This window comes from Argiope bruennichi, chromosome 4 (assembly GCF_947563725.1).
Source record: "Argiope bruennichi chromosome 4, qqArgBrue1.1, whole genome shotgun sequence".
Lineage (NCBI taxonomy): Eukaryota > Metazoa > Arthropoda > Arachnida > Araneae > Araneidae > Argiope > Argiope bruennichi.
The window spans coordinates 134877099-134949187 of NC_079154.1; the positions used below are offsets into that span (position 1 = coordinate 134877099).

A 72089-nucleotide genomic window follows, 5' to 3' on the forward strand; every position below is an offset into this window, starting at 1 on the left:
TTTGTTAATAAAAATTTAAGAGATTTTGATTTGCTTTAATTAAAAAAGAATTCAGTCATAATTGAGTTTTCCCTCAAAATATGCTGTGTTTAGCAAAACTGACATGACATTATCTTATAATAAAGGTGAGAATTATTAATTTCGAGGTTGGATATTATATATAAGAATGAAATATATATATATATATATATATATATATAAAAGGTAAAAAAATAGCAAGTAATAAAATATTTTTTAAATTGTTTTATTAGAATATTGAAAAGTGGAAGTTTGTGCTATTTTAATTTTCTTATTTAAGTTCTGTTTATCGTATATATGAAGCTACTTAATGGGGCATTCCTATTACATTACAGCGTTACTAAAAACGAAAAACTGCTATTCATCTATCTTTTGAATTTCGAGATATTGTAACCTCACATTTTTATTAGTTTTGTAAATTACAAATATACTAAGCAGAATTCTTTTTTCTTAGCTTTCGAAAATGAAAGAAAATCACGCAAATAAATGATGAAATAATGAAAATAGTATGAATTCCGGAACAACACTTTAATCTGTTGTTGAAAATAAGGCAAATAAAAATGAGAATATTTTTAAAAATTACCGAAATTCAGACAGAATTCGTATGAGTATTAAATTTGTATCATTAAAAAGAATTTTTTTGACACTGTATAAAACTTATTTTTTTTAAATATTTCCGAAAATTATAGAGGAAAATGCCAAAATTCAGCTTAATTTTTAATTAATTAAAATTACAAAAAATGCTACGAGGTACACATTTTCACCCTGCAAAGTATATATGGACCATATTTGATAGCTGTAGGTTGAATCTTATGGAATGCTAACACAGATTCAAACTCATAACATTTTTATCTTTATTATTAATAGAAACAGAAGTTACATATCTATAAAACGTATCTCTCTTATCTTACGTATATCATAAAAGGAAATATTTTTGTGTATAGTGTGTTAACGCTCTACATTACAAACCATTAGATATAAAGCCAACATCCTCTGCAGAGATATAATCTAGAGAATGGAAATGGTCCATTCAGAAGGATTTAAAAAAAAGTTTAATTAGAATTTTAATTAATTGAAAATTAGATGAAATTCTGGTATAATTTCCAAGAATATTGCAGCATAAAAATAATTTTTATGCAATTCCAAAATTTAAAGAAGAAAAATCTTTTAATCATATTAATTAAATTATGTGAATTTTCCCCTGCATTTTGACACTCTTTTAAAAACATTCTTGTCTCATTTATAACAATAGATATTAGAGTTGCAATGAAATTAAAAAAAAAAAAAATGTTTTATTATTCCATAATATATCTAATCGCATGAATTTCATCCATTTTTGAAAACTAAAGCAGAAAGATTTTGCTAATTTTCCATTTACATAAGGAATCAGAAAGTGAATTTATACAAAGTATAAGTGAACATAAAGTTTTAAATAGATTATAAAAAATACTTAAGTTTTCATTAGTTATCTGTGCTTTTCTCCATTGGGAAGGTTCATGTACACGATAAATAGAATTGGTGAAAAGTTATTAAAATAACATAATATTAATGTTTGTCACAATTCATATTTAAATATGGTTTGAAAAGGAAAATATAATTATCAGATTATAAATAAGAAATTTAAACGCATCATTTTCGACAAATCAAGCAGTCGCCAAAGGTGGTCTGTTATTTATAAATAATTTTTTTAACGTACATAACTCTATTCGTCGACTTTCTTTTCATTTACACGAGTTCAAAACCTATTACTTAAATTTTTCTAATGAGGTCATCTAAATGGAAAGTTCAAAATTCAAAAGAGTTACGAAAAAAGCACAGAATACTTAGAAACAGTAATGTTAAAAATGAAAAGTTCAATGCACACTATGTATTATTTAATATTTTAATTATGCTATTATTTTATATTGATAAATTAATCATGGAATCGTGTAGAAAGAAATATAAGAATACTATATAATTTGAAACATTAATTTTATTTCAAAATTATTTTTGGAGAAAAAAATTTACAATGTATTTTCGTGCTGCCCTCTATATTTGAGATCGTTGTTCTTTTAACTCAAAAATATCAAAAAAGCGAAGCGTTTAATTACTTGTTTTTCCTACCAATTAGGCAAGATATTTTGATTAATATTAAGTGCTATATAATTGCGTTAACAAAAAAAAAAAAAAAAAAAATGGAAATTCAAAAAAAGTGAATCTAATATTTTTTTAAAATTAGTTGTGTATATATAAATCATAGGCACTAAAATATTTATTCCCCCCCCTCTTAATCCCTATTTAAATGTCACTGTTTTATAAATTGAAAAAAAGTAAAAATAAAAAATAATCAAATCCCTATTTTAAATGTCGATTCAGTTTGAATATTCACGCTTTAAAAATTGTGCGTTAAAAGTTTTCCTAAAAAGAGATTCTTCAGGAATTCTAAGGTGCATACGTCAACAGTCGAATAAAACAAGATATATAAACTGCAAGAAATTTTTTGAAAACAAGTCTTTGCTATCACTTTTCATTTATTAAAATAAAAATATTGCATTATACATATTTCAAAAATAATTTATGTTTTAATTTTATAATCGAACAACCTTAATTTAGTAGAGTTGAAATCATTTAGTTTTTGTAACTGCAACGCTGACTGTAGAAAGGTTGCGTTTTTATCTGTCATACATGCAATTGTCAACAACAAATCAATTCCGGAGATTGTGTCATGTCTAGTTCCGATAATCTCATGAACTCATTCCTAAACTGTTTAATTATCTGTCAAATTTGAAAAGCATAGCGTGGTGCTACATTTTTGTTCGTTAAACATGAGTGAAGAACGCAAAAATCACCCTCCTCATCGATCTATTAGCAAAGACTGGGATTCAGTTGATATGGAAAGGGTAAATAGTTTTATAATAATCATTATTTTCAAGGGCTGTGTTTATTATATGAAACTTGAAACAGTTAGATACTTATTATATCTCTTTTCTCATTTCAGTATTGGAAGCCAGTTTTTGATAAGGTAAGTTTATTTTTCTTTGAATTCATAAATTTATGTTAATAACACATCATTAAATTATTAACAAGTGCAAAATTTCAAAAAATTATTTTATGTATAGTTTCTACAATAGAAATTTAAAAGTCATTTAAACTAGTAATTTTTATGTAGTTTTGTTCTATCGTCAATAGTTATTACTAATACAGATAATAATTGATAATAGTATAAGTAATATTTGGTTAAAACATTGTAATGTTTTAAAGCTGTAGTATCCACTTAATTTCTTCCATTACAACTAAGAATCTCGGGGCACGGATATGCCCCCGCCAAGTCGAGCAAAAACAAGCGGCACGACCGTACCATCCTTTTCGCGAAGCAGTTCAGGCCATTTTCGACCCCCTATAACTTCGTTGTGGATAAAACTAGAAGCGTGAATTTGCAGTAACCAAGCAGGCATTATATAAACACGGTATATTTCAAATTTCATTAAATTTGAACCAGTAGTTTAAGAATTATAACTAGTGAACCGATCATCAAAACTCTAAGGCACTTCTAGCAGACATAGAAGCTTCAAATTTAGAATACAATTAGTGTTTAGTGTATCAATGAAGGAAAAACAAAAATATTTTGCAATTTCGATCTAGTTTTCTAGATACACCAACTGCATAAATAACTTCTATACTGAATCTATCGTGTCATCCTTGGCGAGTATTTGGCGATTAGTCTCTGACACGCATTAGCAGTAGGAATCCAAAAATCGAATTTCTGATTTCGACGCATTTCTTCTCAGTTGATTAAAACAAAAATTTGACATATAATTGCACTTTCATTACCATTCCAAATAAATTTAATAATACCATAAAAAATTTATAAATACCATATAAATTCGGGACCGAGTTATGTTATTGACTATATTCGGACATATAAGGAAGTGGGCTTTGAAAAAAACTGTAGCTGAAGCTCAAGAAGTAGTACCAGAAAAGAAAAAGAGGAAGACTACATACGAAAATAAGAAAAGGACTATCTACAAAAAGAAATGAGAAGCCATCAAAAACATAACTTGTAAAAAAACCAAGTCTCGCATCTCCATTCTTCTGTCGTAAAAAGTTGCAAGATCCATGTAATACCAAGTCGGTCAATTTATTCAGTCCCTACTTAAGGGTCCTTCTGTCTTAAGTTATTATGTAATTAGCTAACTTAACAGCATCTTATAATGACCATATCAAAATTAAAAATCTTTTATGGTTTAAATAAATAGATTGACTTGGCCATCGCTTGAAAACACAATGTATCTTTACATTAAATTGGATTACATTAACATATTATATTAAATTAGATTGTTTAGAGCGATTGCCAAATCAATCTATTTATTTAAACCATAAAAGGTTTTTAATATTGATATGGTCACTATAAGATGTTGTTAGGTTAGCTAATTACGTAATAACTTGGTATTACATGGATCTCGCAACTTTTTACGATAGAAGAACTGAGTTGCGAGACGGTTTTTTTTACAAGTTATGTTTTTGATGGCATTTTAATATACCTCAGAGTATAAAATTTTTATTGCAGAATGCTTTGCAGTCACCAACAACAATATATTCGAAAGAAAAAAAATCCAAAATTAAATGAATATTTAAACATTAGCTATTTAATTTTTCAGTATATGAATAGGTATAAAAAATTTCTGATGTAAAATATACCATTTCTTAAGTGACTCAAAATATTGTAAAATGTCTCTGATGAGGATTGTAATAGTAAATACTGTGCAGTATCATGAAAATGTAGCAGTATTGTAAGAAACTTCTGCTGAGAAAACTTATTCAAAAATCAAAGAAATTTGTTCCCAGAGGGCTAAGTGTTAATTATAGAATTTTTAGCCAAAATGCAAAATCTGCCTGGTAAAAAAAAAAAGATACTGCTTATCACTAGAGTGATTTATTAATAAATGTTTGTCTCATTATTTCATTTCATTATCTAAAATGAAATCACTGATAGAAAAGATATTATTATTACAAATGAAATTGTTGGTTTATTTCGTTTTTGTCAACATCGTGTCTTTACATGCATTTGTAGAATTTTTTTTATAGAAATGAATAATTATTGGAGCTACTTTCTGTGCAGTTGATGTATTTAAGAAATAAATTTCCTAAAAGATGCTGTCAAAAAAATCTTAGAAAAAAAATACGATTTTTATATTACAGAAAAAACTATTATGTTATAGAAAAACAATTACATTTTAAAAATTGAGACAAATTGTATCATCTAATAATTACTTTATCTTATTTCAAAGAAAATATATATGAATAAGCACATAAAATATGATATAAACTTTCACAAAATCTGTCTTATAAAATATGTTTCATTTGTTTTTTGTTGGATTTTTCTCTTTTATTAAAGTTATGAATTATTATTTATAATTTTTAAAATGATCTTATGGTTGAATTTTATTATTAAGAATGGAGGAGCTTTTTTACAAAACGAAATTTTAAATGTAACCTTTAATTAAGTAATTATATTTTGTAATCATATTTTCAGGAAGACAAAATTTTCTCATGCTTTATATTATATTATAGTATGATACAGATAAAGATGGAAGCATACCATTGCGATACCTGAAAACTATCCTGAAATCTTCAGATGAACTTCGCCATGACTTTCCGGATGAAGTTATTGAAGAAATTTTAGAATGGGCAGACATTAACAATGATGGTCTTCTAAGCTATGATGAATTCTTGAGGATGGTAAGTTTATTATTTTTCTAATGAAATTATTTTAGTAATTATACTATTAATTAAAAGTAATTCCTAAGTGGTCATTTTTATTTGTGGTGTAACAACAGCCTAAATGCATCTTACTTTGCCGATTTTAACAATTTGTGCTGCAAATTGGTAAAAAAGAAAATTTCTAATTAATTTTCAGCATAATTTCATTGCTTATGTTCTGATATCATTTCAGTATTAATGTTCATGATTCGTATTGGTATTCAATAACGCTCGTTACTATGCTAATCAAATCTCAATTGTACATGCTTTACTTGCATTTTTAATTTCAAAATGATTGTGTTGAATCTTAGATTTTAAGAAGTGAATTTTGTATTTATTTTAATATTAATAAAGTACTTAAAAATTTATTTGCATCTTGTCTAGAAAAATTATTCTTTCATTTATCTTATGAATCATAATCAAAACTTATTTTCAAACGTTTCATTCAAATTTATCTATAAATTTTATTCAATAATATTTCTTTAATCTTCATTGCATAATTTTTTTTATTATTTATGTGTTTATATATTATATAAAGAGAAAAAACTTAAAAAATGTTTTAAAAATATTTTTAGTTTGGGAAGAATATCATAATGCAGTTGTGAATAAAGGGCATAAAGTTTGTATATAGCAAAATATATTTTTTTTTCTTAATTTTCTATATTTATATAATGCATAGAAATAATTCAACTAATATTTTATTATATATATAGATATAGCTTTTTATCTTTTAATTTAAAATTTTTAATGTTAAGTTTAACATGGCATTTTGTATCCATTTTTAAACAAAATATTAATATATTTTTAGAAGTAATTTCTTTAATAATTGTAAAATTTTTTCTTTTAAATTTTTCCAACTTTTTATGAGTTAATTAATTTTTTTTATGCTGAATAACTTTTTGTAAAGTAATTGCATATCATATTAGTTTTTATATTTTTGTACTAGCTAGCTTTGATTAATCTCTACACACAAAATTGGAACTTGTATGTAGAGAATGGGAGTGTTATAATTCTACACCTCTTGACACATTCAATAAAAATGTGGCACAGATTAATATCTACATATAAAATTTAAATTTTATTTGTGTGAACCTTATACAATTTCACAACTATTGACAGATTCAAACAAAATGTAGCACACATATTTTGCAGCAACTGGTAGGGTTAATTGCACTGTTAAAAAGTTTATCTTTAAAGTTGCTGAAATGGGATTTGAAATATCTGTTTTTTTCACTATAAATTCTACATAAATCACCATGCAAGAAAATCTTTTTACACCATTGTAATATTTAAAAAATTAGCTTTTAGAATGATGTCAAATTAAGTGCTGCTGTAATTTCTTGAATTATTAATAATTTTTTCAAAGTCAATTTAAAATATAATTTTTAAGTTCTGTTTATTAAAATGAAATACTGAACCTATTTCACTGTTTAATCAAATATATCATTCACATGCTTTTACCAATGTTAATGTCAAATTATTGTCTACTGACATTTTTATTTTTACTTTTAATATGTGAAGTGAGAGCAAAAATTTTAATATCCACTTGCAGTAATTGAATACTGTAGTTTAAAATTGCTGTAATTTTAATTGCATCTCATATTTTATTACTTTTTAAATTTTTGATGTGATTAGTTAGCATATCATCTGTCCATTTTACTATTTAACTTGAATTCATTAATAGTATTTTATTCGATAAGTTTGTTAGTTTTTATTTCATTATTATATGAGTGGCAAAGCAAAAATTGTCTTTTTCTCAAGGTTTTAAAGAAATAATAATTTGCTATTAATTTGGGTTAAAGGTCCTAAAAATTCTCAAGGGTTTGGATATAAAAATTCAAAAGCTGTTAGATATAAAAGAATATATTGTCTGCTTTTTTTAGGACCAATAAAGACAGACAGAACCATGGGTGCTACAACTAGTGGTTGCTAAAAATTTCAATTGAATGTTTTTTATAACTTGGTCTTAGTGGATTTTTCTGCAAAATATGTTTTAAGTTTCAAATTTTGATAGACATATAACTTGCTTATATGTAAATATATGCTATTTTAGAAGCCTTACACAGTGTTTTTACTGTGTTCTGCATTTACCTAATTTTCATTCTATATTTTTATTCACCTAATTATAAACAGGAAACAATAGCACAGTTTAAAATCCTAGTCATTACTTTACTCTGAAATTAAACCTTAATTAATTACCTTATTTAATTTTTTTTTACAAATCATGTCTTATATTGAAACTGTTTCAGAGAGGAAGAAATAAGCCAAATTTTTACAACTGGAAAATAAACAATGAACAAACAGCAAGCATGGAATATTGATAGAAACTATGAAAACAATTTGAGTTTCACTTCCAAATGGAAATATAGAGCTGTAACTTAAACTTAATGTAGGAAATATAGAGCTGTAATATAAATTTAATATATTTTCGTAGTAAGTTATTTAAAAATTATATTGCTGAAGAATTGGTATCAATAAAAATATAAATTTTTGTATTTTAAGATGTAAAAATAATTTTTGTGCTGTAATATTTTTTTAAGTTATCATGTAAAAAAAGAAAACACAAAATTAAAAAAAAAAAATTTAATTAAAATGAAAAATTATATATTTTGAGAAGCCCACTTTTACCCTCCAAAATATATACATCATGTGTGGTAATTTTTGTCTTAATGTTGTGGTCTCAAAAGCACCATCACTCAGATGCTTACATATTTATCCTTATTATTAATAATGGTTATTCTTATTTCACAGATTAAAATAAGCTTGTTCTACAATGGCAGATCTTGGTGTACATAAATTAAGGGAAATTATGAAAATTTTGATTTAAATGTTGCATATTAATTTTAACAGAGCTGAGATAAAGTAGGCAACATATATATTTGTATACTAGTATGCAACAGATTGTGAGACAGTTTTATTCTAAAAAATGGGTGCTTGCATGGCATTGACAAATTAGATACATCAGTTTGGTGTAAAATTATTTGTAATATGCATAACATTATGTATGTGTTTATTAAAAATAAATTATTTGTAATATACACAACTCTAGAGCAGTGTGCATCACATTATGCATTACTATCAGTTATACAGTATATGAAGTCAATTGGTAAACATTATTCTTGCAAAATTGAATTCAGTATAGCTGAAGTCCTAAGATGAAGGATTGAGAGTAACAACTTGTTAAAGGACTGTTTTATATAATTCATTGTTGGAAATAATCTAACATTGTATGGATTTTTGTTTCCTTTTATAGATGGAATCATTACTAAATGCATTGTCATGAGTGTATGCATTAATAACGGCAATATCTTTCTGGATCTAAGTAATCATATTTGTGCATAGAAACACATGAATGCTTGAATAATACTCGCACTAAATAAGAATTACCTCATTAAAATTTGCTCTTTCTCCATGTGTTAATTTCAAATATATTTGACGGATAAGGTTCTTTCTAAAACAAATAATGTTTGCAATAAAAAGAAAACTTGGATTCATTCAAGAAGCAAAATGTGGCACCATTAATTTGCATTGTAGTTAACATTTTGATATGGCCATTAAAAATGTTGCCTTCTTAGATTTGAAATGAGAAAAATACAGATGCTTATTACTGATATGCATATCATCTTGGAAATTTTCTGCAGTTAAAAGATATAAACACTTTTCTTCAATGTTAGCAGAAAAATAAGACCAGATAGAAGTTCTGATTCCTTATGTAACTGTATATATTAGTCATTGAATCTTTATGTACTCTTCATTTAACTAAACCAATTGTATGCTGAATTAGTGGTTTGGAAATGATACTAAAATCTATGAAACAAAGCTTAATGAATTTTAATATAATAAATTTATAATTTCTCTTTTGTCTCTGTCTGAATTTAATTTTTCTCTTACTCACCAGTGAATTATCCATTGAAACTCTTGCAGAAAATCATGCTCCAAAGACATTATAAATGATTTATTATTTCTAATTCCCAATTGCTAAAAAAACCTTAAATTTATGATCATCCATTTAACTTAAAGATGTCGCCTTCTAATTGTATCAAAATTGTTTTATATATTACTGTTTTACTGAGTGCCTTTTATTTAACAATGCTCAAATTTTAAAATTTTCCTTTTGAATTTTTATCAAGACTAATTTATACTATCATTTTCCTTTCTTAAACTCTTTTAGGTTCATGCTCGCGAACTTGGAGAAGCTCGACCTCGATTTCAAAGAATAGTCAGATTTGCTGCTTTAACTGTTGTTCCAAAGAATCAGCAAGCTATTACTATACGTCGGTACATTGAAGAATACAATTGCTATCCACCTCCTATATTTCTTCTTTTAATCAGTTTAATTGAAGTAAGTAATTTTGATTGAATAAGTGCTTGCTTGTTTTGAAGATTTTCCTTTTTTGGATTATCATAGAATTTCATTTACTCTTTTCACATTTTCAATTACTTTTTTTGTGTTTATGCAATTTAATAAATTTATCAAAAAATGTAATCTAAACCATATAATTTTTGGTCATTTAATATTATTTACTTAAATACTCTTTAAAAGATTAAATTAAATTACTTTAACTTTTATTTCTTTAAAGCAATTTAAATTCAATGATAATGTAGTGAAATGCATTTACTGAGTTGCATTTACTTCCATTTTTCATATGTCAATCACTTTTGTATTATAAAGGCTGCATGATTGTCAATGGTCAGTTATATTTTTGTCAGCAAAGGACCTAAGAGCTGTAAAAGTAAATTATATTGCAAAAAAAAAAAAAAAAACTCACTGAAGAAAATTTCTAAGTTAAAAAAGAAGTCATTTAATAAGCAGAAATTATTGTATAGTTTCTAATCTTTTAGACATGGCAACTTTAATTTTAATGGACCATATCCCGAACCAGTTGAAGGAATTTATTAAATTAGGTCTTGGTTACAAAGTTTTCTTTCCATGTTACTCCTTTTAAAATGTTATTATATATAGCTAATAGCATCAATAGCCATATACAAATACAACAACAAGTCATGTGATAGATACCTGTTCTTTTTAATGAAATAGCTCTATATTGATTTTATCAAGTGATTTTGCAGTTTAGTATAATTTCATACATTGATTTCAATTCTGGCATTTTTAAAAATCTATCTCTAGTTTTCAAGATAAACTGAAAATTAAATTTAAATAGTAATGTAGGTATGGGATTCAAATTGAGACTGCCTCAAGTAACTCACAAATTAATAATTAAATCAATAATAAATTTAATTTAATGAATTAAATTATTTAATCTTAAAGGGTTTTCAGTTATAAATCAGAAGATAAATCAATAAAAAGGTAACGTAGAATCTGTATCAAGTGTAATTTGAAGAAAAAAACAGTATTACTGAATGAAAGAAATTTTAACAAAGGAAAATAGTTCAACAATAATGATGTATTAAAATAGTATTGATTTGCTAAAAATGTATGATGATTTTGCATTAAATTCAATAAAGAGAAAATTAAATAAATTGATTCAATTACCCTTTGAAGAGATATAAACAGTCCCAACTTTTTAAGGACATTTTTTTATAAACATATTATCATTTTAATAGTAAAATTGTGTAAAAATATTTTTAAAATTAATATATTGTTTCTTAGATTTAAAAATAATTATAGTACCATTAAAATTAATTAAAATGTTAAAATAAAATCTTAAATTTTTGCCTTTTTAGATGATGACATTCTTTTTTTTTTTTATTATTTATAAGGCCAAAAAAAAATAAGAATTTTCTAAATTAATATTTGCTGCACAAGAGTTCTTTAAGATTCATGAATGCATTTAAAACAAATTCTGTCGCCAAAAATGCAATTTCCTTATCAATTATCGAAATTGAGAAAGATGGGATAAAAATTGCCCTTATTCCCTCAAAATTTTATCAACAAGTAGGAGGCAACATTTGAATATATGGATTAACTACTTTTAGTTTTGATTGAATGTTATTATTAATTTAGGTTATATCTATAAATTTTTAATGAATTTCATATAACTTGCCATTAGCTGGCATTTCAGAATGTATACAGGAATAATGGAAATAATATATATAATGGCAAATTCCTAATTATTTATAAAGGCAAAATCATTAAGGTAGATTAGGAAGTTGCCTAGGTTCACTAAACTAACAGGGGTTGCAAACAAATGGATTAAAAACTTTATTTTCCTAGTTGCCAAATTAATGTTTGTAAAAATGGAAAATTCTATGAAATGAAATATTAGAGCTTAATTAACCCTTTATCGTATATAATTAACCAGATTCTTGTATATTTCATTATGTTCAATTAATTAATAGAACAGGACAAAAAAAAAAAAAAAAAACAGAAACCAAATATCAATAATGTGTACAAATGTTTATACCAGCTAGTCTGGAATCATAATAGATAAATAAAAACACATAAATCATCACAAAGTTAGCAAATTAAAAAAATCATTAACATGTTAAAAAGTTTCTGAAATGTGAAATCATATCAACTGTCTTATTTAAAGAGAAGAGCTTTATAATATGCATTGCTTAAGGCCACAAAATAAATCCAATATTGACATATAAAGTCATTGTTTATGATTTTTCATTGCCCATTTCTGAAGCATTTTGCAAATGTATTTGAAGCAACACCATCTTACAATTTCTTAACAATATGTTTCATTAGGCCATGTGTTAGATGATATGATTGAAGAGCCATATTGTTTTTTATCAAATAATGGCTTCTTAATATTTTTTTACTGTACCTATTATCAGTATTTCTCTTAAAAGCCATTTCATTTTTTACACTGATCTCCATGTACTCTGTTATGCTCTTATTCAAAAGATTAAAGAATAAAAAAAAGATTTAAATAATGTGACTGTATATGATGCATATAAAAATAATTTGCGATAAAAAATTTCAAACTAAGGATGTAAACGCACTGCTTAAATTTATATAATGTTTAATTTTTTTAAGATACAGAGATAAATATGTAAATATTTTTCTGGATTTAAGAGATAAAGATTTTTCTAGATTCTATTATAAAATAATTGGAAATAAGCAAATATTGCAGCTTAAATCTGAGTGTTGCGTAGTTATTATATATTTAAATGTAATTAAATCTATTAGAATTTATTTTAATATGAAAAAATTAGTTACAAGTTATATAATTTTATATATCTGTATAGTAAATTTGTTAATGATTTTCTTGTTAACAAATTAGATTTTTTTTTTTTGAAAAATAAAATATACATTGCTTTTAGCTTTAATCATTTAAAATATTTACTTATGTTAAACATATGTCTGCTATTTAAAGAGAAACTTCCTTTAAAATAATTCATATTATTTTTTTAAATGTTTCTAAATTTTATTTTCAGCTTGGGGTATTTATTTACTATTGTGTGAAATTAGGGGAGTTAAGTGCATCTGGACCAGTTCCAATTGAGAGTCTTCTTATTTACAACCCCAAGAAACGCTATGAAGCTTGGCGTTTCCTTACTTATATGCTAATACATGCTGGGTAAGACATATTATGTATTTGCCATAAATTTTATTTTATTAAAAATATGTTATATGGATTCAGAGAAATTATTGTGCATTTATGAAAAAAATTTCTCTACCATGAATATTCTTTTACTGCATGTATTTTTCTTTTAATTGAGAAAATAATACAACATTCATTGAAATATGTAGAAACTTAATTGCAAACTGTAAAATTATTTTTGTAATAGCTTAGAATAAAAAAATAGCTTTATTGTTGTGTTAAAGATATTACAATCTCCAATTTTATAAATAAAGTGACTACTTTTATTTTACTTTGTAATTACTTTTCCCTCTTTAGAAAAGTTTTAGGATTTTTTTTATTATTAAATCTTATGTAATATTTAATTTAGCAAATCTGAAAACTTTTAGATAGAAATAACTATACGCAAATATAGTAAAGAAATTTTAAATTATGCACTTTATAATCAGCATTTAAATCAGCATTTAACTTTATAATCAGCACTTTTAAAAAGCTTTTTTAATGACCAAATTTTAAATATAGTTTTAAAAAAGAATATATTTAAATAACAAATTCATACTTTCTTTATATGAATGAGTATGAAAAGCTAAAAAAAAAAAAAAAAAAAAAAAAAAATCTGTATGGCTCATGATTCTGCGTATTTGGTATTGAATATAGATTTGTGAAATTCTAAAGCAGGGAAATATTCTTTTCTCTCTCTGTCTTTCTCTTTATAATTTCAATTTGAAGTACTGGATAAATATATCATTGTTAGAAAAATTTTAAAAACTTGATTTCAGTGAATCAGATATAAGGACTGACTGTAGTGTTTTGCTTGAAATACAATTTATATATTATTAATTGCCATAAGCAATTACAAAAATTTTCAACGCCTTTGCTTATTGTCAAAGTAAGTAGTTTTTCAAACATATCAAAAAGTTGCCACAGAAAAGAAATTGATTTTTTTTTAAATATGTGTTTATATAGGGTGGATACTTGAATCCATTTTTTTAATGTAAGTAGTAAAATATTTTAAAGAAATTATAGATTCATCAGATTGAGAAATATTATCCATCTTAAACCAAAGAATTTCTTAGTACATTCATTATTCAGTATAAAACAGTTTTCATTTTCCCTATGGTAGAAAATCATTGAAAAAGTTAAAAAAAAATCTATGATTATTCTGGATGGATTTTTTTCTATTGTTTAATTTTTATTTATTTATTTATTAAACAGTATCATAGAAGCTGAAAGAATAGCTTTTGAATTGTATTTTGTCAGTAAGAAAAATTTACATTTTTCTCTTTACATTATTATTAAAGAAGAGTAAAACTGTCTTTTTTTTAATAATAATATAAAAACTTTTTTTTAAAATTCATATTTTGGAATTATCAAATGAAAATCAGGTTGATTCTTCATTGATGAACTTAATTTGCTTCTTCAAAAGTATATTTGATGGATAATTAAATAAAAGTTATATATTAAGTGAAATTGTCTTAAATTTTCAATAAAATTTCTTGTTATGAAATTGAATATTTCACCCACAAGTGATAATATCTTAACTAAGAAAAAACACTTTTTTCTGATTCTATATTTATCTTTATATTTAGAAATTTTTGTTGTTGCTTACATGGATTCACTTAACATCAGAAGTATGAAAATAGTTTAATATTACAAAAATTATTATTTACTTTTAAAAACTTTTCATTCTGTTATAATGTTATTCAAAATTATTGCATGTCTATCAGTTTATAAAATTAAATTTAAGATTTTAAAATGTTACAAAATAGAATTATAAAACTTTAAAAAAAATTGTTCCTTAATATCTTTATATAGATTTTAAAATATCTTGTTTCAAGGTATTTATTATATTTTTAAAAAATGCACATTCTTTTTAATATCATTTATGTCTGATTTTGCCCTCTTTGCTCTCTATACTATCACGAGTCATAATTCATACACACTAAAAAAAAAAGTTGAAATTTTTACATAAGAGTAATTTTATTAATTAGCTGAATTGTGAATAGCTGATGTATATTATTTGCTATTATATTTTTGTTTTGCAAAAACAAATAAAAAGTAATTAATGGTTTCTAAGCAATCAGTGACTTGTAATATACTTTAAAGTTTGATTGTTTAATCATTTTTTCAATTTATTAATTTAGAAAATTATCTTCATATTTTTTTACAGGGCTGTGCACATCTTTTTCAACCTCTTAATTCAATTATTGTTGGGTGTTCCATTGGAGATGGTTCATAAGTGGTGGAGAGTTATGCTTGTCTATTTTGGTGGTGTTATAGCTGGTACATATTAATACTATTATCTCTTTTTTTAATAATATACTATCTTTTATAATTGAAAGCTTTTACCCTTTGAATTGAATAATAATTTTTAAATAAGCCAAAATTATGATCAATATATAAATAAATTTCTATTTTTGTATTTTCAAAATACAGAATTTCTGAATTATATGAGATAAACTCACTTTCTTTTTGCTTTCATTTCTAAACAAGTGTGTTTCAGAAATTGATTATATTGGCTGCATTATGAATATAAACCATTTTTAAGTATTGACGGCCCATATTCTCTACATAACTTCAAAATATTATTTATTTCCTTTCAGCATAATGCATGTGAAATTTTCATAAGAGAAATTTTTTTTTTTTTTCAAGGCTTATTAGGCAAGATTTTGAAAATGATGCGTTAGGTATTTTAGCAGTTTATTGAAATTCTTTATATTCTTGTACCATTTTTTTGCTACTAATAACTCTAAATTACCAACATCTGTTAGCATATATATTTTAGATTCTAAACAAGAGAGCCAAATGAAAAGTTATAATCTGACCTTTTTGGGCAATCCTCAGAGTTAAATTTCTTCCTCACTCCAAAAGTAAAAGTTAGTCTTTAACACTTATTTTTATACATTTTAGAAAAGGGTATTCATAAATATATGTGTCTACATTGATGTGCTACATTTATATTGTAATCTCTATTTCATGATTTGGTTTTTACTTTATAGCAATTTTTTAGATTTTAAATGAGTTTACAATGACCGTTGATATAAACAGTCTTTATACTATTTGTTTCTTTGATTTCACTTGGCCGTATGCAATGAATAAATAGTCAGAAATCCAACTTATCATTTGTCATTAGTTGTACTAGTAATATATTATTAAATTTAGTAAATTTATTATATTGCTAAAAATTTCTTTCAAACCATTATATATATTTTTTATATTGGTTCTCTTCAGTCTTGACAATGAAATCTGATCTTCTAAATGGTTTTACAGCATAATTAACTGAATTGTTTTAAAACATCATAGAATTTTTATTTTGCAGTATTATTCCATTTTTAAATAATTTTGTATGATTTTGAAAAATAATTGAAAGACAATAGAATAAGTACAGGGTGGCCAGCCGATCGGAAAACTGAGAATCGTAAAGGAATTCTGGAAGGTCAGGAAAATTTTTAAATAAGTCTTTAATTTTTATCGAACAGGATAATTCATTGGTATTTTTTCTTAATTAGAATGAAACATCATTGGCAACTAATAAAAATCAAATTTTTACTGACAATGTAAAACAGACTATTGAATAGAAAGATTAAACACCATATCTAATTTATTGCATATATGTATAAATATATAATATTTTTGCCAAAAGTTTTTGTTTGCCTTTTTTTGGAAAGTCAAGTTATCAACATAATTAGCAAAAATTATTTTTTCTATGGAAAAAGGCAACCTAACTAAAAACCAGCTCATGTTACTGTTATAATTTTAAGCTTTAATGGGTTCTCTTTTATTTAAAAATATATATATGGAGCTATCCCCCTCTCACACTTATTCTTCCTTTGAACGTCAAGTTGTTCGTACCATGTATTACAAGAGTGAAAGTGTGAATTTTGGGTGTTAATATTCTAAACTAGGTGTAAAACATTGACCCATTATTATTATTTCAAAACAATTTATTTTAATTAAATAAGGATTTTATAATAATTATTTTCCCCCTCTTCTTGGAGATCTTTTTGTTGAAATATGAAGTATCGGATGTTATTGCTATTATTCCTTTAAAACATTTTTTTGTTTATTTTTGAACATTATGAACACAGATTTCTAAATTCTTCATATGAATGGATGCTATGGATGGCATGAAATGGACATATTTTCTAATATGCTAATATTTTCTTTTAACATTTTTATTTTTATTTTATATGTGTTTAAAATACCCCATACATTCAATAAAATGCTCTATAATTTAAAAATAATTTTAAACATGAGAAATTAATTTGTGTGTTATGTCACATTACACAAGCCTCTTGTAATTAAAAAAATTTTTTATAAAGGCAGCATTTTTTTAATACGGTTTGATGTATATGAAATTTTGTTACAAATATTTTCAAAATTGATACATAATATTTTTTTTAAATTTATATATCTAAAACATTTTTTTTATGCTATATGGAAAAGAATTTTCCAATTTTTTCTCTATTTTACAAGTTAAGCATTGAGCCAGTGTGCAAGCGATTTTTTTTATTATAGTTAGTGGACTAAAAGTCAATGCAATTTTGATATTATTGTAGAAATTTCTTATTTTGCTGCAGAGGTTTCATTTTTATTTGTAAACAAATTTTTTTGTTAATAAAATTATCAGTTCTGATTTGTGTGTTGGCAAACAATATGGATAGGGGAGACCCCATTGAAAGGAAACAAATAATTTCTTCTTAAGCATGCCACCAATGTTCGTATGTTTTTATACTACATTTTTCTTGAGTAAATTTGTCAAATGGTTCTGAGATATGACTGTAAAAGTCGATAATAAAGTAATAAGATCTAAAAGTCGATCTATATAGTATGTATTTTCTAGTGTTGGTTAACATATTTGTAAAACAAGGTAAATGTTTTGCATAATTGAAGCTTATCTGAAATTCAGTAAGCAAAAATGTTTCTTTTTCTGATAATGAAATTTTATTTTACTTTTAATTTAGTTAAAAGAATAGAACAAATTTTCAAATATAGTTAAGGACTATTGTGCAGTAATTAAAAAGAATAAAATAAAGCAACATCGTTCTGAAGTTATTAAAAATGTCATCGGAATTTAAATAGCAGAAATGATGGCCACCTTGAAGCTTATTCAGAATTGTTTAAAATCTGCTGTGTAAGGGATTTTGAGATAATTAAACAGAAATTTGAAACTTTAAAATGCAGTTACTGTAGGCATTATTTTAAGTTTTGTGAATTGTATTATTTCACTTTGTAAGCAGTGTCATAAGTATATCTATGAAATAAAAATTATTTGTATGTTAAAACTAATGTTTGATTAGTAATATAGTTATTATTTACTATAAAAACAAATTTTAGTAAGATATATTTAAAATGATGTTTGCTGTATCGTTATAAATTTTAAGAAAGATAATTTGATTTTTTTTATACTGCACTGCAGAGACCACCAGAATATTTCATACATTTTATTATTTTGTCACTATTTTAAATTACTCTGTTTGTACATGCATACTTACATCTAATTATTTTATTTACTCATCCCTCAAGAGATATTTAAACCTAAATTTTACAGTTAACTACTTTAGTTAAATTTCATTTTTCTGAAATATATAAATTAATTTCTTTTTTTAGGTTCCTTAGGAAGTTCACTATCTGATCCTGCAACTTATTTAGCTGGTGCATCTGGAGGGGTGTATGCTTTAATAGCTGCTCACTTAGCAAATGTTATAATTGTAAGTAAATAACTCTTACTAAATTTATATATTTTTAACGTGATGAATTCTCATAAATACTTTAGTTTATTATATTATAGATATGATGTACTATAATTAATGATATAACAAGAAAAAAGTTTTGTGAAAAACATTTCACTGAAAAATAGTTCTAGATATGATCCTATATTATTTCAGAGTATTCAGTATTTGTGAAATTAATTAGTTTTCATTGCCAATAATTAATACTTTTTAAAGTTTTGTATTAAAGCATGAAAATTATTTCATTTCTCAAACATTTTTGTGGTGTACATTACTGTATTAGGTTATCATTGAGACAATCTTTCATAGCCTTTATTGTTCTAATAATCTGAATTTCTTTTAACCACTTGTTTGCATGAAATATATGCAAGAAAATTGATAAGATTTTATCATAGAATGTATATGTGTGGCACTGACACCTTGATGTTTCTAAGAACAGTTGATGGAGGGGGGGGGGGAGCTTAAGAAAGATGAGGCAGAGGTTTAATTTCTGGAAGTTTACAAACCTGATAAGCATTTAGAATTTTTAATCTGAGAATATTGAAAATACATGTTAACTGTTAAAAAAGAGTGCATAAAAGAAATGTAGTCTAAAAAAGTATATAAAAGGAATTTTGACTAATTTAATAAATAATTGCAGTAATGATATTTAGATGGCATAAATACTAAGTACAATCTGGTATCATAGAATAACAAAAAAAAATAATTAATGTGATGAATTTCTATGAGACTCCTTTGTCTGGTATTTTCTTTAAATTTTAAATATTCACTAAAAAATACAACAAACTTCTGAATATCGAACAAACAAAATGAGAATAGAATGTCTATAACTATTTCATTGCAAATTTGTCCTTATAAGGAATTTGGATAAAATTTATCTTTAATAGTTTGTTGTTCATTAATGTTAAAATAATAAAAATTGTCTTTCCTTTTAAATTATTATTTATTGAAGTTTTAGAATAGTTACTTCTATCTTTTAATTTCTTTCTGGGGATCATGCAGTCACTCACCAAATTCAAACATGAAATTATGATGAATATTTTGTATTGAAAACTCGCTTTATTAAATTAAGAATATGCTATTCTGTCAATTTATGTTCTTAATACACACACACAAAATATTTATCTGAGGATTGATTTACAGTTCTGAAATTAAATTTTGAAGATGATAACACCTTTTCATGTGTTTGCCATTTGTTTATTACGTTTATTTCTATATCTCATTTTATACATATTTTATTAATTTGAGATTGATAACTTAGAAAAATGTATTATCATAGTTTTGATATTTAATTATCTTAAATTTGGAACATATGAATTTCAATGTAATGTTACCTGTTTTTGAAATATTTTTGAAAAAATACAAATCTATCTTGTGACAATTTACTGTGTGTTCTATGGGTTTTGAACTATTTCATTTTTGTTGTGAAAATTTGGAAATTCAACTCTTATTATGTCTCATTAGACTCAGTAATAATAATTTAAATTGTTATCTAATAATAAGTGTGCATAATACTTCTTCTGAAATAGAATAAAAGAAAAATATTAATATTTTATTTTTGTTTATTTTATAACAACTTTGATTGTGTATTAAGCACACTTTTGAAGTTATATTCTGTTTATTTCATTTGGAAATCTTGTGGCAAAACAAGGAAATCAAACTAGGAAAAACTAGATATGCATATTAATGGGTTAACTAAATTAAATAAAAAAATAATTTAGTAGTTAATTGTAAAATTGCTCTTTTTTTTATATAAATGTTAATACTGCATTGCAAAATCTTTCTGAGCTAAATGAAAAAGAAGAAAGGGAAGATCCCTTTTAATAAATCATACTGATAATATTTACTAGTTTTCTTTTTTTAAATGTTAGTAAATGAAAAAATTTTACTCGGCACAATTTTAAGATACTATAGAAATTAAAAAATGCCTGTGGGAACACTTTTTTATTTGGGGGCAACAAGCAAGAAAGTGAAAAGTTATTTTGTAATATGAGTTGTTGGGTTAATTCTTTTTAGATTTTAATATAGCATATGTAGTGTATATATGATCCTATATTAAATAAAATCTTAAAAATTTTGTCAAAAATTTCTACTTAGATTATTTATTATCAAGCTTTTTTTTCTACTTATATAAATGCATATAAATATTTATTAGGGTTCACTTTGACTTTTACTTAATGCATAACTTTCTTACCTTTTCTGAATATTTTATTAAAATATTTATAAAAGTTGTCTTAAATTATACAAATTACAGCTAAAACTTCATTTTCAAGCATTATTATATATTCTAAATTAAATTTGTTTATATTGTAAGAATTGTTCGTTACTTTTTGATATATCTTCTTTTAGTAAATATTTATGAATTTGATTTTGGAATATGAAAACCATTCATAAGTAAGACTCATATAAAGAGATATTGTTAAAATATGACAAATTCATATTTTAATGTTGTTTTATGTCAAAAACAAATTCATTTTGATGGTACTGGTTTCACTTTGGTACTGTTGCATTGTTGAATGTTGGATTATTTTATACATTTGTTTCCTTGTGAAAAAATTTGCATTAAACTATTGTTTTACAGAATTTTAAAGAGATGACTTTTGGCTGGGTACGTCTTTTGGGTCTTCTAATTTTTGCTGGTACTGATATAGGTGTTGCTCTGTATTCAAGATATGTTGAAGATGAAAAAAGCCGAACCAGTTATGCTGCACATTTTGCTGGGTCGTTAGCAGGTCTTATGATTGGTATGGTATGCTTAAGAAACCTTAAGATTAAAAAATGGGAGCAAATTTTGGGTTGGACCTTGTTTGGAGTATTTTGCATTCTAATGCTATTCACAATTCTCTGGAATATATTTTATACTTCATACTATCCACCTCAGGTATAAGATTAAATATAGGCAAGATTTTTTGCAGATATTTATTTGCTAAATCATGAAAATTTTAAAATATGCATTGCTTTATTTGTAATTTCTGATAATATAGTTCTTTTTCTATTAATATGTAAATGAAATGTAGTGTGCATTATATATTTTGTCTTTTAAATTGCACACATTTTATATAATTTTTAAAAAACAAATGCTTTACTTTGGAATTATCTTGTTGTTTGTAACATATTTTGCCTCTCAAAATTCTTTTGAAGTTGCTATATCTATTATATTAGTAAATATTTTGTATGTAGTCCTAGATTTTAAATGTAATACTCTAATATGATTAGTTTTATATTAAAAAAACATTAACACAGGTTTCTCTAAGGTAGTTGCTTCTATTGGTCATTTTATTAATCTTGTTATAAAATGTTGAAATCTGTTTTCATGGGAAATTTGGTCTGTTTATGGTCTTATTATTATAATCAGTATTATACTTCTACCTTTTTGATAAAGTATTGTTTTTGTTGTGAAAATGTTAAAATATTTATAAAAGTAATTGAATAATTTATTATTTAATGTTGTATGCTAAAGTTGAATTTGTTTTGCCCGGTGATTGTTTGCTAGCCACTAAAATATCTAAAGTGGCTAATTTTCTGAAACAATTATATTATTGGGGATTTAATGATTGGATTTGATGTATAAATTAGTGTATGTTCTGTTTTGATATAATGTCCACTTATGTTTTTATAGGTCTGATGATTATTTATATAAATTTGTGATTGGGAATGATTTTATGGAATATTGTTGTTTTATACTTCTGTTTTATAAATCAGTTGGTGCTACTGATCTAATAAAGAGGGCACTTTTAGTATTTTTGTGCTATTAAATCTATAGATTAGATAATTGCAAGTCAAGTTTTTAAAAGAATGAGGTTGAAGCATTTTCAGATATTTTGTTATAACCATTAAAATAAATAGCTGGGAAATTTTACCCTGTAGAAATATAGTTTTACCTAAAGAATAGTTTGAAATTTTTTATTTGTGTCTTTTCCTCAAATTCTTCTTCAGTTTTTCAGATTAATAATTCATTTTTGAATACATCAACTCTTCTTTCACTTTTTACACTCATAACCTCTTTCCTAATGTGTATGTCTTGTTATGTAGGGAGGGGAGGGGGAGAATGCGAGTCCATTTCTATAAAAAAGATTTTGCTACGAATTGAAAGTTGAAAATAATGATTAATTCTAAATAACATAAAGGAAACTGAAATAAAAATAAGTATATGAAAATTTTTTGATAAACCTTTTAATTTAAAGTTATGTTCTTAGCGATTCTTGGTTGTAATTAATGATGAAACTGAGAGAAAGTCCTCTAACATTTTTCAAAACCTTTATATTTTTCTATTTTATAAAATTCACCTATTTTACTTTTGAGGTCACTGTCCATACTTTTTGTTATAGCCTGTGATAGCTGATATGTATCTCATCGTTATATATACTATGATACAAAACTTTGGTTCTGATTATAAGAGCATTGGGAATTCTGATATCAGACATGACACATTTCTGCAGAAATGCAGATTTCAGCATTTCCCAAATTGAATTTTATTATTCTTGGGATTAATTTTCTTTTATGTAATAATTTTTACAGTATTTTTAATATCTCTAGCACTTTTTATATAAATTTATTCATTTTATTACTTAAATAATCACTTATTTTACAGCTTGGTGTTTGTGTTTGACACTATTCATTATTTTATGATGTTCAACTTTTTTGTTCCAAATCTGTGTCATGTTTGGATATCCTTTTACTTTGTCTGAATCCTTGCTTTAGATTTTTAAAACTCAACCTGAAGATTTTGTTTTATAATAGACTTAATTTAAAGATTTATGGAGTTAATTGAATGATTTAGTTAAAATGAACAATGAAAACTCTTGCAAAAGTCTGTAAAAGTATGCTGTGATATTATATTTTACTCATAAAAAAATAAAAGAAAATGGAATGTTTGCTGAATTTTTGCTTTTGTTATGTCTTATGGTTTTTTCCTCCTTAAACAATATATTGTTCCCTTTAGGGAACATGTCTTATCTAGGTTTTTTTTTTTTTTTTCCCTCTACTGATCTTTTTTGTTTCTTTTATATACAAGTTATAATTATGTGCAATAAAATATATAGTGACTGATAATTTATAAATAATTATTCTGAGCTTTTTTAAATTTATATATATATTTATACTTCAGATTTGTATAACTTAATCATTAAAAAAAACATTCTTAGTTAAATATTCTGAAACATTCATATTCTTTTATTTTTTGATGATGAATATGAATGTTTCTGATGCATATGTTCATATATCCTTCTGTTACATGTGAAGAATGCTTTTTTTATGTGAAGAAAAGTTATGAAATTGAATGCTGAAGTTCATATTTCTTGAAATTACAAACATTTTTTTTAATGTTAAGTAAGTATTTGATTTTAATTATTTTTATAAAAGAAATCTATTGTACAATCACTATTCTTATACTAGCTGAAATAATGGTCTTTCATTGTTACTCATTGCTGCTTATTTTTTTTTTTTTATCTAGTTCAGATTTTTAAAAATTTATTGGATTTTCTTGAATACACATTTGCATATTTTTATGTGATTTATTATTTCTACATGGTGAAAGTATTCTCAATAGTTTTTACTAACCTTAAGGAATTTATTTAATATCTTTAAAAACATAGATTTTTTTTTATTCATTAAACTTCTGTAATCTATTGGAATTTTAATGCTTAATTATATTGTTAGTTTTCTCTGTTTAAGAACTGTGAATTAGGTATGCATGTTTGTTAGTTTAAAAAATCAGAAAATTTAAATTGTAATTTTTTTTATTTGCAAAAGTTGGACAAACAGCTTGGAAATGTAGAAATAGTTCGGTTATTCAAAGTAATTCAATTTCTTAAACTTTTGAAGAAATGGTTTATAAAAATTTATTAACATATGTATTTTGTTTATTTATTTGTGATATTTATGCTACATTTAATATAATTCCATCATGGATATTTATCAATGATTTTTTTAAAATACTAAATCATTGTTTTTATTGTCTTAGGTTTTATTAGTTGCTAATTTTGTGAATTTTAATTTTTCTAAAAAAATTAGATTTGAAAAATTTCTGATTATGATTATAAATTAAAGAAAATTAATTGCTTATATTTCCATTATTGTACTAAGTTTAAATTTTTAGTTATTTATTAATTTTTTATTCCACTTATTTATATAAGTATGCTAATTATTTCAATGTGAAGATTCATTAAAAATGTTTTATTCATATATCTTAAATCATTTGGAGTTATTTTGTGAACCTTCATTTATTAGTTATCCTGAAGATATATTTTTAATAATAAACTAGTCAATAAGGTACATGATTTATATGTATTACTTGTTAACAATTATACTGTCAGTAGATGATATATCCATTTGCTAATATTTTATAAAAGGTGATGTCCCATTATTCATAGTTTTTATATGCAATAGCTTAGTTTTATTTGAAGGTTTTGAAATTATGCAATTTAATTCATGTCAGTCATATATGTTAGTCCTTTTCTTAACTTGCTTTTTTTTTTCCTTCTTACAATTTGTATAGTTTTGTTTGGCTTGCCTCGAGGAAAGTATATTAATTTTTAAAATTTTGTCTTAATTCATGAATTTTCAAAAAAATGCAAGGAAATGACTTTTAACCATTATTTTAACTCAGTGCCTGGAGATTTTCTCACAATTAAAGTAAAATGAAAATGGTTTTAGTTGATTTAATTAAATTTAATGCTTGTATTAGATATCAACATAGTAATTAAAATAGACCATATATTTTTATGAAGTATTTTTATACAAAAAACATTTACTAAAAATTGTCCTTCAAAGATTTTTAATTATTATGCATCAAAAGAGAAATTTTGCAAACTTTTTATAGAAGATTATAATAAAAAATAGCATTTTAAATATTTGCACATTTTAAGAATTATATTAAAATTTTATTAGTTTCTATTTGAAATGAAAGCTTAATTAATTGCCATTGACTGGACATGTGTTACAGCATTTGACCATTCTATTACAGTCAGCTTATGTCATACAACTGCCTTTGATGTAAACAAGAAATTTTGTGTAGTTATGCAAGGTATACCAAATATGTGAATAGATGTATGAGCTTTAGATATATGCTTTGTTCTGCTGAAATTGCCATTTTTATAACTTATTGTGTAAGTATATAATCCTTAAGACATGTATAATTTTGTTATCTGAAATGTGACTTTGAATATGTAATATCTAAATCATTTGATAATTTTTTATTATCTTTCAAATACATTTATGGTAATGTTTTTATAAATTTTAATGTGAATGAAAAGTAAAAATTGCAAATTTTCAAATATGAAACTATTTTAGATTCAATATGTAAAAATATATATAAATCACATTTTTTTCTGATATAAAGGTTAACTTCATTTTTTCTTTAACGTGAGTAAAGATTGTAGTAAAAATTCCACTTTTACATAATTCTGATACTTGATAGATATTTTGACGTTATTTTCTCTTTTTATGTGGCACATTTAGCTCGGCATCGTCTAACACCGATGCCTTAGTACCTGGTACACTAAAACATGTGAGGCATCAGTGCTAATCATGCTATCCTTGTAGATTGGAGCAAAAAAAAAAAAAGATGTCATAATTCAATGAAAAAAAAATATATCTGCATTTGTGTTCAAGATGTTGAAAGTATCAATTGTATATTCGACCTCTGAATTATCAGCTTGATTAAAATTTCATTTTCAACTTTTTTTTACTTCCCATTAAAAATAGATATTTTGTCCTTCTGCTTATGCTTGGAACCTTAATTTACTGGTCATAAAAATGAATTTTTAAAATAAAAAAAACATTTATATATATTTTTAGATAATTTAATATATTTATATATTTTAGCCTTATCTGCTCAAGGGAATATATATGTGTTTCATCATTATAAAAGTAAAATGACGTTTTAGAAACAAATTATTGTACTTAACATATATATATATTTATTTATTTACTATTATAATTATATTTTTACAATATTTATTGATGTTATTTGTGAATAATTATCATTGTCATTAATATATTTAATATATGATAAGGATGTCTTGTAATTCTATCTATACAATAAAATGTGATCATTTTTTCCTACTGCTATTTCATGTTGTTTTGTTCCTGTTTATTAACAAGTACAAAGATCCATGAAGACACCTTGAAGCATATTTTCATTTTCATGTAGGGATATATACCATTGCATTATATTAGATTATATATAACTATACGAATTAATTTGGCATGTTGGGAATTCATTTTTGGTAAAAACATAAAATTTTGGAATAATTATCTTTGTGCCTTTTGTAGTTGTGGCATTTTTGATGGATTTTATTTAACTACTTGTATTATTTTTATGTCTATACAAATGCTGTGCACAGTTTTGCAAATTTTATATTATATCTCCTCAATAAAAATGGTTGCATTATATTATAGTATTTATTATTTCCATTTATTAAAAATCATATAATATACTTAGTTTATAAAATGATTAAAAATGTTCTTAAATTTCATTTGCATTCCATTTACATCCATACATTCCATACATTTTTATCAAATTTATCTTCAGATTTAAAAATGAAATGAGCTGTTTGTTCTCAGTTCTCAATTAAATATATGTATGTGTGTTTGTAAGTGATACATTTTTATGTATTTGGGGGAGAGGAGCTGTGCAGGCAAAAATGGTAACTCAAAATGGCAAAATTCAGATGTATCAATAAAAAAAACTATGTTTTAAATTTTGAAATGATGTAAAATTCATTTTTGTACAATTATATCTTCTAAAGATAACACGGAAAAAAGCCCAAATTCATTTGAATTTTTGATTAAAAAAAATTCCCGTAGGCACACATTTCCAACCTCCAAGGTATGCATGTACCTAATTTTGTGGCTGTTGGTCCAATAGATTAGATTATATAACCTATAGAGTGCCAACACACACACAGAGATTCTTTTAATTAGTAACAGAGATTTGGAGAAATGCTTGCATAATTAGTAACTTTATATTTTAAACAGAATTGATTATAACAAAACTTACATTAAATGCTTTTGATTAGAATATTTCCATTTGTATGAGGCAACTTAAGTAGAATCTCTAACGTTTTTTGTACATTACAAGAAATCAATTTTCACCACTTTTCAGACAAAAATGCTGTACTTAGTTGGAGACTAGAAAATGAAGAATAGAATGTAGAAATTGTAGAACGAAATCTAATTAATTTTTTGATTCTGTATTTCATTTGTTGGTTTAATACATAGCAGCTTTTTTTTTTTTTTTTTTTTTTTTTTAATGAGAAACGAGTAATACAGATTTCAAATTGGAAGAATAATCGTTCCTGTTGAAATGCTAAGTGCAAATTCGAACATTTGCAATGTTAAAGAGAAAATTACTTTTGCATTTACAAATCCCAATTTTCTGAATTTTATTGTGTATTTGAAATAAGTGCAAAGAAATAGCATTTCTTTTCAATTTCCGTGAATACCTTACGCATCTGGATTACAACAAGAAGCACTCATCAGTAAAGCAAAATACTACGGTTCAATTAATTACATTTCTGAAAATCGAGTCATAAATTTTAGAATGTATTTTTAATTATTGACAGCATCACTCGATGGAGAGAAAAAAATATTTTTGTGCCAAACTAGATGTAAATAAGCTGAAACAAATCAGGTTATTTATTTTCATTAATTGAAAACCAGCAAAAGGATTGGTAGCATTTTGAAAAAAAGTTTGATTTGTAATCTGAATGAGAAAACGGGAATACTTGCTTTGCGATAATGAAAATATATAAAGCGGGAATTATGGGAAAATAAAAACTGTGATAGGATTTAATAGGTAATGATGTTCTAATTGACGATTAAACCATTCTTGTGGACAAATAAAATTTATTCCTTTAATTTTAACCATACGGCACAGCGTCGAAGCTCTAGTAATGACGTAGCGCACGGAAAGGCCTCTTCCACAATGGTTATGTGAAGCCCTGCTTTGGATATAACAGATACTGAAAGCTGTTGAGCAAATTTTTAAAATAAACTTGCAAAAAAATAGTTAACCGGTGTTCATATAAATAACATTTAAAATCAAGCAAATATTGCAATAAAGTATCTGAAATAGAAAAATGCAGTTCAAAAATATACGACAATGATTACATTATAGAAGTGGGTAAATATATTTTTGATATTTGATTATCGTTAAAAATAAATATGAATTGTTTAGACATTTTAAAATAGTTGGTGAATTTTTACAAAAATGAAGTTGCTATCTATTTAATTTAATACGTTTTCCCTAGAAATTTGTAATATATTCATGAAAGTAATCTTATCTCTCTATTAAATCTTTATTATTACTTTAAGGTGTTACAATAAATCATTTTATGGTTATATCAAAACATTTTTCGAAATTTTTCATGAATGGTTTTCAAAGTATTTCAAAATCTATATAATATATCAAAATATATAACTGATTAAATTTCAAAATAGTGAAGATAAAAAATATCCTTGTTGAAATGTAGAGCGAGTGAATGTCTTCCATAACAATTCATCACAAAGATATGGTTTTGACAATTCAACATTGAATGAGAAGTTACAAATGAAAAATGCTTGTTTTTACGCTTACTAGAACCATATAAAAAAAAAAGGAGAAACTACGCAACTATTACTTTAATATACAGATTATTAGGAGAGGCACAGGCATGAATGAAAGGCTTGGCTCACGCCAAGAGTCTCTAAATGAAAAAAGAAGGCCCAGAAATGATGTCTTTCATGAGTTAACGCGATGACTTCTTTTTTTTTTTTTTCTTTTTAAAAGACCTATTTACGCATTCCAATTTTAACGGATAAACCAAACTCTTCAATAAAAGCAACATTGATTCAAGCGAAAAAAAAAAAAATCGCTCTACAAACACTGGAAATTGATGATTGATGTAAATGATTTTACTCAAAATTTATTCTTTTGAATAAAAATTCTTTTTAGTCTTTTAGCTTTAACGATATTGTTAATTTATTAATATCGACTTTAATATTTTTTAAATCATGTTTCTATTTAATAAATTTTCAGAATTTCTCTGCTTTTGATATTTATCGATCCGAGTTTTCTCTGTTTGTTTTCGTTGGTATTATAATAATTTTTGCATTTCATTTGGCTTTTTTCATTTACTCATATCATTTTTCAAAAGAAAAAGTGAGGGAGAAATTCTTATCTATGAACAAGGTTGCAATGCAGAAAATTTGCCATCGGCATGGATCTACGATGTGCGTAGAATAGATTTTGAGGTCTCATTCACTCAAGGTCTAAGTTCATAAGTGTGGTGTGTTTTACATAATCATTTGAAAACAAAATCTTCCTCCACTATGTAATAGAAGCAATAAGGTAAGGTTTTATTAATATATCATTGTAGAATATTTGTCATTTGAATAATATTTTACTGAAAATATTTCATAGAATTATTTTTCTATATTTGCACTTCTCACTGAGCTCAAGAAAAGAAATAAGTCGAATAAAGTTCTTAAATATATTCATATGTACAAATTTAGTGTCATATTCCTTATTTTATCAAATAAATTATGTCATCATAATTGGGCTGTCTTCATTTAAATACAAAGCAAAATTTTCAACTAAAAATGTCTTCATTTTTAAAGATAAAGAGAAAATGCTTTAATCGCAATGTTGGGTTTTCATTTTTTCTTAGCAGTGACTATAATATCGAATCATTGAGTGATTTCCATAAATTTAATGGGAATAATTCGATAATTCCGATGAAAATAAAGCACTAAATGCATGGAGTAAATTTCTTTTGATTAACATTGTATTTGAAAAGAAAGCGAAAATAAAATGTTCAGGCCATTTTTGAATTAAAAAAAAACTTTCAAAACCAATGAATAAACCAAGATCAATTTAAATTCTGTATTACAAACAATAATAATAATTTGATAAAAAAATATGGATTTTTAATTAGATTTTTGCAATTTTTTAATTCCGGCAATAAGTAAAACCAGAAAGTTCTCTCTGATCTGTTAAAAAGCATATTTTCAGAAACCTGTTTACAGTGAACGCATCATTCGCAATGCACAGAAGGTCTCGCTTTATTTGTTAAATTGTTTTTATCAAAATCGTAATTCTACACCAGCTGCTCTATTGAAATTTCGGATTTGCTACAAACAAGTTTAATCAAAGCTAAAGTAAGATGAAAAATGATCATGAAATTTGAAGACATAGAATTTCTGTCTGTTCATGTGTTCTTTCAGAGACAGTAGATGAAATCGCTGCGTACACAGAGAAGCTCACAGATTTAAATTTACAGGTAAATATACTAAAATCTACAATAATTTCTTCGCGAATGTTCGTGGAATTCAGAAGAACTCGAAAAAAATTTGTCATTACTGATTTTGACGATAGTATATTATAGAATAGAATTAATTACACTAGTGTGAAAACTTAAGTAACATGTGTTTTTTTTCCATAACTCCAAGAGAAATCATCTGAGTGACATGAAATTCAGAAATGAGAGGCAGCATTTAATACTTAAACGATGACGAAAGCATAGTTGCGTAAAAATGAATATAATGCATATAGTATGGAATCAAACAAAAAACGGCTTTATTGAACTCATAGTATCGCTACACATGATTGTCTGTCCAAGAGGAAGAACAACAACCAGATGTTCCTTAGTATGGGATATGCCCTCCCCTTACCACAATGGTTGCTTCCCATCGTCTCTCCATACTCAGCACCGGATTGTTTAACAGTTCTTGAGGTAAGAGTGCCTGTTTCAATCAACACCTGTTTCAGTTGTTGGGTGTTCTCCGGAGGATGTAATCGGGCTGCAACGCATCTCCTCAAAGCATCTCACACATGTTCTATGGTATTTAAATCAGGAGAGAATGCTTCCTAATCCATTCGAGTGATATCTTCACTTTCCAGTAGCTGCTGAACATCAACAATACGGTGTGGCCGTGCATTGTCATCCATAAAAACGTAATCTGGTCCAATAGATCCTCGGAATAGACGCACATGGAGAAGGATCACATCCTTACAATAGCGATCTCCGGTTACAGGACCTCTGTCGAAAACGCAGAGCTCAGTACGCCCATTCAGTATGATGTCTCCTCGACGGCAACTCCAGGATCACCGTAGAGGTCTCTTTCTGTGATGTTACTTGGATCAAACCGTGTCCCGACTTCTCTCCAAATCAACTGACGTTGAGAATAGCTTGTGGCACTGAAACGATTCTCATCCTTAAAGATGACACGACTCCATTGATGAGATGTCCAGTTTTTGAGCTCCTTACATCACTATAAACGGTGCCACCGATGGCCAACTTTCAAAGGGATGCAGCGTTCAGCACAATGGGCGAATAGACCAACTTTGTAAAGGCGTCTGCAGTAGTAAACCGCGACAATTGTTTACCTGTTGCTATACATATTTGCTGAGTATAGCAACAGGGAGACAGCTGACTGGTACCGGGCTCTTTTATCCTGCAGGACGATATATCGGTCAACTACTGCAGTTGTTTTCCAAGGGCGGCCCCCACCAAGCTTTCTAACAGTTTACCTATGGTTTGGAAGGCTTTCCAAGCGCGCGAAACGACACTTATGTTGATTCCGAACTCTTCGGCTACATTGGTCAAACTGCACCCCTCCTCGAGTTTTCCGATCATTCTTCCATGTGTGAAGTTGACCAGGTAATTTCTTCTAGCCATATTTCACGAAAACGCTCACTTACACTTGCAGCGAATGTCTTTCATTGCGCCTCCGTTTTACCTTTTCTCGTAGTCCTGAGCTGCGCGCGCCGACTGTGCGTGTTTTGCGTACACTCACGTTACCTATGATGTTTTGTTCCTGACATTTGCATACACATCACCATTCTATTGAATTGCGTGCTCATTATACGGATCACAATAACCCCTTTTCTGAAATTTCATGGCTACCTGCTTAAAATTTACATTGTTGCTTAAGTTTTGTTCACCAGTGTAATTTTGCTATATGTTTTTCCAGTTGTTTTGAATTTGATGATGCAGCCCGTTTATTTGGAGTGGATGAATGGCCGAAACTTTATAAACATCTATTTATTATAAATTTAGCAGTTATAAAATTATTAGCAAATATTTACATGTATACATCAAGACGCAGTTGATACCTCGTATATCGATCTTCGATGAAGCTCTTCAATGATAATGTTAATGTTGCCAACTCTAAAATGTTAAATAAACAATGCTTATAGACATTCTAGATGTTCAATTCAGTCTTTTATAAGAATACAATAGCAATTTATTTATTAAGTTAGCCACAAACTTTCACATTTTTCTGATGAATATTTAAGATAGTAGGCATTTTCTGATTAGAGAAACCTTTACTAAGTTATGCTTTTTTTTTAATAAAGTGAAAATTTCAATAGTAAAAATATAACATTTAGCATTTTAAAGACCTTAAAAATTACCTTGAAATGCACATGCATTTCTAAATTTAATTCTAATATATAAAAATTTGAATTGATCAAGCGACCGGGTCAATTCTAGTCAGATTCAAATAATTATAAACAAAATAAAGATTGCTGAAGGAAATTAGTTTTTCAGATGAATTTATTTCACGAGGCGTCTCGCTTTCACATACAAAAACAATTTTCAAATTTAGTCATTACAAGTTGATCTTTCATTTTAGTGTCTTCAAGGAGTCTCAGATTCATGTTTCCAAGATTCTCTTAAATTTCCTTTCCTATTAAAATTCTCATCTTTTCATCATATTATCTTGCAAGATGACTGCCACAAATTTGGATGTCACACAACCTTCTTTCCAAGAGAACATAGAAGATACGAAGGCAATGTCGTTGTTGCAAATACTTCGCCAAAAGGAGGAGACGGAGGCTGTAAGAAGTTTTGCTTGTATTTTCTTTCGCTATTTAAAATATCTATTAATAATTTAGATAACTTCTTCTCAGATTTGCAAGTATAATTAATACTAATAGGCATGAATTCATCACCTCCTAATTGTTAAGTAACAAATTTTACGTTATCAGAGATGAAAACCAGCGGCAGTTTATTTTCTTTGATTTTTTGCATGCTTGCCGTAATACGTCCCATTTCCCCCCTTTTTTATAACTCGTAATATAGCAAAAAAAAAAATAGAATGTGCATTTTGACCTCTTCCCCTCAATCATTTTGTTCCAAAATTTGAAATCGTTCCCCATCTCTGATGATATTGTCATAACCGATATTTAATCCATCTAATTTAATGCATAATAAGTTATGGAGTTTACAATAAGTAGACATAATTCCAAGAATGTTTATCAGGCATATAGAAATCTATAATGATATTTTCAATCTCATTTGTAGAGATATGTGAAGTAGAACTAATCAGTTCGAGCAATGCTCTTAAGTCTGTAATGTTTGTAATAAAGAAGAAATTTAAAACATAGATATTCATCAAATATTCCTTGTGAAATTTGCACAATCACAACGCTTTTTTTCTGCGTACTTTATACGCAAAAAAATGCAAATTGCAGAAAATGAAAATTGTTTACATTCAAGTATGCATTTCTACTTAAAGATCTGGTGATAGTGTCTCGGTAACGGGCATGAAGATTTCAGTTCCGAAACCTAATTCCATGTAGGAATGGCTGTGTCAGAGCTTGAAATGTGCGGCAAATCCTTCAAGGCCCCTTGCCCTCTCTTAGTTTGGGGAGGAGAGTAAGTGGAAGGAGAAATACTAGTTCAGGCGCTGTCCACACCCTCTAATCGATATTCAAAATCACGTAGTTTGTTCCAAAATGCCTACTGTTGTTTGAAAATGGGATGTATGCATTTACTATATCGTCAGAATTACTATCCGCATCATCTCAAGCTATGTAAGCTGCCATTCCTCTTTTTCAAAATCCTCTTGGTCGCTCCTTTCCCTTCCATTTTCTCTTTTGGAATTTTTCCCGCTTAAAAATTTCCCTTATCTCTTTTCTCTTATGTATTAAGCGCAAAAATAAATCTTGCAACTTATTAAATGCAAAGAATTGAAATTTTATTACATCTTACTCCATTGCATAGTTTTAGACCTGTTTCTTGATTTATAAAAAAATACTACGATGAATAAAAAAAAACAGCTTTTTAAAATTCAATAAATAAACAAATAAATAACTAACAACAATTTTTACAAGATAAATGAACTTATCTTAAATCAAAATGTATGAAACTTTTTTTCTCCTCTAATTAAAACGGAAAACTCGTTCACAACTTCTTTTTATGCATTTCGGCTAGAGACTGACCTTGCTGACATAATAGAGCCATAAAACACAAGAATCTTATTTAATGAAAGTTATGATTGAAAATTTTAAAATCCGTTTCATAACATGCTTGTTATTACTTACTTCTTTACTCTCATCCTTGCCTTCTCTACGGTTGGATTTTTCACATCCAACTTTCTTTAAAATATCTGCAAAATGCTCTGTACAAATCACACTTGTTGTCGTAATTATTTATATAGACGAAGAAAATGATTCGAATTAATGAAAGAATATATTTTAATCCCTCAACAAGACTTAAGATTAACGTCCGGTTTTCGCCATGTACATTAAATAATTCAAACCTGTCAAAAACTTGCCAAAATTCTGCCATCTCAAAATAAAGTAACAAACAGATTTGACGGTCGCAATAAAAAAAAATGACTGAATTTCATGTAGTGAAAAATCTCGTCTCCCCCTCCAAAAATAATAATAATAATAATAATCTTTTTAGAATAGACATAAAATTATGCCAAATCTCTTTTGTAAAAATATGCTTATCTCTTAAATGGATGCACTGTTCCTTTTATAATATTAGGAATAGTAAATATGAGCTTTGCACTGTTTCAAAGCTCTTTCTGAACAGGACTCTAATGCTTAAAGACTAAGTTTTGCTTGAAGGCTGCTTAATGGTTAATTCATGCTCATCATATCAAATCTGGCATTTCTAGTTTTTTTAAAAATGCTCATTTTATTGCAGAAAACAATAACTTATTTGAAAGTTTTTTTTAAACTTAATGAATATAGATTCTAAATTTGAGCATCATAAAACAGCATACCGAATTTGATCATTCAAATTCTTGTTGAAACTGTTACCTTGTTAACCACATGCCAGGGATCAATCGCCAAAAAACTCGCCAGAGGTCATACGATAGATAAATTCAGTACGAAGCTAAAATCACGCGAAAAGTTAATATTCATAACTATTGAGCGCCAGTGCCCTAAAAGTCGCTGTCTGGTGCAGTATCTTTATTAAAAATATGTGAGAAAGTTTTGGTGAGATTACTACAACGGGTTCTTTCTTTCCATTTTTCATCGATGAAGAATTAAAAAAAAACTTAGATGATTTGTTATTTCTTTTCATTCATTCATTCATAAGAGTTGAAGAATGACTTTACGGCCAATTTTTACGCTTAGCGATGGCTACTGTTGTTCTGATTGCAAAGTACTGAAAATATACATTTATATGTGCTTATTCGTTAAAAAGAATATTTACAAAATCTGAATAATAAGGATATGATATATATTCGATCTTTCCATTTTACAAGTGACAGATTCTTTCCTTCTATTTCAGGAAGTAGAATCCTTGTGCAATTTGATGTATCAGTTAAACAAAGCACATCTTCAGTATGAATCCACAGTGGAGATACTTCATAAACTGAATTCGACCAAAGACGGGATGCCTGCAGTTATACCGCTCACGAATAGTGTATCCTTTTGCACACGTAACTGAAATTGATAAGTTGATGCATCTGCTAATCGATAAAAATTGACATGTTGCCGATGTTAAGAAAAAGATAGTTATCAATGTAAACAACGAAACGATATAAATTTCTATGCATTTAAAACAGTCGCCTTCATCGATCAGCTGGCACGTCGGGAATATTGATTATATTTAATTTCAATTAAAACATATAGATCCAACTTCATATCCATGATATGGTCAAATTGTCAGAAATTAAAAACCCGTTATTTTAATTGTCTTACATGTATTCTGTTCATTCTAAGCATGAACATTCCTTATGAAGACCGGTTTCATAATAAAGGCTATTAAAAACCTAAATACCTGATTAATTTATCTTCTATCTTTTGCAGCATTGCAATATCATTTTTTTTTTCACATATTAAGCAGATTTCTTTTGCTTTTGCTCTCAACAATGGAAAGAAATCATGCGATGAAATGTTTAATGAAATAATGAAAGCGTTTTGAATTTCCGGGCAACTATATATTATTGGAATTAGGCAAGAAATTAATTTTTAAAAAATTGCTAAAATTCAGGAATAATTTACACAACTTTTAAATTGGTATAATTAAAAAACATTTTTTGGAATGGCATAAAAGTTATTTTTGTGCAATAATATATTTTTGGGTTATCGTTGAAAATATCAAAATTTAATTTTTAATTAATTGAAATTCTAACTTGAAGTTTCAAAAATTCCTCCGAGTCGCTCATTTGTACACCGCAAAGTGTGTCTGGCCTGTAGAGCGCCGGCACGCACGCACACACACACACACACACGCACACATTCTTATGAAAGCCCATGATCCCTAGATACATTATCAGTATTCGACCACCCTTCATCACTCTCCATTTTCGATCAATAAAGATTTTATGCGAGCAGCTGGGACAAAGATTGCCACTAAGAGTTTAAAAACTGCTCTTACTTTTAGTAGAATAGCAGTTAATGTCACTGTTCTGCTCTGTTGATTATGTTGTAAAGCTGGTAACAAACTAAATGGTATCAACTTTTAAAGCCTATTCCGTCAACCTCTTAAAAATTATTAAATGTTGAAAATTAAATTATAGAAAAAAATGCAATTATTATTATTTTTTAAATCTAGTTGAACTTTTTTTCGTAAGTTCTATGAATTGTATGACCGCACTTTCAGTGTATGTTCGTTTGAAGATCTTTTCTGTAACCCAATAAAATTGAAAACGACTGTTTCACATCGGTACCTAGTTGTAACAATTTTGAATTTCAGCTGAATTTCGTAAGGTATGAACTTTTTCCTTGAATAAAATTTAGATGTATGTTCAGGGAGATCTCTGCAATATAAATAAAATCATACTGACTTTAGGAAGCGAGTACCAGATGGAAGTTGTGAGTATTGAATTTTTTCATTTCTATGATGCATTGTAGCTTACACTGTGTAAAACGAAAAAAAAAAAAAAAAACGAAAAAACAGAAAAAAGATATTTTAAAGAAATTATTTAACATGTAAACTGCTTACAAGGAAAATGTTGAATTCAAGGATTAGGATGAACTGAACTGACATTCCTTTTCACGCATTTGTGTGAAAGAACATTTCAAGTGAAATTTCAATACTCAATGAAGCCTTTTGATATGTCTTCAAGAAATAACACAACAGTAACTAAAAGAAATAAACAGCAAATATAAAACAAGAATTGCATTGCAATTGGATATTTGGAGAATTTGAAGAACGGGAGCAAATCACTTTGAAAATATCGTACAGTTTTTACTTTCGTGAAAGTAATGCAATCGTTAAAAAATTAAAACTCGATATTTTGACGAATGTCCACGTTTCAGACCTCTCCGGATCTGAAAAATACATTTTTGGCTTTATTTCTGTCTATTCGTCTGTGACAAAAATAACTCAAAAGCGCTTTGAGCTCGTCGGATTAAATTTGGTAAACAATCTTTATACCAAATTTACAGATGTCTGTCATATTTTGCGCAAAATACATTTATCTGTCAATCTGCCAAATACTAGCACGATATGTTAACACGATCATTGGAAAACAAACAGAGCCGGATGGAAAAAAATTCGGTACACAGATTTCATATCTACAACGTAAACATATATCAAATTTTGAACTGAATCCGACAAGGGGTTGAGCTTCTGTCGTTTACAGTTTTAGAAACATGTATACGTTATAATTCAAAAAAGTAATGACTTGAATATATTAAATTTGATATGGGATTTAGTGACTACAAGTATAGTTTTGTGTCAAAATTTAGTTTCATTCGGTTCGGAAAAATCGCATAGGAAACACAAATTTGATTTTCGAATACCATTAACCGCATGCCAGAGAATAATCGGCAAAAAACTCGCTAAGAACCACACGATACATTCAATAAAATGCTGAATTCAAGCCAAAGGGTAATATTTTTTAACTATTCTATACCAACAGCATGCACGGCGTTTTCTGGGATAGCACCTTTGATGGAGAATATGCGAGAAAATTGCGGGGAAATTCCTTCCGTTGGTTAATTTAAAAGCTACTCCGAAACTTAATTTTGCATTAAGATTATTTCCCATCAAAGGATAGAGAATTCCACTGGCGAGAAATACAGTCTGAATAGAAATGGTAGCACGATTTGCATTCATGCTTGTAATGATCTATACTTATACTAGCAGACCCGGCCACTCGTTGCTGTGGCTAAGGTTTTTGTTATATTACATAGTAGTAAATTATTCAAGGGAAACGGTAGGAGAACACCAGTCATGGGGACCACCATGCTTTTTTACACAGATGTCATTTGTAAAAAAACAGGGGGACCTCCATGATTGATTTTCTACTACCGTTGATATTGAGCCAAAATCAATGCTAAAAAAAATAAATAAATAAATAAATTTAAATTTCTTTATTTTTTGTATTCAAGTTTGTAACAAATGAGTACATAACAAAGTTGTTAGTAAAAAACACGTAACACTTAAACTTATAAATGAGGTAGGTAGGGCAGATAGTTTTAAATCTTTGACAATGATGTTTATTATTTTGAGTTATAAATACTTTTAATTTCAATTTAATTTAGCACTAATCGGTGCACAATATTTTTGGTTAACCTGTCTTTAGCTAACACAAATAGATTTGACGGTTTTCCTACAGTGAACATGCAACATATAGTTGCCCATGAGAAAAACATGGATTTTCCAAATCTAAACCACTAATGGACATTGTTTGCCCTTGAGACTTATTTATAGACATGGCAAAAGCTAAACGAATTGGAAACTGTAACCTTTTGAAGGGTATCGTAGATTCTGATGGTATTATCGGAACACGTGGCAACAGGACCACTTCTCCTTTAAACTTTCCAGTTAAAATGGTAGCTTCAAGTATATTTCCGGTGATCTTTTTGATGACCAAACGCGTACCGTTGCATAATCGAGGTGGATTCAAATTACGCAGGAGAATAATAGGTGAACCAATCTTTAATCGAAGGTTATGTGGTGGCATTCCAGGTATATCTAGTGAATTTAAAAATTCAATTGGGAAATTTACACTATCATTTTCATCAACAACAGTATCGATTGATTTAAAAGACATCAGATCGCCTGGTAACGACTGTTGTATTTAGAAGTTAATTTCGTCAACATCAACATTTTTGGCTGCCAAAATAGCCCGATCACTGAGCCAGTTATGATTCAAGTAATTACTCTGTATATTCGGAAAAATACTCTGAATCAATTCCTTTTTTCCCTGAAGAACAGTGCAGAAATTGTCTGGCAGTTTAATGCATTGCGTATTTGGTTGCAGTTCTATTTTACCGTTCCCAAAATCTAGTAATTGTTCAGAAAATATTTGTGCTGATGGATCATTTTGCAATGGTACGCGCATGTTTATGGCCAATCGAAGTGTTTCAACACTTCGCCATAAGAATGATTGTTTTAAACATGCATTTTAATTAAAGATTGTTGAACAATGAAGCACTAATAATTAAAAAGCAAGAAGAATTCCACTGTATTACTTTTACTATAATATGAATTCAATTTATACTTCAGTCTAAATAACACGTGGTCGACTATCCTAATACCAAAAATTGAAAAAGTAAGAAGAATTGAATTTCATTGTATTGCGTTTACTACGAAATAAATTTAACTTATACTTTAGCCTCAGCAACACGTGGTGGTTATGCCATTAAATTGTAGCTTATGTGAAACGTTGGTACTTTTAACATAGCGCCATCTGTTAGAATACTTACTCAATCCAATCAACAGATACCGCCATCTGTTAGAATCGCTTGCAGCTAACAGATAATTGTGACTGTCAAATAATGAACAAATAATTTGTTCCTTCTTAATACCTTCCTTCTTAGTATAAACCCTTTATGATGTATAATAAATCCTCTAACTTCAGTGATACAGATTCTGGCTTCCTCAGCTTAAAGGAAAGATTAAATTTGTCTGTTGCAATAATTCAAAATTCATTTACAAATTGAAATCAGTTTCAGAAACATTTATTAAATAATGATAAGCATTGTAGCTGAAGTGAATGATAGCTGATTTGATGATAGTTGACATAACTTGATACGTACATGCAGTTTATTAGTAAAGAAATGAAAAACTGAAACGATTATTGTAACCATTTTTTATTATCATATCTTCAATAATTTATATAAAAAAAGATTAAATTTCATTAAACATACAAATGAGTTAATATTTTTTTATTATCCGATTAGAGGAACTTATTAATGGCTCGTTCACTTACCTTTTATACGATATCCTTAACAAAAGAAATAAAAAAATTATTTAATTGAAAATGCAATGAAGGTAACAAATGTTATTGCCGTACAACATTTTTCTAAGTAAACAGTCAGATAAAAAATCGGAATTCATTCAAAACGAAAAGTAATAATTATCCGTGTGCACCTCCAAGTATTTTTCCAAACTTCTTTATAATTAAAAAAAGCAGAATTTTAGTATGTTATATTAATCAGTGATCCGTTAAAACGTTTGTAATTAATCATTTTCAAATAAAATATCTTATTTCTGAGAATTGCCACCGTGCACAGTAATACAAAATTCAAACATAAGATCGTGATACTTTATCCGTTGCAACGTATCAAATTTATTGTATGCATTAAAAAATAATTGTGGAAAATGATATCTTATTCCTGAGAAACGTTTTTGGATAGGATTATAAATAATTCGAACATTCGGATTCGTAACGTAACGCAAATGCGTGAGTTTTTCTACGCCAGTTGGGGTAACGCTATGCAAATTAGAAATTTTTAATTTCCTTTATTCTGTTTTATTTTAATTCAAAAGTACTTAAGAATGAATCTGAAAGATCGATTAATTAACAATGTTTAATTTTAAATGCATCAAACATTAAGAAAATAAATAGAATCGTTTCAAATAATCAGCCGAAAAATCTTAAGCTTAGCCTCATGACTGTTGGGAAAAATAACTGAAGCCGTACTCATTTGGCGGTGGGGAAAATGAAAAGATTTTTTTGGCGGGAAAGTTAGTTTTTAATTAATAATTAAAATTCTAATTAAAAATTCAAAAAAAGGGCTATCCTATCTTTTAAGTTCGATCAAACAGCACACGGTGTGCAAATTTGATTAAAATCGGTTAAGTAGTTTAGGAGTCCATCGCGGACAAACAACGTGACACGTAATTTATATATATTAAGATAAGAAAATGTGTCTGCGTTCTCCCGATACATTTGTCTTGTGTGAAGCCATGAAAGCCAGCACATAGGTCCTTGTAAGATATAAATTTAGGTATGCAGGAGGCCCATAGGTACTCGCATGCACTTACCCGTAGCGTTGTTTCTGATGATGGCAAAGAAAAAAAAATCAGAAAAATGAAAATAACTATCGAAGAAAAAAAAATATATAAATTATCTTGTGAAGAAATTTTTTTCGCTTCAGACCTAATTTAGTGAATTTCTGAAAAATTGAAAAAAAAAAAAAAAAAAAAAAAAAAAAAAATCACCTTTCTGGAAACTAAAAATTTTTAGAAGTCATAGTTCAAGAAGTTTCTTTAATTCAAAATGAGAATGATCAAAATATCATTTTCCATTCATTTTTAATTATTTGTTCTCGGTGAGCTCAAAAACTTTTTGCTAATCCACATCGGCAAACGCGGACTTCCATAGAGTGTTGATTCTTTGCTCATTTGGCAAGGAGCCATATTAGAAAAATGAGAATCTTGAAAATTATTTTTTATTTTAAATTCTAATAGAATTGTTTGCAGAAAAGTTTCTCAGTCCATTTTCTTTCTCACTCTTCTTTTTAGCATGTTTTCATTTTCAGTTATTCGTTTTTTTTAACCTGTGCAATTTAACAAGCGGTATCATCATTGCAAAGAAATCTAAGTATGAAAAATCAGTATTATTATTTTTAGTTCGTTTTTAGGGTTTTAATTTATTTCATTGTGCTTTTGATTTCATTCAGATTCGCCATGTCACGGGCAACATCGTGTAGAACCCGTATAACATTAGGTAATTTATAGAAGAACCCGTATAACATTAGGTAATTTATAGGTTACTATAAGCAATGTTTCCTTAGTTCTATAGCAACTGAAATAGTCCAAGTACAGTAAGATTTCACGAAAAAAATTGGCAGAAGATCGAAATCGTACTTGGCGTGCTTTAGTTGGGTGTGGTTTTATCAGGAAATCGAAACTTAAAATCCACATTTATACTAGAGGAATATTGCTGCTAATGGAAAAGTTCCAAATAATTTTATTTTGTGCCACTGTTGAAAAGGTAAGCAGAAGGTGTGCCTCCAACATAAATAAATAAAGACAGATAGAAATCAACATAAATTACTTTTTCAAATGATTGACAAATGTGCATTTTCAATCGCGGATTAAAATTAAGAAATGGATATTTTAATCAAATTTTAAGCATTTCCAATGTCAATGATAATTTTTCAGAGCCTAGTATAGTTGAAAATAAATTTTGTCGATATTGAATGAATAACTAATTAGTAAGTCAAGGTTAAATTGTATATCTATATTAACTATTCTAAACTTCTTTGGATTTAACATTCCTATGACTAATTACGTTTGGCTGAAGGTATTATGTCAGCACTTGTGAAACTTGCACTTGTTTTTTTTAAAAACATTTTTAATTATAGTGTAGAAGTTTTCACTGTAGTTTTAATTTACGATCATAATTTAAATTTAAAGATGACATTGACTGCTTTCCCACAAATTCTCTTTGATTTCAGTTGGAAATATGAATAAGAAAAAAGAAAAAGAATTGAAAAAAATGTAATCAAAACTTAGAAGATGCATTGATGTCAACAAAGCAAAATCATAAGCAATTGAATAGACAGCAATAATTACGGATATGGTTTTAACCGCTTAATAACTGCAGTAAATTATTTCGTAAATGACGTCGGTATTGAAACCGGAAGAATCTTTTAGATTGGTAATATTACTTTAAAATTGAGATGTGAAAAAGAGACTCTTTTACAGGATAAAGAGACGGCTATAAGCCATTTCATAAGGAAGATTCAAAGGGTTAGAGGAAAAATAGGTACAACCCAAAAGATACTGGCAGCTAAAATTTTAGAGCGAGAGCGTAAGTGACCGTTTTTTAATGCATCTTCTTTTCCCTTTTTTAAAGTAAAATAAGTTACTTTGAATTGTTTGCAAATAATTCATATTGATTTATATTTGATTAAATTTTTTGAATTTGAGTTACAGTTTTAATTTAGCAGTAAATGATATTTTATTTAAATTATATTTAATTGGTTATTATAGATGCACTTTATATATGAACAAGAAATCTATATTTCTTTTTCAAAGTTTCAGTTTATTCAAAAAGGTCCTCTAAAACTTGATTTTTAATCTACATAAGAGTATATGAAAAAAAAACCCAATTTAACTTTAAATGTATATTTTGTAAAATTTCATTTTAATAACTTATATTTCGTTGTAAAACTCATAATGCCTATTGATTTGTTTTTACTTTTTGTTACATAAACTATACACAGAGAAAGTATTGTAATTGCCAAGATATACAAACTCGAGATTATGAAAAATCTCCATATTTAATCCACAGTCCTAAAAAAAAAAGAATTTTTTTTTTTTTTTTTGCAAATATTTAGATCTGCTTATCTATATGCGAGTGAACATAGTAACTAAAAATGGAACGAATTGGAAATTAGTTTTGAAAGTCCAAGTTTCTTAGCTCCTAAGCTTTAAATTTTGGGGGAAAAATCCATCAAAGGGAAGCCTATCCGTATGTTTTTATATATGCATATAGGTACAAAACATAGTAGGCAAGATAAATGAAATTTTGCGCTTTGTTTTATCATTCATTTATTATCAGAATTTTAGATCCGAATAGATTTTTAGATGATATTGTTTCATTAACCTATGCCCCATTGATTTAAAAATGATATGATTTAAAACGATTTAAAAATTTACAATTTAAAAATCCAATGTGCTAGATAAATGAAAATACATGGCCTTGTCATCAAAATTCTAGGTCAAAATCAGATCGACCAAACTATATAAGCTGAATACAAACAGCTCCATATTTAATAGCGAATTTCAAGAGAACTACATCACTTCATTATGTAGTTTCTGCCTAGATATAATTTCCACTTTTGCATTAAACTCATATTTTATGTAATACATAATGAAATAATTTGACTTCCCGGATTAACCGGGACAGATCAGAATTTCTACCCGGATTTTTTCATCAAAATAATCACGGGTTGGGAAATAGTCCCATATTTGAATGAAAGCCCTGAATTATTCTATTTTATTCTTATTGGTAAATGGTTTATGTTAAAAAAATATTAATTCGTTTTAATTTTCAAAAAAGTTGGTTTCCAAGGAATACTTCTTTTCAACTTCTATCTGTATAGAATAGTCACCTCGATATTACAAAGGTCTGAAGAAATATTCCAAGAGTAACAGTAAACTATTTTATTTTGTGCCATTTGACTCACCCGCACTTCACACTCATCATCTAATTGCACCGAACCATTTATCTACTGAGATGATTTCTTTACCATTGCATTAAAAAGATAACAAAGAATGAGATAATGAATTAAAAAGATGGCCCGATTTTAAAACATGAATCGTGGCAATCTTTTCCTTTTTTATTTACATACGTTTATCTAACTTGATTTCTTCATGTTTTCAGAATGGAATCTGTAAAGTATTCTCGCACTTGTATTTTCTCATTAATAATAGTAAATTATTAAACAATTAAATAGTACCGATTCAACTGTCGATTAAGAGATACATTTTAATTGCTTTTTTTTATTTTACTTTGGCTCTAGTTAACAGTGAATTGAAAAAGTACAGATTTCAGGAGTTCATTGAATTTATAAGTAGTAGGTTACGGTCATAGGTTATATGGCAATTTTTAATCAAAGAGAGCGAAAAGAAAACTTTTAATAAATAAATTGCATTTTATTAATAATTTCATGATAGAATACATGATAATAAAATTTAAAAAGAATAGTTCGGAATTTTATTTCACTTTATGTTATAGCATTTAAATAATTAAGCATGAAATAAAAAAGTAACCATATACAAATAAAAAAATCCCCAAAAATATATTAACTTAAAAATTAAGACAAGTTTATGAACGCCAAAACTAGAATATAGGATTAATAAAACAGAATAAAATTATTTTCTGATAAAAAAAAATTGAGCAGAAAAGAGAGGCTAATATATAGACAAATATAACTGTCTTATTGTAATACACGTTCGTGAACCTACATTTTGTAAATAATAGAAAATTTTAAAAGTAAAATTAATTTTTTAACCGTTGTTTTTTGAATTTTATCTATAATCATTTCTCCTTCTCTTTTTTTCCTTCCACCTGAATCGTATGTTCGAATTTTAGCTTCAGAGCGGATTATATTTTTAAAAAAAATCAGATTATTTTGTTCTAATTCTGAACAGAGCTTTATTTATAAACGTGGTCACTTTTATAATATTTGATTTCATATTTTTGTCTAGAATTGAAGAAAGCTGCCGCTGAAAAATATTATGAGGAAAATAAGAAAAACGAAATGGAACCCTTCCCTGCTCTTCTCACCGGATGAAAATATTGGAGAATCGTAGTTTTTGAAAAGTTCCAAATTACACCCACTTTTTTTTCTTTTTTTTCGGTATTTAGATGTTCTAAAAAGTTTCTTGCAGCTGAAGCGGATGTTTTGAAATGATGCCACTTTTGTCGAACATTTGAAGTGTTCATGAGATTTTAGAATATCTAAATTAGAACTTTGCACTAAAGTAAGAATATTCAATAAAAGAGTAAAATATTATGCTTATGTTTCAAAGCATATGTGTGTTTATATATATATATATACTCAATATATGTTTCAAATTATTTGGTTTTAATAATTTATGACGCAGTTAGAATAAGGGAACTTGACATGATAAGTTTAAGATTCGCATGCTCGCAGGTTTTATGAATTTTGCGTATTTAGAATGTAAAGAATTCAGGTAATGCCATGTGATGTCCTCAGTGCTGCTTGGATTTCATTTCTTTCGTTTATTTTCTTCTAAAAGGCGAGAATAATCGAGAAACTGCTTCCATTAGAATTATCTTCCCTCTTCGTTCCTCGACCGTCGGCGAATCTCTTCTTTTATTTCATCGTCACATTATGTGGCATAAGTTCTTGAGTCATGTGATACGATTCAAGACTTAAGATGCGATACAAGCAGCACTTGTAATCCCATTTCCCACAGCATCATTGCTTCTGTGGCAACAAACTCCCACCTTATGATTTTTATTATAATCCCCCGAAGAACTCTCTCTTTTTCTCTCTTCTTTTTAGTGTGTGTGTGGCTGGAAAAGCGGCGCTTAGCATTTCTCACTTTCTCTTATACGAAGCGTAGAGAAGGAATTTTAATCATTAAAATACTCGAATTCGAAATTTTGACGAATCACAAATTTGATCACGTTTTAGACCTCCTTAAGATCAAAGAACACATTTTAGGCATTATGCCTATCGGTGACAATAAATGCCATATATGTCTGTCTATAACAGACAATTCAAATAGCTTTGAACTAGACGGTTGAGATTAAGTATATGGTCTTTTATGGATATTAAGTATAAATTTGTAGGTTTCTATCGAATTTTGTGCTAGTTCTGTTCTATCCGATTGTCCGAATATAAGCAAACACGATAACTACAATACGAAGAAGGATAAAATCCGTTACTCATTTTTAGCATCTATAATGTAAACAAACACCTTTCCAATTTTGAACCAAATCTAACAAGCAGTTGCCCATCCGTTGGTCCGTACTATTAGAATATGTAAATATGATAACTCCAAAACATGATGACTCAAATATATATAATTTTGCATGTGATTTTGTGACTGCAATTTTCATTTCTGTATCAACTTTTGGTTTCAATCCCGTTGAGGTGAAAACTGTCTAAAACATAAATTCACCTTTATTAAAGCATGTGTGAGAAAGTTTTGAGGTGACCCAGGTCATCTACCTTTATTTGGGAAAAGATTAATATCTTGAAAAGCAAAAGAAATGGATTAGGATGATTTAAAAATTTATGAAAAATAAGGAGACATGCACAGCCCTTAATCTAAACGTTATTGAATGTGCATTTTAAAGAGTATAGATGCTACTAAATAAAAGAAGCAGAAATCAGGTAAGCGTTTAAAAAAGCAAAATCTTTTTATCAAACACATGAGTGAAAAATTTAAAGAAACAATGAAGTTGATTTGAATTTAATTCTAAGACTTGCAAACACTAAGAAATGAATTTTGAAAAATTTATAACAATTCAAGAAAACTAAACTAAATTGGAATTAAATTGGTACCATTAAAAAGAGAATAGTTTACTCCTTAAGACAGTGTATGAATCATTTTTATGCGATAATTATTTCAGGCATTATTGGCGAAAACCCTATAAAAAATTTTGACAATTTTTGTTGCCTAAATATTTTAAGAACTAACTAGTTTGAAAAATTAAAAACATCACAGTTAACATATAAATTAGGGTTAATACAAAAACCGACTTTTTGAAAAACCGGTTTTCAAATTCGATATTACCAAAAAAACCGGTTTTAGCCGGTTTTCGAATTTTTGTCAAAAAAAAAATGAATAGGGAAAAATAAAATATTTTTCCGTATTCTTTTTAATCTATAAAAAATAACAAAAAACGAAATCAATATCAAAGTCAAAATATAAAAAAACAAAATTAAAGATTACATATACATATTACTTAATACATAATAACGAAAACTCAAACAAAAATTTCAAATAATATTTATATTATTTTCACTAATTTTAATTTCTCCTAAGAAAATAGGATTTTAAAAAACATAAAATATCCACTGAACAGTGGCTAAGTCTCGTTCTTATTTTGGACATAATATTGCCTAAAATTGAAAATACTCCTTCACTAGTTACTGAGTTTGGCATCAAATTACAAATCTAAGTTTTTTGTTCTTTTATTCGTTTGTTCAAATAATGAAAATTCAGCTTTCAGTGTCTTTGGATTTGTAAGTTTTTCTTCAGGGTCTTCAAGAAACTAAACAATTATATTATTTCCGACAGTTATTTTATGAATTGCTTTCAAATGATTATGTAGATTGCTCATAGATGATCCTTTGCAACTCAACATTTTATTACAATGATTTCAGATTGCCTTGTCTATCCCGAACTTTTTGAAACTATCTCAAACTTCCGACTTGCTCATTTTTATCTAAAAATGAAATTCAAGTTATTGAATAAATATTTTTGACGTTTATTTTACAATTTTATTATTCTAACTATTAATATTAACGCAATTAAAAATAATCTAATCTACACATTTTCTAGGAATTTTGAAAAAAAAAAACACTTCTTAATCTAATTCCAATGTTTGCTAAAGACATAATTTATGTTAAAACGTTGCGAAAGAAAATATGGAATATTTTAACACCCTGTGTTTTATTTAAAATTCCATTAAACAGAAGCCAGAACTTCTTATTTTACACTAATTTTTGATAGAAGAAATTTATATAATAAAATTTAAATTTTAAAACAGAAAATATAAACATAAAAATTAAACATACTTAATACCTACGTTATTTTTATCAAATATAACAACTTTATATTTTTGTTTCCAGTTTTTACCTTTACAATATTAAGCAACCCTGTCGTGACTCGAGAAAGATCGGATTCTGAGACCACATTTCGACAATTCAATTTCATTAAGGGGTGAGACGCGGAACGATGAGCACATTTGACCTTGTATTTCTCGCATTAGATACTTTTTTAGTTTTGTTTTGTCTCAAGTGTGTGAGTTTTATGTCATTTCTGACAGCATTTTATTTTAACTGAATGTTTCGTATTGATATGGCTAGTTCATGTGGTGTAAAAAAGCTTTCAGGAGTGGTACGAAGAAAATTTTATATGATATCATTAAATATTGTGATCAAGAAGCAGAAAACGGGGAATTATTTATTCCTTTCAGACGTTCTTCGAAATGAACCAGTTAAATTGCTGATCTTTCTATTAGCACCGACTTCATACCGATAGACAAAACATCCGACGAGAAGCAAGAGATGAACTTTATCAAACTTTTGATTCACCTAGAAAAAAAAAGGGAAAAGGAATGTTCATGAAAAACATAAATTGACGAATTCGAGGCGCAACTGTGCAGTGCACAAGCACTGGTAAAAGCGACTTGCAACGTTGAAAAAATGTGTTTGCTGCCCGTTGCATAGAATGAATAGCAAAGTTCAAAATTAATTTTTACATATGAATTCTTAAAACCGGTTTTCTTAATTTAAAATCCGGTTTTCGAATGTAACAAATTTACTTTAAAAAACCGGTTTTTTAAAACCGGGTTTGAAAACCGTCAAACCCTAATATAAATGGACTCAAAGATGGTATGCATAAATTATACGACTTTATTATTCACTGTTTCGGAGAAATTTTTATGAGAGGTTGGCATGCTGATAAACAGATCGAAAAGTGCATTTTCTGCCATATATATTGTCTGTACATTTTCATGCATGAAAATGTACAGACAAATAGAATGCACAGAAAGAATGCATTTACATAAAAACGCCAAGGAATTAAATTAATCAAATTTGATGTGTACCTTTCTTGTACCTAAAACTGTAGTTACTGTATCAAATTTTGATATTTATCGACAAAGAAAAAGGCCACGGATCGCAAAACGCTCATGTATAAGATTCAGAGAATTAAAAAAATGAGCACTCATAGACTTGTCCAAGGTCCACCATTTCTGTGCAGTTTATAGCATTTTTATTAGAGAGTATACGAAAAAGTGATAGAAGCCACGATAAATCAAAAATTCTTCATATACTAATCAAAAATTCAGCATGCGATCTTTATATTAAATCTACCGATTTCTGCTCTGTTTCTATCCTGAAAGCGCAAATTTCTCATTTGTGAAACTCTTGTAAATAAAAATCAGAGCACTCTAAACTAAGTCCACGGTTGTGTGTAAGAAAAAGGGAAGATTAGTAGCTTTATTAGGAAGTATGCGAGAAAATTTCCGGTACTCAACTCCTGCTAGTTTGCCTGCACATACACGAAATGTAGAAGGGGAAGATATGACCATCAAATATGCTTCTACGAGATGCGGATGAATCTATAGATTTTTGTAAGATGATGTTTTCAACCTGGCATACTTTTTGTAAATTGGGTTGTGCAAAAAGTCTTTATAAAATTCACAATAGGGCAGATCATTTTACATTGAACTATTAGATTCGATAGTATTTGCTATTTGAATAGTAGATATCCATAAAGACAGGGTCGTTCAAAGTTCTATTAAAATATTTTAGAAATTAAAAATTTATAGAAATTATATTTCCCTTCATCATAAAAATCTCAACTAGCCATCTTAGGCGACTAGTTGTTCACACATCTTTTATCTACTTAAAATAATTGAAAAAAACCAAAGACCCCTTCCCCCAATCACAAACACTGTGCCGATTGTGCTAATTCTTATTTCCAGTGAAATGAAAGTCATCAATGGCTATGTGAGATTATATGAATTTCGTATCAAATGTATGGTGCCCTTATCGCAACCAACGTCCCTTTCCGAGAGATATTTCATAAGAATGACTTAATTGTAGATTCTCTGTGGGGGAAAATATTTAATAGAATTCGATAGTTGCTATGCACAAAATATTTCATGTACTGATTTTAAAAATTTTTAATTCATATAAAAGCTCACGACCGTAAATACGTCATCAAGTGTAGTCTGCATTCTCCAATTCATTGTTTGAGAGATATTGGGAAATAAAACATAGATAATGCCCCCAACTGTCAAAATCAAACAGGACCCATTTTGCAATGTTCGTCTGAATTCCTTTCGACGCTTAATAAGCATAGCCAATACATTAGAACGTTCTGCTATTATTATGCACTCATAATTTAAAATAATACTCTCTTTTGATTTGTAAGATGTATTTCATTAAAATTCGTCGAGTTGAATACATTAATGTTATTAATATTGCTACCGACGATGAATAAAATTAATATCCATTTCATTTGATGAATGACATCTCACCAGAACAGAAATATAATAAAACAGCTGGAGTGGAGTTCCCAAAACGTCCTCGCAAACTCTCTAATAAAGGTGTTATCCCCCACTCCCCTTAAAAAACTGTGGACCTTGGATAAGGCAGAGAATGCTCTGCATGGCAATAGTTACGAAGTGTTAACCTTTGGCTTGAACTTAGCATTTTTACTGAATCTATTGTATAACCCTTGGCGAGTTTTTTGACGATTCATCTTTGGCATGCGGTTAATAGTACCCGAAAGTAGAATTTATGTTTCAGCTGCAATTTTCTCAACAGACTGAAACAAAAATTTGACACAGAATTAAAAATGTAGTCACAAAATTTAGTATATTAAAGTCATTGAGTTTTTGAATTATTCGCGTTTACATGTTTCTGTAAAGATAGACCGACAGAAGGTCAACCTCTAGTTGGATTTGCCCCAAAATTCGATAAGTGTCTGTACTAGAGAATTTTATCATCTTTCGAATTTTATTCATTTAGATCTTATCTTTTTGTGGTTATAGTGTTGAGCTTTTTTCTGACGACCAGACAGACAAATTTCCTCTGTGCGTATTTTGCTCAAATTTGAAAGAAATCTACACATTTCGTTTGTAGACTGTATAAAAAATTTCATTAATCTGCATAAAGCCTTTTTTAGTTATGTTTGTATCAGACAGACTGAACTTTTTTTAAAAATGGGTTTTTCCAATTCTGGGCGATCTGAAACGTGAAGATTCGTTAAAATCTCGAGTTCGAATGGGATGGTCACAATCGTTTCTCTACACTTCGTATAAGAGAAAGTAATAAAAGTATAGTTACAATAACAAATGTGAAGGCTTCAAGATAACGCTAGAGCATTATGGTTGGTTAGCTATGCTTCAAAGTAGGAAATTGTGAAACGGGTGAGGAAAGTTGACAAAATTTTTCCAGTTAGGTTGTGCCAAGCTTTGAATTTGCAAAATCTTTCAAAATGCGGAGAGGAAGGAAGTAGAAGACAAATCCATACATCTCAGGGAATCAAAAGCATTCATTTCGAAACAAAACGTTTCAGAATTCGCACAATTTTTGTCACCGACAACTCTGCTGAGATTTTTTTCCACATGTGCAGATAAATAGTTTTTTTCCTATTTTTCTTGAAGATGGAAGGAGAGCAGTAGACCTTAGATGACAAATCTAGAGGTCAAGAGATCATATGAAAAAAAAAAGCTTTTAAAAATTTGTCTAGTGGTTTGAGCTAGCGAATGCTATCGTATGATTTCCGCTTTCAATAAATACAGTGGAACAGTGTGTTTTCCGTTTCTTATATTTCAGAATTAATATGTCATTATTTTTGTGCTGACACTATTTCTATAAGCTGATGGATGTAAAAATCGGGAAGCACATAATACAGTGCTTGATGCAAATGGAATTAAGTGGAAATATAATAGGTGAAACACTTCCAAAATAGTATCATGTTACAATTTCATAATTTAGAAATTTTCAAACTTTTTTAACCTGTCCAAAAAAACATATATTAAGAACTATGTTTACTTTTGTATTGGTCAACGGAAAAAAAAAAGCTAATCAATGGATGCGATCTTCACATACAAAATGTCGATTTAAATGAAACTGTGAGCGAAATCTTTTCAACCTATTCATCGGTGTGAACCTGGACAAAAATAAGATGGGAGAAATTCGGCATTTGGTTTCACGATTACAATTATAAATCTGTATGAAAAAGAAGGGGTAACCTACTATGAAGATAACACAAAATGCAGCATATAAAGCTATTACATATAACTACTACTATACATAAGCAATTACATATAAGCAATCCACAAAATGCATCCTATAAGACAAACATGCTAGAAAATCAGAGATTATATTGGTATTTTAAATGTATATATATAATTTTGTGAATTATACGGTTAAATTGTTGGGGAAACAAGAATGAAAGAATGAATGAAAAGAATGTTTCACTGTTGTTTCTCAATTTTTTGAGCAGTTCACCGCATATATTAATATTGTTATCTGTGTTAAAAGAAATATGCATAGATACGATAATAAATAAAATTTGGCAAACGCATTTTTCACCTATGTAATTGCTACCTACTATTTTTAAATCCAGGAGGTCATTTTCAAATAATTTCTAACAAAAAAATTTGGTATCCATGCCTTAGTCTCATTCAACTTTTGTTATAATGCTCAAACCAGAGCTATAATTAAAATGGTCACTGTTGGTTTCTAACTATAAATGTAAACATAAAAGTTAAAACATGCGAAATAGTGTCCTTGTGTTTCTCGGTCAATATTCCGTTCCCTCTTAAAAAGTTCAAGAACGTTCTGTTTGGCAATTTGTATCTGTTCACCGGTTACTTTTTACACGAATCGCCGCAGGTGAGTGCACTGTTGCGTAGACTAAAGGATTTTTCGCATTTATATATAAGACCGAAAATTTTGTACGTAGGAGATTTTCTTTTTTCTAATATGTTTGTCTTATGCAAATGTGCTGAAGAAATATTAGACGAAAGCAATGTTCAGAAATGGATTCTTGTAAGTTTCTTGCAGTAAAAGCAATTTAATATACAATTTTTGAGAAAAAACCAGACTAATTTATCTATCGAATTAGAAAGGTTTAATAAACAGATACCAGCATGTAAGGGCAAAATTTACATTTTAAATTTTTCTTCATTATTTATCTTTCTGATTTTTTTATTCAGTATTTTTAATATATGTTTGAAAAGTGAGATTTATTATAATATTTCTTTGCACAGTTACGGCTCTATATTTTAAAAATATAAAAGTAAGTAAAGAAATAAAATGAAAAAAATTGTATTTTGTTAACTGAAAGCTACTCAAAGTAATTTTAAAAAGAATTGACATTTATTTTTATCAAATAAAAGAACTGTTTCAAATTAGAGTATCATATTATTATTTCGAAAGTCGACTGTGAAATCTATTAAGATACTAAACAAAAATCTGACTGGTTTAAAAGATGTGAAACAAGCAAAGCATGAGTATAAACACAGAAATTTAGGAAGCTGTTGGCTGTCCTTTAGGATTTCACATAGAATGAAAATATTCTATTCATTTCAATTTCCTCAAACGAGAGCTCTATGGGAACAGAAAATTTAAGATGTCAAGGCTCTTAATGAATTTTCATAATTTAGATCTTCTCGAGTCTGAAAAAGAGTTATTTTACTGATGTATATCAGTCATTTTTTAATTTTTATTCATTTATTTTATTTTATTCTTTTTTTTTGTCTGTGAACATGATAATCTCGAAACCGAGTAAATCTAAAAAATAATATGTACGTCGATATTATCACCAAAATTTGAAATTCGTGCGAAATTTTGGTTGTAATTCATCAACAGAGCGTCTGTCTACCTGCCATGAAAACGATAACTGAAATATACAGTAAGCCACATTTATAAAATTTGACCTGTGGTTTCAGCACCATAATTATAAACCTAAATTCCAGAATTCGGTATTTTATTTTGCCAGTACACAAAATCTGTTAACATTCCGACTGTCTGTCTATTCATGCGTTTGCAAAAAGGATTACTCAAAAACTCAAGAAGCTTGAGAGATGAAATTCATCACATGAATTTCTACCGAGTTGTACGTCTGTGTAAAATTTTCAACCAAATTCATCAATAGGTGGACGGATTTCTTGTTTGTTTATCCATGTGTAGATGATCATGATACCTTATGAATTTCAAGAGCTATGTAAATGAAATTTGGCATGGGTCTTGATTGCATCTTTGCAGTCAAATTTGAATCTTGTTTATTAATGAGAAGAAGTATATATAAATATTCAGATCTTTTAACAGAAAAGGCGACATACTTTTTGTATCCGCGAGAAGAAAACAGAAATGCTGAAAAATTACGTCTCGGTGGTACTCCTTCCAGTATACACGGAAACATTTCAGTTTTATTCTATTCATTGATGGTTCGATCAATTTAAATCCTGGACATGTATAAATTGTATATATATAATATTTTTCCATTGTAATAAACAATTTTTGTGGAAATATTTGTTTATATAGTATTTCTTAAAACGTAGCAAAATACTTATTACTTTTTTAAATATTATCTTTCTGTCTTTACTTATAATTCAGTTGCAAGGCCCATTTTTATTCATAAATAGAAAAATCAATCAATCATGAAATTAATCAATCAATTTTCAATCTTTAGCAAATAGTGTCATTTTATTACTTCTTTAGAATTTTCATCATTATGAAAGCCTGTATTAAGGACAGCACAAGGATGCCTGGCTTCATTAGACAGCAAAAAACACTTCCCTGATCAAGTCGTTCTCTCCTTATCAAAAATGGAAACAAATATAGAAAAAAATGATATTGTTACGATTCTCTAATATAACTTTCCTGCGTTGTTAATCCCATCGTTAGAAAGAAAGTTTTACAGATATTCTCAATGAATGCCGAGGCCACAGTGGCCTGGTGGTAAGGTCTCGGCTTCGAAGTCGGAGGGTTTCAGGTTCGAGACCCGATTCCACCGAAGAACCGTTGTTTAAACAGGTCTGGTGCACGTTAAATCGGTCGTGGCCAGACGTTCTCCTGCTGGTGTAGCGTGGAAGCTTGGAGAGGAGGTTGCCAGCTCAGGTGCCGTCTTCGTTATCTGACCGTTGTTCAAAATAACGAAGTCAGTCCCAAAATAGCTCTAGTGTTGCTTTAAAACGGGACGTTAATATAACCATATTAATAAATGTCAGCTTGATGTCTGCCGACCTTGGCGATTAACATGTAGACCACTTGGCTATCTGATGACTACTTTGGTGACAAAAATTACAGTTCTGTAAGATATAAAAATGTTATCTCTATTTTAATTAGGAACCGTGAACAAACAATTATTCTGGAAAATTTCGCTCATTTTAAAAAAATTCTTCTTGAGCGCAAAAAACTGAAGCGTTGGTGAAATCTCTTCTTGGAGTGTTGAGACAAAGGCGGACTTCGTAACGGCACTCTGAGCGCTATTGCTGGCCTACTTCTCTTCTCAGCTTCATTAAGTGTTATTCGTTGTATACGTTTCATCAGTGTTTTTTTTTTTTTTTTTTTACCTGCGCTTAGTTTGTCTTGTATAATAAAGCATCATCTTCCATTATGGAGATTTCTATAATAATATAATGTTTTTTAATGAATAAATAAATTTTAATTTTGCGCAAATATATTTCAATAACTTTTATTTATTCGAACATAAAAATATAAATAATTTTTATGCAGTTAAAATATACTGTAATTTAATATTTAGGAGGACGGAAGCTCATCAACTGAATGACTGAATCCACTTTCTCTGATGAGCTTCGTAAATTGTATGACTTATAAGCCGTATCATAACACGTGCTAGTACAGAATATTTATTTTGCCCTGAATGCCTTTTCACTTTATCTGAGCAGAAGTTATTTGGCACTTCTAGATTCAACAAAATCAACAAAAGCAACAAATTCAACAAAATAAATAAATACTAAACTAAATAGATAATATGGCTGATTTTCCAGATTTTTTTCAATTTCAATACCTTTCTTCATTTTGGCCGATTCCACGTGAAAAAGTAATAAAGACTAAAAAACAGAGCAATAAGTCACACCCTATTCCCGCGAGTGTGAAGTGGATTTTGTGATTTTACCTCAAACAAAAAAATTAACCATACGTCGATAATATTTATTTAAGAGACAGCTTTCTCTTGAAACGCATATGACGTGCAAAGTCAACGCATTAAATGTATTTTAACACCTGATCTCGCGTTTTGTGCCAACTTAAAGATATGCAGACAAATATTCAAAATTCACATTTTTATGTGATCGTAAAAAGAATTCCATAGGAAACTCATCAGCTCGTAAACCGGCAATGTTGCAAAACAATTGGCTCTAAGTTTGAAGTATACGCCTGAACCAGCGGTATTGCCGTCACCATGGCTTTCTCGGATTCAAACAAAATATGAGCTTTTTGAATTAATACTACAGTGAGGAAATCTCAATGTGGATTTCGCAGTTTTTTTGTAAATTAAATGGGTTCAAAATATGATAAGTGGATAAAATGTTTAGTGATAAGACACATATTGCATTTCATTTATTTAAGTCGTTACGTTTTCGAGTCATTGCAACCAAATACACACAAATATACCTTACAATTTTGTTCATGCCAATAGACCAATACCAATTTCTGCTCATTCATTGTTGATTCATATCAACAATTATAATGAAAAAAGTATTGGTCTTAATTGTATCCACCTCGCTATTTGTGAGTTTGAGAAGTAGTGCTGACATATTTTCAAAAGATAGATTTCACCCAAAGCTTGGTAGAAACGTATCCAATTTCATATCAGGAGGTATTGCCTCCGCATGTGGTGCCTCCCCATAAGATGAAAAAAGATATCGAAACTGAAAAAAAGTCTCAAAGACTAGTCTATCATTCATTCTGTTGTATCTTTTCTTGTTCACAGATTGACATAATCCCTCTACTCTTTTTTGCTGTTATGATTGTTGTTGATTTGGAGAGGGCAAAAACAAGACGATTCATCAAAATCTCCAAATCGAGGGCGCGATTTTCCATACAGTACCAAATGTGTTTTCTTTTTCTTCATATACTTAACAACTTGTTGTGGCAAGAAATTAACAGATGTTCATAGCAAAACAGTCCACTGAAACTCGCACCGAGGACTCACAAAATATGTTACACTTTATAGAAATCGGAGAGAAAATGAACCTTTAAAGGTTCATTTTCTCTCTAAAATGTGTTCCAGCGAACAATCTCAGTCGATATGTCGAGAACATTATTTTTACTTCGGTGGCGATTGCCTACTAACATACCCAGTATGTCGTTGACGTTTCTGTGACTAAAGCATTTCGAGGTGTTGGTATATCTTTCCACTGCAGGTAGTTATTCTCACATAGTCTTCATAACTGACATCGGATGCAAAGGCTGGAATCTGTCATCACTATTAAATACTTTTATTGATCTCCATTAGTCTCATCTTCAAAGAAATATGGTATTCTTCAATGGAAAGATTTTATTGATAATGCTAAAGATTTAATTCAGCAGAAGAGTTAAATGATTCGAATTGATTTAATTACATTCATGGGATTAATTTTTGCTTTTAATCCATATTTTCTTTCCCCTATATGAAGTAGACAAAGAAAGAATATGTTGTATTAGACAAAAAATTCGAACTCGAGATTTTGACGAATCGACACGTTTCCGACCTCCTAGAGTCATCCTCAAAATATATTTAGAATTAGATCTCTGTTTGCCAGTAAACACGATCATTCAAAAGAGCTTTCAGCTAGACAAATGGACGAAGTTTGATATATGGGCTTGATACTGATTTTGATAAACCAGATTTCTATCAAGGTGTGAACAAAATCCATTCCGAGGAAATCTATCTGACTGGCTGTTCAAGTACGAGTGAACATGATGACTGAAAAACATAAAGAGCCAGGATGGAATTTAATATGAAGGTTTCAAATTGAAAATGCAAGCACGTATCAGTTTTGAAGGTAAATCCGCCTGTTACTCTGTACTTTCACATGCATGTAAGCGCAGTTACTGAGTTAAATGAAATTTGCTATATGATATTGTAACTACGTTACAAGTCTATGTTCAATTTCGAATTCAGTCGGTTGAAAAAAATGTCTGAAATACGTATTCGATTTTCTGATACTTGTGCATAAAGCATATACCAGCGATTAAACAGGCGAAAAGAAATCGTATCTAGATTCAGTAAAAGCGCTTCAGTTATGAGCAAGTATAGACTTTCTTTACTGTACTTCGAAGCACTGAATTCTCATGTGTGTGAAACATTCAAAATAAAAATCTGAACACTCGTGACATTCACGGCCTTGACAGTGGTCCACAATTTTATACGGCAGGAGAGAATAATACTTTTCTTAGAGAGTATGTAAGAAAACTTTGGGACGACCAACCCTTTTGGTTAAAAATAGAATTAGTTTCTCATATGAGAAGAACGTTGAAATAATTTAATATTAAACACACAAAAAATTTATAATTAATATTGACATTGGCTATACATGATCTGCAAACGCGTGTCAGAGATGGAGTGGTAGTTAGGGTTTCTGACTCCCATGCATTTTTTTTTCTCATGTTCGATCCCGTGTTTTCAATTTTATTAGATTTTGCCTATTTTATAACTTTAAAAGAGCAGTTCCTGTATATATACATAAATTTATTCCGTGTATCTCTGAAACGGCTCTAACGATTCGTATCAAATTATATATTTAAGTAAGGTTTTGCTTTTTAGGTTTATCTATATAGGTGTCTTCTTGAAAGAAAACGCGATTTTAAAACTTCATTTTTATATAACAAACTATTAGAAACTTTTTCTATCTGCTCTCATGCTGACAATATAATATAGCGCCCACTCGTAAATTTTTCTGGTACTTGCATTGTTGCCATAAGATGAGAAGCTACTGGTGCCTCAAAATTTTGTGCGATGGCGCTGGTGGATGTGAGATGAAGTAAGATTGAAAAATATTCATATGTAATCAGTATGCGATTTATTTCTAAATATTTTCTCCCAAAAAACGCGATTTTATTTTTAAAAAAATGCCTAGCTCGCTTTCCAGATGTTTGTTGATGATCAGCCATTCAGGTGGAAGACAATGCGATTTTGATGGAGCTGAGTATTTTGAAATTAAATTTAAATGAACTCCGATGTAATCTCGTATTTGAATTTGCCTCCAAATTATGCTGATATTTGTAATTTTATACATATGCATGGCATGAGTATGTTCTTTCACACAAACTATGCACCCGCGAAAAATATAAAATATTTCATTGTTTTAATACTGAGATTTTATTTTACTTCTTCCCAGTATTTTTCAGACTTTCAGACATTTCTCTTGCCATACTAATCTGAAAACACAAAATTATATGTTTTTTTTTAAATTTTATTTTAATCTTTTCATTTTGCGTTTACTGTCGTTCCAATGTTGCGTTCACATACCCCTAATTTCATCGACGCATATCACAAATTGGAAACCACTTAGTTGGATGATTTAAATTTTTATACATTTCAGTATTCTCAATTGTGATATATTATTTTAATATTTTTAGAATTGAAGTATTAATTAATCAATAATTAAATTAAAGTTTGATAACACCGTATGTCAGTGAATTTGATAAAAATATCTCAAGATACTAAAGTAGAAAATAATTAAAATAAAAAAAAAATCTGCTGTTTAGCATAGTAATAAAACTGTATCGTTTGCACTGTCGAAATAAAACGGATGCCTATATTTTGGCATATCTTTTGATCGCACAAAATCACCAAAAAGTACTAATTTCTCGACCAATATTTATATGCATTAAATTAAAAAAATGAATCTGTAGTTAAAGCAGATTTGTAAAAGAAAAAAATTTCAAATCAAGTTTTTAATATTAATGTTTGCATTAAATCGTGTGATAAAATGAATTGGAAATATAATAAGCGAAAGTCAGTTTCAGATAAAGACGTAATGCAACTACTAGATTTTGGAAAATATATAAAACTAGCGGGAGTGGTCTTGTTCCTCGCATACTCTCTAGTAAAGGTGTTTTACAAGAGAACGCCTTACATAGAACTAGTGTACAATAGTTATAAATATTAAACTTTGGCGTTAATTTCGCATTTTTATTGAATCTGTCTTGTGATCTTTGGCGAGTTTTTTGGAAGCTAATCCCTGGCATGCGGTTAATAGTATCGGGAAATCGAATTTGCGCTTTAGACGAGTTTTTCTCAACCGCCTGGAAACAAAATTTGACTCCTATTTACAATTGTAATCCAAAATCATATATCTTAATATATATAAGTTATTTCGTTTTTGAGTTTTCATGTTTATAAGCTTCTGAAGATATAGACCGATAAAAGTTCAATCTCTTGTTCGGTTTGGCTCAAAACGTGATAAGTGATATTGACTTAAGAAGTTAAATCTGTGCACCGAATTGTATCCATCTAGTTCTCTTTCAATTATCGTGTTAAAATATATTCGAACAATGAACTGACAGACTGCTTCTGAACGGATTTTGCTCAAAATTGTACAGAAATCTACAAACTGGGTATACCAAATTTAACTCGTTTATCTCAAATTTTATCCTTGTTACAGACAGATGGGCAGATAGAGAGAGAGAGACAATTTCCAAAAATGCGTTTTTCGAACTCATGAAGGTCTAAAACGTGGAGAAACGTGAAGATCTAAAAATCTCGTTTGAATTTTTTGACGATTACTCTATATTTCGTATACGAAAAAGTAAAAAGATAATTCAAGTTTTACAATTTTATTAGTACGCAGTGACTAATTAAATAAAGGGAGGTATGTGGCACTGGATTATAAAAAAAATGTATGGCTAAAAATGATACATTATTCTTATAGCAGTATTTTGATTGACACAAAAAAGTTCTATGCTACAATTTTTGATGCCAACTACAATACGGCACTAACATGCAGCTGGCTTAGTCAATTAATAATCACAAAGGAGTTATCCCTGCCCCGCCTTGACACTCGGATGAAATCTGAATGACCATCGTCATAACAGCAGAATGGGAGTAAACTGAGGTTAGAATCTTAAGGACCATCACTGGAGTCGTTCAATCCTCTCAAAGGGCTCCTACCATTGAAATAAAGGCGATTCGACCTACGCCATTGCTACACAGATCAAGGAAGCCAAAATCTGCCTCTGAAAGGGAGTTCCGCATTCATTTGTTCTCAGTGCCATCTATTCTGTTGAATTTTTCAGGTATTTGAAAGATTTAAGAACAGTTTTCTATTAAAATTTATTCTACTAATCATTTCGATCACCCCTGCTGAAAATCTAGGCATCAGCAAATTTTCATTTGACATAATTTTGATTAATAATTTGGAGACGATTAGAACAGCAACAAATTTTTTTCTCTTGTCTCCTGATTGATGGACAATTGAGTAACGCTTTACAATTAATCAAAAATTTTTTAACTTTCCAAATGGCAATTATGTCCTGACTATTAACATTTTACTGACTATACCTGCCGACATATACAGCGTAGTTGGTGGCTAAAACTAGAAATCATTTTTTTAAATTTTGCAATAATTGAAATTCTATATCTGTAATAGAATAAAGATCCAATTTTATTACATTTGGCTTCAAAAAGATCTCATAAGTGATTTTCAAATGCTTCACACTGTTTTATGGCCACATCTATGTAAAAATTTAAAAAAAGCAATTATTAAAAAAATTATATCTCCACTTTTGCCTTCCCATTATATCAGTTTTATATTTAGTGAGTTTCCCATGCTTGTTTGGAGACGCCACCAACCGAGATTTTAGGCGTTCTTCATGAATTTTTCAACTTCTTCATTGTCATATAGATAAACTTGACAATCTTTGCGTTATTAATTTATTGTGTTAATAGTTGATTCATTTATTTATTTACTCTAAAAAATGAAACTTAAAACTTTTAAATACCATACCATTTTATAAAAAAACAGTTACAATGTTTTTACTTATCTTAGTTTTGCTTCAGAAGGTTTCACCGTATTACTAAGTTTTTCTATTGTTTTGACGTTGATCACATTTCAAGATTTGTTTCTTTTTCTTGATGTCAAATTAAAGTGCGATACCCTATATTTTAATGGCTTCGCTGATTCGGAAACTATTCCAAATCAGTACGATTTCTTTTTTTTCTATAAATTTCGATTTCGAAATAAATTTCAAGGCCACTGCAATTTTTCTAAAAAAATTGCATCCCCATTGTTTTCTAAAGATCACTGACACTGGATTTTTTTTACAAAAATTCTGGGGAATCAATCTCATTTCGAACTTAAGTGTTATGAACTTTTTGTCAAAACACACACACACACACGCGCGCGCGATGTTTCTTTGTTTCTTTTACATACAACGCGAAAAAATTATAATCATAAAAAAATAATAAATAAATAAAAGAGTTTCGCGATTTTGACGGTTCTCCACTTTTTAGATTTTCATGAGTCGAAAAAAAAATCCCTTTGTTTTGGAATTGTATCGGACGAGCCTTTTTCCGACTCAAAACTAAGCTAGTTATTTGAAGTGTGATCTTTGAGAAGGAGTAATAGAATATAATAAATTTAATAATATTCCACAAAGAATTTGCGATCGCAAATTTAGTTAAGAGTCAGCATCGGGCATAATCTTGTAATTAGATGCAGTTCACAGATAGAAAGAGTACTCAGACCTCTGCGATAGCAACTGAAAAGAAACTAAGACTTCATGATTGTTGTATACAACCACAAGTTGGGAAAATACAATCATAGATCTTGCAAGCATACGCAGAATATTGTCAGATTCAGTTTGCTCTATCAACCACTAAGATTTGAAAGATGATTTCTGTAACCGTTAAGATATGGCTTTAAATCATGTATTCCAGAAATGGATGCATGAAACCTTCTTTATTTCAGCCCGTATATTACCCGGGCACATTTTGGGCATAAAGGGGAAATGAAACAATGGAAGCAATGAATGATTTAAAGATTCTAATTAGCACAAGATATTGCACGATACCACGATATTATTCAATATTCGGCGCGCCATCCAGTATTGTAAAGCTATCTTTATTAAATTGTTGTATTGATTGTTACATTTGAGATTGTCAGCTGAGAGAAGGAAATGATTAGACGATGGATTGTACATCTTTCTGAAAGACTAGCTGCATAGGACACGCCATAATAAGTTATTCAGGGAGCTAAAAGCAGCTTTACATGCAAACATACAGAAACCGATAAAATTATAAAAAATTCAAAACAAATGACGTTAAAGTATATATCTTTAAATTTTGTAAAACAATTTTGTTTTCGTAATGTAAAGCTGCTTTACGTAATCTTGTGAAAAATAATGTTTTAATATGATAAGAAATAGTTGCTGAATCAGTAAAATTTCATTTTTACAATTAATGTTAATTTCACTTAATTATTTTTCATCGCAGGTAGTCATTTTAAATAATATTTTTTTTAACAATTATGATTTTAATCATCTGTACCTTTTGTTTTCCCGAATGCCATAACATTTATTTTAAAGATGATAGTCTCTTCAGATTATAATTAAATTAAAGGGCAGGACATTAATGAATAAATAGGGGTTCCCCCAAACAGAAATAGCAATCATGAAAAATTCAGAAGTCTTGGTTTGGGCGAATTTGTAGTGAACAATGTGTTTTCTACAGCGTTTTGCCATATCTTTTCAACTATTTCTTGTAGATTCGTCTTGTTGGGCAATGTTTTCGAAAGCTGTTCTTAACTGCCAGTGCTGAATATAAATTGAGGTTTAAACGAGTCAAAATGGCGGTCATTTCTCTGCGATGCAATTCCATCTTATGATGAGTTGCTGTCGTTTTTTTAATCATAGTCAATTATCAAAGTGTCAAGAGTGTTTGATTTCCCGCTGATTAATATATTTTGTTTTTCTTACAAAATGACAGCCAAGATGGATTCCCGATGGTTATTGTTCAGTTATTTCCACTTTTGCAGTCAATACAAAGGTTAAAAATTCGAGAAAATCTACACAACGTATCATTATTTCCAAATAATTAAACCTGGATATGAACTTAATCTATGTTGCTTGACACAGATATTCGTTTGAGGATGGTGTAAGAGAATGGAACCATTTCGTATGCGGTTGTGCCATTTTACCTATATAGTAAGCGAAGAACGCGTTTTTTACATTATATAAGTTTATTCGTCTGTTTGTCTGCGACAAAGATAACTCAAAAACATTTTGAGTTAGACGGATGAAATTTGGTATGCGGTCTTTACCCTTAATTTGAAGATTTCTGCAGAATTTCGCATAGCATCCGTTTAGAAGAAGTCTGTCAACCTAAGTTGTTTGAATATAAATTAACACGATAACTGGAATATGAAAATTCGGTACACAGATTTAACATTTATATTCCATATACCTATCAAATAATGAGTTAAATCGTGCGAGAGGCTGAACATCGGTCGGTCTGTACTTTCAAAAACTTGCAAACTCGATAACTCAAAGACTCAATGATTAAATATTGTAACTTAAAGTTTGTGCTATTTTGTAACTGCAATTTTAATTCTGTGTCAAATTTTGATTTCGATCGGTTTTGGGAAAAAACGCACCCAAAATACAAATTCACCTTTATTAGAAAGTACGTGAGAAAGTTTTGGAGAACATACTCAAATTGCGGGGGGGGGGGGGATTTTATGTGTGTGTGTGATTTTAGAAAATTTTGCTGATACTTCCTAGTAGGAGTTCTTTTGTATTTTTTATCGGGCCATTTTTAAGTGCCCGATTGTACATGTCATCTAGATGTCGAAATTATTGCTCATGTTTGGGGAATAGGCTTTACTTTTCTAGCTTTCTTTTAAAATGGAGCGATAGACTTATGTTACTTTTAGGGATCGTTAAACCCCTACTCCAAATTTCTCCTTACTCAAAGTTATATACTTAATTAAAAGTTTACTTATTCATTACTTTGTAGAAAAGGCAAATATTCGTAAAACTGTGAAATGCAGCCTTTTTTAGACTCTTGGAAATGCATATTACATCAGTCACTGTTCTTGAGGTCCTTCATAGTTTTCTAGGTACTGAGAACTTGAAAGCTGTTATTGACTATAATTAAGAAAATACACTTATGCACAACTGACTATAATTATATTAAAATAATTCATACATATTAATTAAAAGGAAAAGATTGCGTTATAAAATGAATTAGTTTAATATCTTTTTTCTTCTCATTTCTGTATGATTAATTGAATGTTTTTTATGCATGTGAAGGTGAATCATATTTCGAATTCTCCTCATTTATTCTCTCCTCCCTCATGATTCAACTCTATCACAAGAAATAACCTTGTTTGTTGAGCTGAATGTCAAGGTCTTACTCAGTCAATCAAATGACATGTCCAAAATGGACTTTACATTAACATTTTTTCCCTCTTCATGGAAATGCAATGTTGAAAGCGCGTAATCTGGTTTTTTTCGTTCCTTTTAACCTTAGATTCATAGAGAATGTCGAAATGAACGAAGTTTCCACAAATGAGTGAGCGAATCAGCAGAGCAAAGTAATGAAAATAAAAGCAAAATTTTCTTCCATATTCTTTTTTCCCCAATTTTTTTGGGGGGGGAACAAAACAAACGAATTTCGTTAGAAATGAAAGTAAACGGCGTTTTTTGTTTCGTTCATTATTGATCGCTAGTTCCTCTCAGTGACTAACTTGACGGCAGGCGTTAAAAAAAAATTGACGGGACGTTAAGTATCGGTGCATTTTAGATATTAATTTCAGTCAAACCACGCTTCGGTGATTTGAAAACATTTCAAGGAGAGTCAAGAACTAAGACACGATGAGAAAATCATTTTTTTTTTTTTTATTATCCTGTAATATTTTGGAAGAAAATCCATCGTTCGCTTATTTTTTTTTCTCTCTCCCTCACTTTACTTGCAACATAAAATGTCGTTTACAAGGTTGCTAAATAGAAGAAAGATAGTTAGGTTTTAGGAAAAAGGTATCTTCTTTGCTTCTTTTCTTAACTATTGCTAGAAAAATTAAATGACCCGTGTTTTTTGTCGTCATACTTGAAGATTCAATGACTTTTTATCTTGTTTTTGAAGGAAAACAACTGTTTCAGTTACTTAACTGACTGACTCATATAACAATAGTGATTATTCCAATGTTACAATAGATACCGGCAATACAGAATTTTTAAAGGTGTTAGCATTTAAAAAGAAATTCGAATTCTTTTCAGTCTAGCTGTTTTGCTCGAAATTATTTTTATGAATAGCTTTATCTTTACATTTTTTATCGCCTTCATTTTATTGCATTTCTGCTTCATTTTTAAAAAAACTTCAGCATCGTTATGAGTCATTTTTAATCGTCATGTGATAGCATAAAATCTGCATTATAATGTAGAATAATATTTTGCTTTTTTCGATAAAAAGTATAGGAAAAGTACAGAAATCTTTAAAAAAAATCAAATTCGTGAGTTCGACGTATCTATACGTTTTAAACTCTCCTGAGTTCGAAAAACTTATTTTTGGAAAATGTCCGTACAAAGATAACTAACAAAAACTTTACGAAGATAGCTAAAAAAAAGCTTTGTGTTAATCAGATTAAATTTGGTTTATGGGTTTTGCACCGAATTTGTAGGTTTCTATCAAATTTTGAGCAAAATTTATCAAAACATAGATTCAATATTTTGATAGATTTTGCCCGGCTGTCCAAATATAAGTTGACACAATCACGACAAAATGAAAAGAGTTGGATGGATAAAATTCAGTACACACATTTCATATTGATAGTGTGGACATCTAAAACATTTTGAGCCGAATTCAAAAAGTGGCTGGACGTCTGTCGGTCTGTATCTTCAGAAGTTTATAAACGCAATAACGCAAATATATTAAATTTGATATTGATTTTGTGATTACAATAGTAATTCCGAGTTAAGTTTTGGTTTCCATCGACCTAAAAGTCGTGTGACATTGAAACTAAACGTTTGTCGTGAGAAAACGTGTCTGAAACACAAATTCACCTTTATTAGAGAATACGCGAGGAAATCTTTTGGGAGTCCATTCGCTCTGTTTATTATGGGTATTACTGATAAATGTAGATTCCAAGCATTCGGTCACGTGATGATATTTTATATTGCTGCCTATTCAGGGCATTTCATGTACTCATGAAACTTGCGTGACATTGAAATACTCACAAGTTTATTTAGAGAATGAAAAAAAAATTGAAATTGAATGATATGATCAGAGCACAGGTCTATCTACATATATTGATTTAATACTTCAAATGACCTTCACATTGTTCTAGTGTAAAAGGGATGTTTGATCCTTAGACACAGACAGCGCATCAGTTTCGAAACGAACTGTGCTGTAAAAGATATCTATCCAGAGAATACAACTGAAATACAATAATCAAACTTATAGCAGTTGCATTACTTTGTTTTCTCTTTTGGATAATAGATAGTGATGCCTGATTAGATACGCATACCACAGTGCATTGCGATTGTTATTATTGAGATGATATGCTGTTCTGGAGAGATGCGCGCTTGAATATCTTGTCTTGTCTTCGTGTTTTGCGTTTGTTTTGTGTGAATTGTGATCGTTAAAGAAATGTTCCCGAAAACATACGTCCTCTTGCTTCCACTGCACGGATCAGAATGATCGTCATTCCATCACAAACTTTATTTCCAATTTGCGCATATTTTTTAATTATATTTATTTCAGTTGTATTTCAGTAGAGGGCTTTTAATTAAAAAAAAACTGATGAATATTGAACCGCGTGTGATTTTATTGGAACGTGAAGTGCACATTTCGTTGAAAGATGGAGTTACGCAAGTGAGCAACGTGTAAGTAAAATGAGAGAACGGTGGATGATGAAAGTGAAGAATAAGAAATAGAAAAAAAATGACGAGCTTTAGACAGAAAGGAGATAGAAGGAAAAACATAATTTAGAAGAACGCTAAACCGGAGCTGCAAAAATTTTATGTCAGTCTCTGTTAAGTATAGCATTTTGTCTTTAATATATCACTTAAAAGTATATATCACTTTGTAAGTGCGATCGGATAGTAATGCTTTTCAGAATTTTGCAATATACAGCCCTATTATATATTTCGCCTACATTATTTGACTTCCTTTCTCCTTTTCAAATTTTTTTTGCATTTTGGTTTGTTTATCGAATTTTCAAAGTAAGGACAAACTCAAATAAAATACAAAACGAAAATGGAAAATTTTAAAATAGTTTGAGAAGTTGTTACAGCTCTGCAGCTAGAAAGGGACAGTCGCCACTGCACTGAGATCTTCTTTCAAAATAAAAGTAACAACAAAAAATCAAAATCTGAATAGAACATGCACATAACACCGATAATGAGTATAGATACCTGTTTTATATATGAACTGCATTTATAGTTTTTGTAATAAAATTTCGACAAAAAGAAAACCTGCCTAGAAAATTGAAAAATTTACTTTAATTAATGAAGTTAGGACGGTATTTGTTAATCATAAAAGAGGAAATAAATATTTAATAACATAACTAAAATAAATAAACCTCAAAAATGCTATCATATATATTTAAAAATTTTAATAACTTAGAAAATTATTTTATTTTGTTTGATAATTGTGATAAATTTATATATATTTGAGAATTAAATCATAGAATTCTAAACAGTGCAGTTATACAATAAGGATTGGTTGAACTAACTACTGTAAAATAGTAGTAATAAAGTGCAATGAACAATCATAAAAAAAGAGATGCATTGATCAAAATCATAAATATTATTTTAAAACCTACTGTCTAGTAATAAAAATAAATGAATATTTTCAAAAACCTACTGTCTAGCAATAAGAAAAACATAAAAATAAACGAATATTTTCAAACATCTCCATATGTTTTTGGTCAAAGACTTCAAAAAAAAAATCAACCCACTTCCTTTAATCATTCGTTAAAAATGTGCATATGCAATTTCTCAAAACTTCTTTATCAAAACTAATAATATCGTTAATTGATATTTAGAGTTGAAATAAATATTTAAGAACCAAACAATTATTTAATATAATTGATCTATTCTATATTTAAAATAATTAGGAAAAAAAAAGAACCTGTTTCCCAGCTCCAGCCTCCCATTCCACCAATTTTTATATCAAAATTTAGGACCTCTAGATAGTCATCAACAGAGAAAGAATTATCAAAAACCACATCGTTCAATCTTTATGGTGTTTTTATGATAGAGTTCTTTCATTCTACATTCTAAGTGAAGGAACATTTTTTTTTTTTCCGAAACCCCAGAAACAAATACTGTCCGATTTTGCCATTTTTTTATTTCCTTAGAAAGTCATGCCTTTTAAATGCATTATCAATGGTACCTACCTAACTGCTCTTTGTTTTTTCAGATGTATCTCAAAAGATACTTTGAAAGAATCACCAGCCTCAACAAATATACCGATTTCGCCAATTTAATTTGCCGCTTTGCAAGCATATGGATTGCTCTTTGTTTCTTGTGAAAGTATCATTTAAATTTACTGCATCTACTTTATTAGTGAAATGCAGTTTATCAAAGTTGGTTAACATGACTAAATTAATACCTTTTGAATGACGAGTGAGTTGATAGTCGCCAAAAGTGCATAGTTTTTATAATAATTGGAATATTATTTTTCAAATTAAAAACAGTACATTATAATTTACTTTAATGAAATGAAAAAAGAAAAGAAACTGGTCGAAGTAAAAAGACAAGACTGAAAATACGAAAAATAAATTCATGTGGTATGAAAGTTTGAGTTGGATCACGAACAAGTGGGCATAACACGATAATCGTTTGTCGCAGTTGTGTCCTGCCGAAATCGAACAGTGTGCAAACACCTGCACTCTTTCTCAAGAATATAATTTCGGTGATCGTTTGACTGAAATCGAAGTGCTATAACTGACTTAAGAGACTCATGAAAACAAAATAAAGATGCGCTTATTTTAAAATAACCAGCTCTTGCGACCCACTCGTTCACCATGAATGTTAATTGTATTTAATTTCAATTAAATACAATTAAAATTCAATTTTTCAATTATCTGATGTATTATTTGATTTCACTGTTTCCTCAATAAAATATTTTTAAGCACTAAATTGTAACAAACATAAAAAGCGCATTATTTCACTAGCTCTATACCTGTTCTATTCATTGTGTCCATGAATTATCCTAATGGAGTCATGACACATAACATTACAATGACATTAAAGACATAGCCATCTGGCTCATTCATTTTCTAACCCTACAGCATTATCATTTCACTTTCTTAATCTTCCTGAAACTACTCATATATTCCATAGAATCTTTATTCCTTTGCATATCAATGGGAAAAAATCGACCAATTAAATATTTAAAGCAGCAATGAAAACATTTTGAATTTCAATACAAGAATGAAATCTACCGTTAGAATTCGTACAAAAAAATGCTTTAAAATTTCTCGAAATTTATATAAA

General features: G+C 28.5%; 2 protein-coding genes across 2 annotated transcripts; both read left to right on the top strand.

The window, feature by feature from the left end:
- Positions 1-2665: 2665 nt before the first annotated feature.
- LOC129965958 (rhomboid-related protein 2-like) lies at positions 2666-27632 on the top strand. The gene is made up of 8 exons (XM_056080267.1): positions 2666-2897; positions 2996-3019; positions 5569-5736; positions 9929-10099; positions 13105-13247; positions 15421-15533; positions 18861-18961; positions 21564-27632. The coding sequence occupies exons 1-8, from the start codon at positions 2823-2825 to the stop codon at positions 21867-21869; spliced, it is 1101 nt and encodes a 366-aa protein (XP_055936242.1). The 5' UTR covers positions 2666-2822; the 3' UTR covers positions 21870-27632.
- A 3462-nt stretch (positions 27633-31094) lies between these two features.
- LOC129966713 (uncharacterized) lies at positions 31095-46907 on the top strand. The gene is made up of 6 exons (XM_056081237.1): positions 31095-31245; positions 33602-33806; positions 36502-36636; positions 37956-38030; positions 44107-44212; positions 46618-46907. The coding sequence occupies exons 2-6, from the start codon at positions 33696-33698 to the stop codon at positions 46701-46703; spliced, it is 513 nt and encodes a 170-aa protein (XP_055937212.1). The 5' UTR covers positions 31095-31245; positions 33602-33695; the 3' UTR covers positions 46704-46907.
- The last annotated feature ends 25182 nt before the right edge of the window (positions 46908-72089 follow it).

Excerpts from the sequence above, each read along its gene's own strand:
- LOC129965958 (XM_056080267.1), top strand. The coding sequence starts at position 2,823 with ATGAGTGAAGAACGCAAAAATCACCCTCCTCATCGATCTATTAGCAAA. Across the intron at positions 5,737-9,928 it reads ATGATGAATTCTTGAGGATG|GTTCATGCTCGCGAACTTGG; the intron begins GTAAGTTTATTA and ends AAACTCTTTTAG. Across the intron at positions 13,248-15,420 it reads TATATGCTAATACATGCTGG|GGCTGTGCACATCTTTTTCA; the intron begins GTAAGACATATT and ends ATTTTTTTACAG.
- LOC129966713 (XM_056081237.1), top strand. The coding sequence starts at position 33,696 with ATGACTGCCACAAATTTGGATGTCACACAACCTTCTTTCCAAGAGAAC. Across the intron at positions 33,807-36,501 it reads AAAAGGAGGAGACGGAGGCT|GAAGTAGAATCCTTGTGCAA; the intron begins GTAAGAAGTTTT and ends CTTCTATTTCAG. Across the intron at positions 36,637-37,955 it reads TTATACCGCTCACGAATAGT|ATGTATGTTCAGGGAGATCT; the intron begins GTATCCTTTTGC and ends AATAAAATTTAG.